Consider the following 72,089-nt stretch of genomic DNA (forward strand, 5'->3'; position numbering starts at 1 on the left):
CCTTATTTTACATATGAAACTCCGCTTTACCGACACTGAACCCCGGTAACACTGCTACACGATAAATAATTTAGAGTCATCAAAATGTTCAAAATCTCTTTGTTTGAAAACCTATAATCCGGAAATAAAGCTTCACAAAAGCCACACATTTCATCTTCAAGCTAGGCTCCGATCATAAACGGACAACTTTCGTGTTTTCTCCTTAATCTACGACTTTTTTTATCGTAAATTTACGAGATAAAATCTCGTAATTTTAGTTTTTTTTTTTTTTTTTGGGTGGCCCTAAAACTCCGTCGTATTAAGGTGATTTTTCCCTGAAGTTATTTTTGCATCTTAAACTAAGATTGTTGCAAGCAAAAACTCTAGATCTTGTAAAAAAAAGATAACATAGTATTTCTTTATGGAATTCATCAAAGGGTTTAAAAAAATATCTTAATTCTAAATAACAATAAGAAAAAATAATTTTCTGTCAGTTCTTTTATGTTTTTGGGTTTTACGGGTTTAATGCAGTGACTGGGTCACTGATTGGTAGAATTGATGAAGAAAGGCCTATTAATGTCAGAAATGAGCAAAAAAGCCAAACTTCTAGTGTTTATTTATTTATTTTTTCCAGTGTACATGTCCATGGACACTAGCAATACTCTTTTGCCCTCAATAACTTGTCAGTACAATCAACACTTACTATTTTGCAGGTGGTTGCACAGTTTTTATCTTTTTGTACTTACCTTTAACAGCTGTATTTTTTTTATTTTTTTTTTAGGAATGCCTGTTCTGACAGTAAGCAGCTCTTCTTTAATCCATTACCAAACTGTCTTCTTTGGTCCATCAGTGATCATAACTCCCAGCATAACTCAGTTAGGTTGCAGAGAATGTTTCCCTCCTCACCTTTGGGGGATCTAATCTTTTAAGACAAAGCATTTCCAGTTGTACTGTCTAATTAGAGGCAATGCAGCACACACAAAATTATGCAAAATGTTATTATAAATGGATACATTTACAGTTCAGCCATAACAGTATTTTTTTTAATATGAGCAAAAATATTATAGTTAAGCCACACAAAGTTGTTTTTGACACAAAGAGTGTGTCTGCATTAATATAAATGAACTCGTATTGGCTGCACCTGTCTTCCATACAAAACCTGTTAATGAACAAACTATATATGCAAGACACATTTTTACAAATGCTTTATGAAGACCAGGGTTAATTTCAGCCATGCTTAGTCAAGATCAAAAGTTGTCAGTTGCTGTGAATGTTTACATAATTATTTTTCATATATCATTTTTGCCCTCTGAGCAAAAGCAAACCAATAGAAAAAAAAAGTCTTGCTTTGAGATGTGCAATTGCTGGTCCACATTGCAAAGATAGCTTCAGTGGTTACATTCACTGCACTTCAAAAGAATTTCAAATCTGCATTTACATTTAAAAGTTAAACTATGTCAACATTTATTGCTTAATGTTCTTTGTCCTGTGCTCAAAAGCAGCGCATCAGGATTTTAAGCTTTTGTAAATCTTTCCTATCTTCTCTTCAAAATGGTAACATAAGGTTACAAATTCGCAAAAAATAAGAATTATGCAACTGTAACGTCTCCAGAGTATGTACAAAGCATGTACAAAGCAGAGATAAGCAGTGGTGATACAATATGCGGTTTACGCTTTACAATTTTACAGACGAGAAGAAGGCAGGAGCTTCACCTCGTTAAATATCTTTAAAAAGAAGATTTAAAATGCGAAATACATGGTCAGACCTAAATATAAATCATTCATATTAGTTTAACTCACTCTACAAATTTATGACCTTTTACAAAAAACTGTAAAACCTTTTCATATCAACACTTTGTGGTCTTCTTTGCACAGCACGACTATTTCATGTGTGCCCAAGCAAACCTATTGCACATTATCTTGTGAGATTAGGCTACTAAGACAGTTATGGCAGTCCCTGAATGTGTGTAAAAGGCTGATAAGAGCAGTGTTTGGATCAAACAGGGGTAGGTGGGAGAATATGCCAAGGTAATGAAAGGGCAATGCTGGTTCATCCGCTTTGTATATATGGTTTTAAATGAGATTCACTGCACACATGCAAATGAGAAGCATGAGTACAAAAGGCAGAAGAAAGAGGAAATGTGAAATTCAGTCTGTTCGTAAATTAATGGCCTTTTTTGGACTTGCATAAATGATCAAAATACTCATTTTTGTATTATTGAAGCTCTGATAATAGCTATAAATAGATGTGAAATAGAAAAATGGCAGCACACAAGTCATTTAGATGATTCACTGCATTGCTCTCCTGTCCAAAAGCATCCTGTAACTTGTTGATCTTGAACTTGCAAATTTGTTAGATTAAACTTGAATTTTAAATATTTTAAAGAGGCTATATCGTGCCATTCTTAAGCCTTTCAGAGTAAACTATTTCCATATATATGATGTTACCTTTTGCACCTTAAAGAGCTGGTTTCTATTAAAAAAAATGTTCGCAGCTCATTTTCCTACCCAGAAGGAAGACACCTCGATATCTGAGGCCCCGCCTTTCGCTCCTTGTGGGTGCCGCCCATTTCATGACGTCACCCTAGAGCCGGCCTCGGCAGCGTGTCTGCATTTTACCCACAAAACAAATAATATCCAAATTTTTGCAAAGATGGATGTACATATTGTGCATATAAAAATGATAGCGTATTAGCCAATCACTGCTAGCTCTGCAGAGAAAGTGTGTGTGTGTGTTTGTTAGCCTGGGGGCGGGGCTTTCACGTTCAAACGTATGAATGTGAGGGCCCAGTCGTTTATTTGGATTGGGAAGAGCTGGTCTTCAGAGAGCAGGGTTTTAGAGGACTACTCAGAGATGCGTCGTAAGGAATTAACATTATAATAGACTTAAAAGCTCAAAAATGTTGATTTTACATGATATAGGTCCTTTAAGAACAAATTGAAGAGTGGAACCTGACATAAATGAAGCTCATTAATAGTTTGATGACAAACTAGATTAAGGTTTTGTTTTAGGAGCTTGTGAGCTGTGAACACAAACAATACCCATCTGATCCCCATAGCGGGTTGTTTTCCTATCTAACTGTCAAGAAATCTGATGCAACCTTTTGAAATGTTGCTGAAGGGAAAATGTGGCCCAAAAATGATGACAGTATCTGAGAATTGTATTTGGAGGAAAGCATCGGTCAGGAAAGAGAGTGAGCCTCGGTGCAGAGTCCTTACTTCCTCTCTGGGTGAGTACTTGTGACTTGAATTTGGTTCTGACAGCTCTAAGTAACCGGGGGGGGGCAATGAGTAATTGAGTTACATGTGTCATGCTTGGTTGAAGAATCACCACAGGTGCTGCTGACTCCTGGTGGCAGTTGAATGAATAAGACAGATTAAAGCATTTAGAAGCAACAGAAAAGCATCACTACAAATGACTGTGAGATATTTAAGAATTACAGTGTCCATAATAAAAAACATAATTAGGCTTAATGAAAATAACATTTATCATCCATACCAGAAAAATGTCAAACTTTGCAAAACACATTTTTGACTCTTGCGATGTGCATCAGCTCCTAAAAAATATTGTTTCTGCAACAAAATCTGTATTTTGAGGAAAAACCTTCTTGAGATACACATCTTCAAAAGATCAAGATAAAGAGAAAAAGCACATTTATCAATTACAGGGAAATTTGACCATCAAATAAACCATCACTTGTTCACGATGTAATTAAATTGAGCAGTCAGTTCTTTAAAACTTTATTTAAAGCATTTTCTCGTTTTGTAACAGGGACAACCAGAGTAAGAGAAAAAAGGAGCAGGAAAAAAAAGAACTACCTTAGATGTGATTTAGGTGACATTATGTGACACTGTGCAACAATAACTTATACTAAAAGGTCAAGTTGGAGATGGCAGAATGTTAATGCTCTCCATTTACTTTCTTGCAGCTATATTCGGAAGCTTAATTACCTATCAGAGGGGGGGGAAATGTCTGTAACAGGACTGTGAAAACCTTCGACCTTCATAGCCCATCTGAGAAAAATGCCTACTTACACTTAACACCGACCTGCTACGTTTGCCTTTTGCACGGTCACTCCTTTTAGTGGAAACAGTTTGTACATTGGGGTAACTTTCATTTTCCTCTTTAATAAATGTTATTCATCAAATGTCTCAGAAAGACAGAAAACAGAGACTTCAATTGCAGGTATGCAGGAGCTGCAGAAGGACAGAAGTTGACATCATTGCTTTTTGAAACTGTTGGAAAACTCAGAACATCTAACCACGTAACAGATCAATCTGCTGCATGTATATCTGTTCTATAGTTCCAAAAGTTTTGGCTGGTGAAAATCATGGTGGCACGTCCAGACCCAGTGGCCCAGCGCTCCTTCATACCTTCAATATTAAAATTAATGAAATTTTGTTGAAAGGTTCTTAGGTATGGACTTGAATTCCTTTCAAAAGTATTTTGCAGTTTTATATGATCTTTCTGTGTACGATTAAATTTTGCATCTGCACTCAAAATGCGTTCATCAAAAAAAATATTGCAAATGCAACTCTTTTGGGGGGTTTGGACATTTTCCCTTTGTCTGACAAAGTTTTGTGGCTTTAAAAAATTGTTTGAACAGTGCAACAGCTGTAAACAAAAATTGTTTGCAAGCTTGAAGAATTTATTTTTGTCTTCTGAAATCTTTTTTGGGTCTAAAAAAAACAAAGACAAACACAAAAGTGTTTTTTTTCTGATACTGTTCATTGGGGTCTACAGATTCAAAATTAAATTACAACTTTTAATTTTTCAGCTCAAAAATTCCCGATGTGATTCACCTCACTATCCAAACCCATTGCAAGATACCCCAAAGAAATAAATGTTACACTGATTTTTTTTCAAGTGAATCATTCCTTGTTTTTCTGGGTCAATTAATCTAAAATAAAATTTGGGAATAATTTGGACTGTTGGTCTGTCGTAACACCATCCATTGCATGCATAATGGTCTACATTATGTCAGTTTTTAGTTATTTTCTCACATCAGTTATATATTCCAAAGGATCAAATGTCTTAACTTGATTATAAATTAAAACATCCTGTAACATTAAACATTATTGCTTATTCATCTTTCATTTCATTCATCTTCTTCCGTTTGTTCAATTCAATTCAATTCAATTTTATTTGTATAGCCCAAAATCACAACAACAGTCGTTTCGATGGGCTAAAACATGAAATCAAAAGGATCATGAATACAAAGAGTTCAATAGAAAAATACTAAAATGAACTAACAAACTGACTAAGCTATACTGGCATCCCTGCCCTTAGACCCCCCTTCGCGGTAAGGAAAAACTCCCAAAAAAACCGGATTCCGGAAAAAACGAAGAAACCTCAGGGGTGCCCACATGAAGGAGGATCCTCCCCCAGGACGGACAGGCGATTTACCAGAAATCTTAGAGAAGAATTAACTTATCTAAATCTACAACTACATATATAAAAGTCCAGCAGACGAGCTTCATCCAGCCGTGGTTGTGGGGACAGTCAAAGGCGCGAGTCGAGCCGGAGACAGGAACCACAGCCAGGTGTAGGAGCAGGAGCAGAGACGAGGTACTCGGTCAGGTACAGAGCAGAGACGAGCCAGAGATGAGCCAGAGGCAGGATCCACAGCCAGGTGTAGGAGCGGGAGCAAAGGCGAGGTAAACGGTCAGGAACTGGAGCACGGATGAGCCAACTGGAGTCTGGAAGCACTCCCACTCCCCAGGAGGGGAGAGGAAAAGAGGGACAATACATGAATCGCACTGCACCAAACAGAGGCATGGAGAACTAAATGATGAATAATGATCAAGAATGGAGAAGAGAGGAAGGGTATAAGTAGATGAGAAAAGAGGACAGAACCCCAGAGCACCATAGTTACCCCAGCTTCAACTTCTAGCAGCCTTTTAAATGAAATAGTTATTATTAAGTTTAATTTAAACAAATTAACATTAAGTTAAATAATCTCTGAATACTAACTAGTCTGACAATAAGCCTGTCCAAAGAGGAATGTTTTCAGTCTAACTTTGAATGTAGAAACTGAATCGGCCTCTCTTACATGAGCTGGGAGTTTATTCCATAAGACAGGGGCTTGGTGACTAAACGCTCTACCTCCAACCGTACTTTTACTAATTCTAGGAACCACAAGCAGTCCTGCATTTTGCGAGCGAAGTGTTCTCATTGGATGGTAAGGGACTATGAGGTCCTTAATATAGGACGGGGCCATTCCATGTAAGGCCTTATAGGTTAACAGGAGGATCTTGAACTTGATTCTGGAATCAACTGGGAGCCAATGGAGCGAAACTAACACAGGAGTGATGTGATCTCTTCTGCTAGTTCCAGCTAACAATCTAGCTGCTGCGTTCTGAACAAGCTGGAGACTTCTTAAGGAACTCTTAGGACACGCTGCTAACAAGGAGTTACAGTAATCCAGCCTCGACGTAACAAATGCATGGATGAGTTTTTACAAAAAATTACATTGCTATTTAGCTAGCATCTGCTTTACCCCATTAAACAGGTTTCCTTTTGAATGACTGCTACGTGCAGAGCTTTTTCTAGATCCTTGTTTTTTTTTTTCACGGTTGTGTATCATGTGCAAGTTTTCCTTGATGAAACTGAAGACAACTGGTGGAGGCCTAACAATCAGATGAGTCAAACCTCACAGCCCATCAACCAAATCCTTAAAGTTTCTGGAAAACGGCTGGAAATGTTCTTACCTGCACTGCACTCAAAATGATTTACACAAACGTTACCAAAATGCAGCAATAAAAATATTTCTGACATAATTTCTGGATTCTAGTTTGATTGTACCATTATGCGGATATTATTTCCCAATTCACTGCAGAGACAGTGTTTCCACAGTTCAGCCCTGCTGCGTGCAGATTATTTCATCTTCAAACTGACCTCATGCCAGAACCACACCTTTGAAAGCTGTGCTGATTAGTGACTGATTCCTGTCTGCTCAGCTGCCAGATCTCCTCTTTTACTTTTGGCTGCTATTTCTAAGAGCTTGATGTTCGAAGTCATGCCAGTGTCCTCAAAGCGCCTTTTTCTCAGCAGCAAAACATAGTTTGGGTAAAAAAAATGTAGCTTCCAAACACGTTTAACATTATGTATAACTACTGAAGAGAAAAAATCTAACCAGTAGCCCTTCTAGTATTTTTTGACATTTTTACTAAATATTATTATTATTATTGTAAAAATCTACTAGTCAATGAGTCTTTTAATTGTCTCCAGCTGTATAAATAACTTCATTTGTAAATATGTGTGTGTGTGTGTGTGTGTGTGTGTGTGTGTGTGTATATATATATATATATATATGTTGGCAGGGTCAAAACAGCTGAGCAGACCCACCAAGGCTGGAAACTGAACAGTACTGGAAAAGTATATGGGAGAAAGAGACAGCACATAACAGCAATGCCCAGTGGCTGGTTTCTCTTAGAAAAGAACATAGCAACCTCCCTGAACAGAATCCAGTAACCATCACTGTGGTAGACAACCAAGAAAGAGTCTCAGGTATGAAGAACTGGACAACACCGGACCTGACATGATACATCCCTACTGGCTAAAGAAACTCATCGCACTCCTTGAGCACCTGGCAGCACAAATGAACCAGCCGCTAAGAGATGGGACTCGCACCGCATGGCTAACAGAAGGGCAAACAATCCTGATCCAGAAGGATCCCTCAAAGGGCGCAGTCCCATCCAACTACCGCCCAATAAGCTGTCTCTCCACAACATGGAAGCTCATGTCAGGCATCATTGCAACCAAGATAAATAGGCACATGGATCAATTCATGAGTAACACACAGAAGGGCATTGGTAGAGACTCCAGAGGAGCCAAACACCAACTCCTGGTTGACAGAAAAGTCGCTGGAAACTGCAGGTCACGACACACCAACCTGTGCACAGTCTGGATTGATTACAAGAAAGCCTATGACTCAATGCCACACACATGGATCACTGAATGCTTGGAGCTGTACAACATCAACAGGACTCTAAGAGCCATCTTGGGAAACTTGATGAAGCTGTGGAAAACCGCCCTTGAAGCCAATGGGTACCCACTTGCACAAGTGTCCATCAAATGTGGGATATACCAAGGTGATGCTCTGTTCTGCATAGGTCTGAACCCCCCCAGCCAAATAATCAACAAGACTGACTATGGATACCGACTCAAAAATGGGGCCAACATCAGTCACCTCCTCTACAACGTGACATTCATTCCCTGATCCACACCACTAGGATCTACAGTACTGACATTGGAATGTCATTCGTGCTTGAGAAATATAGTCAGATGGTGACGAGGAGAGGAAAGGTAGCCCATACAGCAGGGGTCTCACTCCCAGAAGGAACAATAGCAAACATTGAGGAGAGTTACAAGTACCTTGAAATTCCACAGGCAAATGGCAACTTGAAACAGGCAACAAGGAAAACTGAAACAGCTAAATACCTCCAACGAGTAAAGCAAGTCCTGAGAAGCTAGCTCAATGGCAAGAACAAGACCCGGGCAATAAACAGCTACCCACTGCCAGTTATCAGATACCCTGCAGGAATAATAAGATGGCCAAAGGAAGAGATACAGACCATTGACGTTGAGACACAAAAGTTCCTCACTATACATGGAGGGTTCCATCCCAAATCCAGCACCCTGAGACTGTATGCTAGCCGCAAGGAAGGAGGCCGAGGACTAGTGAGCGTAGAAGCCACTATCCAGGATGAAACCTCCAAGATCCATGAATACATCAAGCTCAAGGTCCCAACTGACAGTGTGCTCAGTAAATGTCTCAGGCAATGGAGAGCAGAGGATGCAGTGCTGGAGGACAGATCCTCATGGGAGGACAAACCCCTGTGATCTGAGAAGCAAAAACATTTGTGCTCTCAATTACGAGTTGGCATCAAGCTCCAGTCACAGTCATATATCTGTCAGGATTAAATGCCCTAAGAAAACACTGTCTCGGTTTCAGTTGTCACCTGAATGGTTAAATTATCAGACAGAATTATCTTGGCCCACTTTGTTGTTTTCATTTAATCATATTTTTTGTTTCAGTGTAGTTATGTTTCAGTAACAGAAATCCTCCTTAAAGCCTTGGGGGAAAAAAAAACTTGGTGAAGACAACATTATTCAAATCTGGAGAATGCGAATATGGTTCCCAATTTCTATACCGTTTTGTTTGGTGAAATGGTAGCTTGGAAACTCAGTTTGTGTGAAACCCAGATCAACTCTTCACAGTAAAGTTTCCTTACACTTCTCTGTAGCTCACCCCTGACCTCTAATTCTGTTATCAGTGCTGCTTCATGAGGAAGATAGACACCAGAATGAAAGAAAAGATTATTTGAACACTTACTGCTGACACTGGTATTAAAATTCAGAGCAAAATTGACCCTTTTTTTCAACATTTGTTATATTCTAGAATGATTGTGCACCTTTTCTCACATTTAACTGACTGTCTTTTTAATCGTGCCCAATGTTTTTAATGGAAATCAAAGCAGATCTGCTTGATTGAAATGCACACTGTGGGAAAGCAAAACGAAATAGGTACTGTAAAATATATTCAGGTGTTCCACATAATACCAAAAACAAAATCTGAAAAGAAACGGTTTTATTGAACTTTCACACACTAACCAGCTGAGCAACCAATTTCTGTTCCACTTTTGCATTTTAGGCTAAGTGCATTTGAGTGAATGTCATTACATTACACCAGTGATTAGATCTGACTCGCAGACAAACCGGTGTGTTGATCTGACAACATTTATTTTTTTCAAAGCCTGCATGGTTTCACACATGAGGGCTATTTTTAGTGCTGAGTGTCTCTAAATATTCTCCAAATGAATCCCAGGACATTTTTTTTTAATCAGGCTCCAACAGAAACCATAGACAACAATGCCAAATGTGTTCCTGTGATTTCCTTTACTGCATTAATCAGAGACATGAAGTAACTGGGCTGTTATAATCACAAACATCACTCTTGACGCTACTCTACCGTTCTAATTCAGTAAAACAGAAGACGGAAAAAACATTTTAGCTGCTATTTCACTAGAATTTCAGCTCAGTGACAGGACTTTTACATCCTTACTGAGCCATACTGTCTTCTTTATGAACAAGAGGTCTAGGGGTTTAATGTTTCCTGACCATCAACCTGATTTAAAAAGCTAGCAGTTGGGCTGCTAAAGCTGACAGAGACTGTTGTAAAAAGAGGACATAAAAGAAACAACATAGATTTAAATCTGTGACTAGAAGGAATCCAGTGTTTGTTATGTGAAACCATTTTCTTTGCAATATTGATGAACTGCAACAGAAAAAAGGGCGAGCTACTTATGGTGATCTACAGGTCCATTTATAGTTTTTTTCCCCGCACGAGTCATTAAATATCAGAGCACCAAAACAAATGAAACCTGTCATTATACTTTGTTTCATGAAAAATACTAAACCTAGTGCTTTAATCAGGTGTGTTGAAGCGAGGACAATAAACCCTGCAAGGAAGGTGAGCTGAGGATCAAGATCAGGAGACACTGCCCTAATCTCATATAACAGTTGCTGTCAGATGTAATTTTTCAGAATAAAAACCATGAGGCTGAAATACAAATTATGCATTCCTTTTTCTTTATTTATTTCTAGTGCAATTTCTTGTATATATTCCCTGTCTGTGGTATATTGAGAGCAAAACTGAAGCTAAACAATAAATCCATGCACTGAAAATGTTTTGGAAGTAATAGAAAAAAAGAAACATTTATCATTTCTAGATAGTCCACACCTTAAGTCTAAACTGGATTGGTCTTGTGTACTGATCAGCAGCTTTTTGAATTCTGGAGAACAATGGTGTTTAAAAAAAATCAGTCCCCTGTCTTATTTTTTTCTTTTCTTTTTTTTGTTGGAATGTGACAGTTTTTAACATATTTATATTTTCCATTTTGCATTTTAAATTCTTTTTATAGATAGATAGATAGATAGATAGATAGATAGATAGATAGATAGATAGATAGATAGATAGATAGATAGATAGATAGATAGATAGATAGATAGATAGATAGATAGATAGATAGATAGATAGATAGATAGATAGATAGATAGATAGATAGATAGATAGATAGAATTACTTTTGAGAAGTGTTTGTGTTTACCTCTTCTTTTTTTCTCAGTCAGTTAATTTTGTTCAATGTTTATGTTGACATTGTTCAGTGTCAATGTTTATGTTGAATGTTTTAAGTTGGTGTGTTTAACATAACCGAAATAAATGTCTCCAGAAAAAAAAAAAAAATTGAAGTGAAGTACAAAACACAACATCAAGAAATCAAATAGATCATCAGCAGCAACAACCAATGCTATCATTCCAAAATCATTCAACCACAGTAAGCAATAAACGTAGCAGAAACACCAAAATAGAGCTTGCAGATAAGAAAATAAAGTATGTTAAAATATATAAAAAGAGAGTACAAAAAATATTATAACAAAAATAATAATAATTATATTTACAGTACACAGTTTTCTTAGAAGAGGAAGGTTGAGCTGGTTCTTTTTATTTTATTTTATTTATTTATTTTCTTTTTTAGGTTGAGCTGGTTCTTTTTTTCTTTTTCTTTTTTTGTAGGTTGAGCTGGTTGGTTCCCTCCCTGCCTCTGAGCGTCTGTGTCGTCATCAGTCCACGCTGCTAACAGGAAGTGGAAAACAAACCAACTGCAGGTGTTGAAAACGAGGAAGTGAAAAGATAGAAAATATAGCTCTTTCCGCCGTCAACAAAGAAAAAACCCTGAAGACATTAGACTGTGTCTCCAGATTTTAAAAGCGACCACAAATGAGCTTAGGAAGCTAGCTTTCAAGCTAATTCTGCTAACAATAGTTAGCAAAGCCGCCTGAAAGTTGGAGCAGGAGGACAGGAATACTCTGACAAGTAAGTGAACACCTAAATGTTTGTTGGCTCTACAGTGAGGTAGAGGCAGGCTGTGGAACAAAAGCAGGTTTTCCTCTCAGTCTCAGTGTTGTTCGAGTCCGCCGTGGCTAAGCACCAAACAGCTGAAAGAAGAGGTGAGCTCAGGGGAGAAAGTGACAGGACAGGAGGGGATGAAATGAATCCAATGGAGTATGACATGTCCCTTTTCTGAAAGGTGAGAGGTAAAAGGTCAGAGTCAGTGAGGACAGGTAAGGAGGGCAGGCTCCTTCCTAGAAGAACACCTGAGTCCTGTGGCTCAGTCAGTGAGAAAATGAAAGCAAGACATTTTGCAGATGGGACCAGTGGATTTTCTTGTTTTTACACTTCCACAGTCCTGCAGCTCAGCTGGTGTGAGCATAACTGTTGTGGACTTTAGCTTCTTATGCCAAATTATTGCCAACTCTGCAAAATTCTTATCAAAGTTTAGGCTGTGAATCTTGTGCTTTCCCAACACTGACTGGAATTCAATGAAAATCCTGTTTTTTTTTTCTTTTTGTGTGTGTTTTGTTTAGTTTTTTATTTTCTTGTTGCATTTTTCTGATTATGAAGGACATGTATTAAGAACATTACGCTCAAATCCTGGTGATAAAGGAGCAGATTAAAAAAATAAAGTTTTAAAAGATTGTGATGTAAGCTACCTGCTCCAAGCTCTCAGCAACAGAGAGGGGAACGGGGGCGGGGTTACTCTGTCCCAAAGATTTCGCCCACAACTCAGAGGAGAATTACTAATGAAGTACTGGGTCTCTGCAGAAACTATGTCCTAGAAAATGACTTTATTTTTATGTAGACTAAAAACAACATCATCATAATTAACAGAGCATTGGAAACACTTTTTAATGACAGTAGTAGGTCTGCTGCCCTTCACTCTTGAGGAGTTTCTTAAGCTAGGCTCACACTGCCCTCAGCAACACGCATTCAAGTGGCCACTTCCAATGAAAGGTCTCTTAGGTATGCCAGTTTCTAAGATCATTTTTTGGGTTCAATGTCCAAAATGTGCAGCCATTGATCACGTGTTGCCAGTTAAACCAGGTCAAACTTTGACCAACCATTGACCTAGATCTTGTAATGATATTATGGATGGCTTCCCTTAATACACGGAAGAGCCAATCATTGGTCATGGTGGAAAAAAATAATGATCACAGTTTGTGCCCAGTCTAAAAGATATGACACCAAGTCTCTCATTTGTCAGAATAAAGCTGTAAAAGCCTGGAGCAAGATTTGCACTGCTTTGACATTTCACACCAAGCCTCTTCCAACTTTGGGTTGTGGACAAACGCTAGTAAACAATAGCAAAAGAAGAAGAAGCCCCTCCCTGACTCCCTGCTTGTCCAGTGTGGGCCTGAACAGGTGTCAAATGTCCGTTGTGTAGCTTTAAAGTTTTCCTTTTTTCAGCCGCTATGGACCACAAAGGGGAACTTCTGGAAGGAGCCATGGGGCCGAATCAGGAGGAGCTGCCACAGATGGACGGATCATGCGACGCATGTGAGCCCGATGAGGCCCAGCCAGCAACCCTTGTGTGCCACATCTGCAGCTTCGCCTTCTGCCCCGTCCACGCTGACGAGCATTGCAGCAGCACATGTCACACATTGGTGCCTTATGACTTCAAAGAGACACAGCCCAACGGTCCAGTTACAGAGAAAGACTCCACAGATAGGGGCAAAACTGAGGAGAAGGCCAGAGGAGGCGGTGCAAATCAGGGGGCTGCACTAGATAACGGGGGCGACGGCGGAGAGGCAGAAGCAGCACAAAGTCCGTCACACCAGCATGACGAGCCTGCTGAAGAGGCTGAGGGGGCCGGGGCAGGACCCGATGCTGAAAAGAAGGACAGGGACATTGTGACAGTTGAGAGGCTGCGCTGCAAGGAGCACGGCCAGGAAGGCTCGCTCTACTGTAAAGCCGACGAGAAGATCATCTGTGTGGTGTGTGCTGTGCAGGGGGAGCACAAGGGCCACGAGATCATCACCCTGCATGAAGCCTATGCATTGCAGAAGGTAAGTTACACTCCAAAGAGTTGTGAGTGAGTTATTGTTTACTCTGTCCTGCTTCACTAACCTCACAAAAAAATCCAGTAATGATCACTTAGGCGGCCTAACATTCAATTAATAAATTAATCTAATTATGCGCTCAGAAGGATGATCATTGAAAGTTGTGAAATGGAAATTGGTTTAGATTTTTCTTTATCGTCCATTTGGCTTTGTGCCGACTATGGCCTCTTCCTTTTCTCATTTCTGTAAGTGACATTTTTCATCAAGCTCACTTAATGGGTTCAATGCAGCGTAACACTGCAGATACTAGGACTATAAGGTTTGTGGTAATTATAATGCTATGATGCCCATTAAAAAAACATATAGGCATTGTGTGTGGGGTCATGGAGAGTAGGGGGGAGAGAAAAGGGGTGGGTTGGTTTCATTTGAAATTATGTTGGCTACCTGTTTTATTTTTTAGTCTGTTTCTAACTGTGAAACACTTTGAGCTGCTCAAAGCAGGAAAAGTGCTTTTTTTTAAAAAAAAAAAGTTTGATTTGATTTGAATGAAAAAGTCAGATCAGAGGATTTTATAGAGCAAGTAAAGGAATCTATAAGAAAAAGTAAATGTCCTTTAAATAAGACTTGCCTGATGTTTATTCAATAAAAGCATTTAAAGTAAGGGATTGCATAAACGTTTTCACTGCAATGCAGATTTCTGTTCCGTATATACAGTGTACACAGTCATGCTTGTTAATTTATTTGACTCTGCCAACATTAAAAAAAAAGAGGTTTTTAAATGATTTGCCAATTTAGTGAGCATCAATGCACACTAGTTTTTTTCAGAGCTGGATTTTCAAATTGTAGATACGGATAGCCCTACAGAATGGCCAACGCCCTGTATAAGTAGTGAGGAAATTAGGACACCATCAAAGCCTACATATTCACCATAATATCAAAGTAAAGCAGTAGAAATCCAACAACTAATTGAATTCTCTGTTAGCTGGTCAGTGTGGGGGTTAAAATGGTGTTACCCAGAGACATTACTCTCGTCTAAGTCTGATATTTTTTTATTTATTTTTTCCCAAAATGGCTAATTTCCTAGTAAAGCCTTTTAGGAACTTGGACATAACCCTTTTCTGCTTCTCTGCCTCCAAAATAAATGCGTTCAATGGAGAAAGTGTTCTCATTAAGAGTTTAAATGTTCTGTGTTTTGGGGGTCAAAGTGGAGAAGAGTCTTGGCTTGATTCATTACACAGCTCTGAAGCTACATCCATTACACTGTTTAAGATAAGTACAGGCATCAAAAACACCAATAATTATGTTGTATGGAAGTCAAATTCAGAAAATCTTGATCACATTTTTGGAGGACTTCTTTTTGATTCTTATTACCTCTGCACTGTTGGTTTCTTTCTCTGTAGCACGTGTGGTAGACAAAAGCAAATTACCACTTTTCTGTTTGCGCTCTAACAGCACTTATGGATGAACTTATAGCAAAGAAGGTCACACATACCCCAGGGGTACTTTATATACTTATATATGTTGTTTCCTAAAACAGTTTTTTAAAACATCAGCTTTTATTTGTACACCTAAATCTGTGTACCAACCATTGACTGAATATAAGAAGTGGACAACTATTACTTAGTCACTATTATAAACATTCTTGTTCTACTTTTTTTTTAACACGTTCTTGCTAATCCTCATTTTTCACGATTTCTTTTTTTTTTTTTTGTGGTCAATGTCGTCAAACATTCAAAACGCTTGAGTGACAAATTTTGTGTTGGCCACTTTCCAGTGATAGCGGTACGGACTTCCAACAAGCTCACTCCTGATTGGCGAGAATGGTTGACATAAAACAAATCACTGCTTTCTGACAATGTCTGGTTCCAATATGGCAACATCCATACCTGGAAAAAAAAGTCGACTGAATTTACTTCATTCAGTTGGAGCCAGAAGCAAGTCAGATCCTACGGGTGACGCCACGCTCACTCGGTCCAGTTCCATGTACGGTCAATTCTTTTTCAGCTTCATAAAGAGGATGCAGACAACTTCCAGCTGTTTTTTGTGTTTTTGCTGAAGCTCCAAAGAGGAAAGCTGTGTGTGGATGCAGTGTTTTTTTTTTTTCATTTGGGGTTTTCTCTGTTGTTTGTGTTTTGTGTGTCTCTGCAGAGCAAGCAGGGCTCTGACCTGTTAGGATACACACAGCAGATGGCAGAAAGGATCAAAATCAAGTGGACCAGCCCAGACGTGAGTGCAACCGCTCTGTTATCACAACTTGCTTTTGACTGTTATCAAAGGTAATGCAGACCAGAGAGCCGGTTTACCTGCACACAAAAGACTTTTATTTATGTGCAGTACTCCAAAAAAGGTACTGTAAAAAGCTGTTCTTCTTTCTCTTTCGGCTTTTCCCATCAGGGGTCGCCACAGCGAATCATCCTTTTCCACCTCACTCTATCATGGACATCTTCTACCCTAACATTAGCCAACTTCATGTCCTCTGTTAAGACATCCATATATCTCCTCTTTGGCCGTCCTCTTGCCCTCCTGCCAGGCAGCTCCATCTCCAACATCCTTCTACCAATATATCCACTATCCCTCCTCTGAACATGTCCAAACCATCTCAGTCTGGCTTCTCTGACTTTGTCGCTAACACAGGCAACATGAGCCGTCCCTCTGATGTACTCGTTCCTTATCCTGTCTAACCTGGTCACTCCCAAGGAGAACCTCAACATCTTCATCTCCGCTACCTCCATCTCAGCCTCTTGTCTCTGTCTCACTGCTACCGTCTCTAACCCATAGAGCAGAGCTGGTCTCACCACTGTCTTGTACACCTTTCCTTTGAGTCTTGCTGACACTCTTCTGTCACACAACACTCCTGACACTTTCCTCCACCCGCTCCAACCTGCCTGCACTCGCCTCTTCACCTCTTTTCCACACCCCCCATCACACTGAACTGTTGACCCCAAGTACTTAAACTCCTGCACCTTCTTCACCTCAGTCCCCTGTAACCTAACGCTTCTACCTTGATCCCTCTCGTTCAGACACATGTATTCTGTCTTACTACGACTGACCTTCATGCCTCTTCTTTCCAGAGCAAACCTCCACCTCTCTAGCTGTTCCTCCACCTGCTCTCTACTCTCACTGCAAATTACAATGTCATCCGCAAACATCATTGTCCAGGGAGATTCCTGTCTTACCTCGTCTGTCAGCCTGTCCATCAGCATAGCAAACAAAAAAGGACTCAAAGCTGATCCTTGGTGTAGTCCCACCTCCACCTTGAACTCCTCTGTCTGACCTACAGCACATCTCACCACCGTCATACTTCTCTCATACATGTCCTGAACTACTCTGACATACTTCTCTGCCACTCCAGACGACCTCATACAGTACCACAGCTCCTCCCTCGGCACCCTGTCATACGCCTTCTCTAAATCTACGAACACACAATGCAGCTCCTTCTGACCATCTCTGTACTTTTCCATCAACATTCTCAAAGCAAAAATGGCATCAGTGGTGCTCTTACGGGGCATGAAACCATACTGCTGCTCACAAATCTCCACCTTCTTCCTAAGCCTGGCTTCCACTGTAAAAAGCTGTTATGGAAGCAAAAATCCAAACATGTCCTAAAAAAGATCTTCTGTTTAAGTAGAGAAAGATGAAAACCTTTAGTGGAAAAAGTATCCACTCTGAAAATAGTGTTTTTGGTGTTTTTAACATGTTCTTGTAGAATTTTTCTGATCAGAGGATGTATATTAATAAAATTAAATACCTTAAATTGCATTAATGAGTATTTCTTTATTCAAATAATTGGAAATCAGGAGCAGACGAAAAGAATTCCCTTTGAAAAAGATTTTATTAATTCTGTAGAGCATAAGCTGGGCGGACCAAAAGCTTTTGCTGTGCTCCATACTGATGCATCCACTTGTAGACGACTACATCGATAAATGTCTTTGTTTTCCTGGTCCGAGCTGGCATCCGGCTCCAAACTATACGACTAGATAGCTCCAAGATTGCTCGCCATTTTTGTTGCACCGGTAAAGTTAAGTTGGAAGTGGGGATTGAGGGGCTGTGAGGTAGCGGGAGAGCGTGCAGACAGAGAGCTCTCAGCAATGGGAAGCAGTTGCTCCTCTCCAACAGTTCTGCTTACAATTTAGAGATGTTTTTCTAATGACACTAAAAACTGTGTCCTAGAAAACTAACCTTAGTTTTTGGTTTTCACAAAAAAGCGTCATAATCCCAATTAAAAGACCACTTGGAACACTTTAAAAAGAGATCAAAAGATGATTGAAGTGGATCTTCACGAAAAATGTTTGCAAAAATGGATAATGACACCTATTTTTATTAACTCAAAAACAATCTGAAACACTCTGTTTAACACGGATAGGAAGTCACCAGAGGATGGCTAAGTAAGCAGTCATTTGCTCTTTTATCTTAGTTGTCAAAGCAGAAAGCCGTGAAGGAATTGTGATAGATGTATGGAGAAAAGGATCCAGAAAAAGTCTACATGTCATGAACATGATGTCAAATCACTACAAACACATTTTTTTGAATTCAAGCACAACATAATTGGATTTATTTTTAGGTTTCAACTGATTTTACTTTTTTGGGTCAGCCATCTGTCATAAAACCAGATGTCTGTTTTTGAAAAAAGGAATAGGCACAAAAATCACAAACATACATAATCCCTTTGGATTTTTTCCACTTTAACCATAACAATTAAATAAATGTACTTTTACTTGGAGATTACAAATGTTTAATTTGAATTACCATGTGTTGTGTTGATTTTTGCCTTTGCAATAATTAGATAAAAAGAAAAAATTAATGCAGTTCCAATCTTCTTTTTATTTAGATTCTAAAAATAAAAAACTTAAGTGAAGCAACCTAAAATGCCCAATTTCTCCTGAACTCTATAGCAGCAAAGCTGCCTTCTCATTATTAGATGTTACGTCGCTTGCATCCTTGCAATGCTGGAATGCTGTGCAAAAGACAGTTCAGGAGAAGTTATTAAAACACGGAGACGAGAACTTTCCATCTTTGAGTCTGATTGTCTTTGTCCTCAAAATCATGATCATAACATTGCTTTCGGTATTCAAAACTCCTTCAGGTTGCTATCTGCAAAACAGGGCACCTTGTGCATTTCGCATGCAGTCGCATTTCTCTTGATGTCAACCACAACAATTGCAGCTCAAACTGAATTTTCATGACAAGTCGAGCATGAAAACAGTTTCTGTATTTTCATTACAAACGCTGTAGTCGGGGGCATGTTCTGCCTTTGCAAATCAAACCTGACTGCCTGCAGTTTGGAGGTTGTGCAGTTAGAGGTGGAGCAATGAAAGACGGGATCAAGAATGTTCCACTATGGCCTTAGCAATCCTCCACCCCCCCCCCCCCCCCCACTGACGATTTAAGTTTTTAAATGTATTTTTTACTTTTTTTTTAAACCTTTGGAGAGCCACGGCACCAACAAAGCATTGCCAAAGACCTGCAGAGATGTCTGTGACTTTTACGCATAACATAAAAGGTTAATTTGACTGGCCTGTGACAGATGCTGGTATTTGTGACAGCCAGAACCCCCCCCTTTTGAGTTCAGGTATGTTATCAAACGGAAATATCAGCTCTGCATCAGGGGCTTCTCGAACTTTCTATTTTGCACCAATGTTTTTCCAGGTCACAATATTTTAGGCAAAAAGCATCTTGCTTGACACTTTTAGAGAGCATTATACGTTTTTTGTGCTCTTTCAAATGTCAGTGCTTCTTGTTATGCATGACAGGCAACAACCAGATTGACTGCTCCTGCTGAGGAGGTGTGTGTGTGTGTGTGTGTGTGTGTGTGTGTGTGGGGGTGTGTGTGTGCATGTGTGTGTGTGTAAGGCAAAGATACAGAGGGGGAGCCGGCGGAGGTCAAACTGCGTGTTATTGATGTCCTGAAAGACTTCATCGGAGAGGAGCTCTGAATTTCTTGTTGGGGGAAGTGAAGCAGGAAGATGCAACACTTTTAGATGAGCTGATTTAATACAGCCTGCTTGATTAGGCACTTTGCTGTAGGCGATGGGATTGAAAATATCTGAGGCTGTGGCCATTTTCCAAAGGGAATTGAAAAGCACATTTTTTATTAGAAAAAATAGTTAAAGCAACTGCATTTTTTTGACTTAGTTACAACTGCTGTTATGGGTAGATGGGGGCTATTGGGGGCAGAAAATGGGCTAAACCTGTAGGGGGCATGCAGCATGCAGGTGAGCCACACGAAATAGCAAGGTCATAGACTGTCTCTGCTCCGCTCCATTTTGATGCATCTACTTGCTGACAAATAACGTTTTAACATTTTCCAAAGATTTTAACATTTCCAAATGCAGTCTGATCTGCTGCTGCAGTGACTTTAATGAACGGGTGAACTCATTTTATATCTGCTTTTCAAAAAGATCTGAAAGGTTGGAAAACACAGCCCCTCTCAAATCTGCCTCATTTTTGGTTTTACTTGTAACATTGTCTGCAACCCCTAGTTTCTGTGTTTTTAATATCCATTTAGAATTTGAGTTTTACTACAATTTTAAATGAAGGCTTCTGTTTTTGTAAGTTTAGTTAGTCTTTTTTTGTAATGAAACAGAATAGTGACTTTCTAAAAAAAAAAAAAAATAGCAGTTACTCATTCTCAGAATCAACAACATAATCAGAATTCTCAGAGAATGGTGATTGCAAATCTTTGCTAATTTGCCCTTCCCAGACATTTTGTCCCAACGTGCCGTCATAGAAGTAGGATTAATTGTGAACATTTTTCTGTCTTGCGGGTCTGATTCTTACAGAACACAGGACATGAGATTAAAAAAAAAAGAAAAAATTGTATAACTATAATATAATTTAATCTGTATGGTCAGTGCTTTTTCTATACTAGTTAAGTTAGGGGTACTCGTGAAGTTTGTATTTCTGAACAAAACTAAGCAATTTCAAGCCATTCTTCTTTTTCATATAATGAAGTGATTTAAAGTAAAAACAGAGCTCTTTATTAAATGTTATAAAAAGTGGTTTGGTCTTCAAAACTTGACCTCACCAAGATGGCGGTGCTCTCCTCCAATGAGGAACCACGTGATGTCTCCTCTAGTGATATAACTCATTGGAAGGACCCTGAAGGACCCCGAGAACATCCGGCAACCCGAGAACATCCGGTACCCACACCGGAAGAAGCCAGGACTAAGAGAGGCTAACACGCGCTAACAACATTGCAGCATTTCCCGCATATAAAAACTATAATAATTAGTATTTTGTGTAAATAAATGTAGTATTTTACTATCTTTAAGTCCTACTAGTTGCACATACAAAATGCTTATTTGTGCCCACAAAATACCAATTTGTTACTGCAAAATACCAATTTTTCTGCATAAAATGCCAACTTTTCCACATAAAAGTCTAATTTGTCTACACAAAATGCAAATTCGTGCCTATAAAATCCTGGTTTGTGCCCTCAAAATGCCACAGAATATTAGTTTGTGTCCACAAAATACTAATTTATGCCCACAAAATATTAACTTCTGCCCACAAAATACTAATTTATGCCCACAAAAAATAATAAGTTTGTGTATACAAATTTCTAATTTGCATCTACATAATGGTAATTTATGTACACAAAATCTGTACGCACAAAATGGTCATTTGTGTGTACATAATGCCAATAAAATGGCACTATTTAGCCACAAAATACTGAATTGATGCAACAAAATGCTAATTTTTGGCCAAAACTAGTTTTTTTTGTCATTTCTAGGGCTCAGTAGATTCTTCATCAACATTCTTTTAAATCTTTTTTAGAGATGGTCATAAATTCCACATCAAATATAAGTCATTTCCTGTTGCTACTTTACAGTTGTCAGGATTCTTGTTTTTATAACCCATCAATGGCAGCTGCTGATACCATAAAATAAAATTAAAATCCTTTGTGTACTCATCTAAATCCATGTCCTAAATTCTTCAAAAATAAAAAAAAGATCTTTTAAAAATAAAAATACTAGCCTGACGTCCAGCCAGGGCTTTTCTTCTTTTGTTGTTCTTTGTCCATCTTTACAGCATCTTTGCCAGTGTAAGCATGTTCTGCTGCCTCTCCAGAGGCCTTTTTTACGGCCTCAGCTTGCAGCCATGCAAATGAAGATTAGTGTGCATGAATGTGCATTTTTTTGCAGCTTGGGCACATTTTTAGACTTAGGCAATGACAGAGAGAACTTGCTCCACAGAAACTCTGAATCCCACCATGACCCTGCCAAATAGTACCTGAAAATTAATGTATAGAACGGAGAGATAAGTTTAGGAGATAGAAGGAAACACTGATGCATTGAGGGATATAAAAAATACTTTTCTGCTTACTTTATTATTTTATTTTTTTGTTAAATTCCAAGTTAATAGCAAATTATAGCAAAATATGCTAAGGGGCTATTTAAAATTTTTCTTTATCATATGATTATTATGCGTTATTTTAGTTTATTACTTCATTTATTTCATTTCCCAACTAATGACTCATCCGCGATGATCCAGTATAAACTGAGAGAAGTGACTTTTACAAAAAAAAAAAAAAGAAAATAGAAAAGAAGTAGCCTGCTCCTGCACTTGATTAGTCAAGTAGACCGAGCGACAGTGTCTCTGAGCAGAGCAGACAGACTTTGTGTTTGAGGGGAAGGGAGGATGCTTTGTTACGTGTGCGCTATGTGTGGGAGACTTCGGACTGCGATCCGTCCCGCAGCTCTAGGTGAACGAGCTACCGAACTCAGGAGAACCGGGTCTCCCGGTAAAAGTGTGTGTCCGTGCAGAGCTCAGACCGTCAGCTCACACAGTGGCTTTGGGGCGGTGTGTGAGCTTTTCAAAGCAGAAATGTCGCGCAGTCCTTAGAAACAGTTCAAACAATCGTGGATTTGTGTTTCCAGTGGTGTCCTGACAAAAAAACGGCTGATGTTATTCCCTGCAGATTGCAGCATTTCCCGCATGGATTTTATGTTCATCAAAGGCTAAATGTTGTTAGCACATGTTAGCCTCTCTTAGTCCTGGCTTCTTCCGGCTCCGTTCTTCAACAGAAAAAAGCACTGACCACACGGATTAAAATTAAAATGATGAGCGAACAGGCGCTTCATAATAACCGTAACATTAATAAAAGCACGTTTAGAAAATCATCGAGGATATTATGGAGCTGCCAGATATCTATGTATATAGCCTCTCTGCGGAACTCATTTCCTCTTCTGGTATTTCAAACACTACTGCGCATGTGCGAATGATTTATTCTGACCAAAAGTGTGACCGTGTGAACGTTTGTTATAATCGGAAAACGTTTTTCTGGGCCCATGTACACGGTTGAATTCTAATCCGACCATTGATCCGATCAAGATATTTTGCACATGTTACCGCGGCTTATGGTGTCAACTCGCAGTGCGGCGGGGGCGTGGCATCACAATGGTGTCTCTCTATCATGATGTCAGTCAGCCATCACGATGGACGATGGTATCGTCCACACAACCCTACTCCACTATGCAATTTTTAGCCTGTTCTTCTTATTATATCCTCTTCATCAGAAAAATGTCACGACATGTAAAAATTTTCAAAAACCCAATTTTTTATCAAATTCAAATTCAAATTTTATTTGTCACACACACAATCATACAGCGTACAATGTGCAGTGAAATGCTTAGGCGACCGCCCGCGACCTCAAACATGAAAGAATATCAATATGAATAGGAAAATAGATATAAAATATAGGAATATACAAATATAAAAACATAAAAACAGAATGTCCGAATGTGTGCAAATATGCTCTAAAAGTGACATGTGAAAGTGGCTTGTGTGTATAGTGTCCATGATTACTGGTTAAGAGTCCGTATCGCCTGCGGGAAGAAGCTCCTTCTCAGTCTCTCTGTGTTAGCCTTCAGAGAGCGGAATCGCTTTCCTGACCGCAACAGCGAGAACAGTCCGTTGTCGGGGTGGCTGAGGTCCTTTGTTATCTTCCTGGCCCTGGTCCAGCACCGCCTGCCGTAGATTGAGTGTAGGTCACGGAGCTCGGTGTGGGTGATGCGCTCAGCTGAACCCACCACCCTTTGGAGAGCTCGTCTGTCCCGCATGGTGCTGTTCCCGAACCAGGTTGTGATGTTTCCCGTCAGGATGCTCTCTATGGTGCAAGAGTAAAAGTTTCTAAACACCAAAGAGGGCAATCTAAAGTCTCTCAGGTGTCTAAGGTGGTAAAGACGCTGCCGGGCCTTTTTCACCACGGTGTTGATGTGACAGTACCATGACAGGTCCTGCGTGATGTGGACACCGAGGTATCGGAAGCTGTTCACTCTCTCCACTGGGCTCTTGTCAAAGGGGATCGTTAAGCGTTCCATTACTGGCACAATGTTCTCATTCATCAGAAATAAAGGTAAAGAGAGAAAGAATTGTATCCTTCCTAAAACAGATATTTAGTAACTCCCACTGTCTCACTAAGGACAATTGATATCCATGTTTTTCTGGCCTTGTACTAATAAAGATGCAGATTAAAAGCATTATCTCTTCTGTCTGGTTTAATGTGCAATTGGAGAATCTGATTGCTTGTGCCGAAACTGCAAAAATACAGTACATGATAAAACTCTGCGCCCTTTAGGGCAGCTGCTCTGCCAACCTTTGTAAAGATGATGATTCTTTGCTTCACTGAGGAGAGGAAAGCTAAGAGCGACAAGATGAAATAGATAGAAAGGAAAAGTGAAATTCTGCTCCAGGGATGAAGGGAGTCCGAGCAGCTAACGTGTGCATATTGAAGCAGTTATTAGGAATTTCCATTTGCATGGGAAGGACTTTTTGGAAGGAGTTTGTTTATTGAGGTGTTTTAAAGTAATGAGTCGTGGCTAAAGGGAAGCTTGGGAACTGGGTACGGAATTAAAAAAGGTATCTTGGTGAGCAAATCTGAAAGTCGAACAGATGGCCAAAATTTAGCAGGGAGTCCACATCTGCTGATGAAATGCATGGCATTGTTTTTATGCTATTAATTAGTGACCTGTGGAAGGGTATTCATATGTATCTATTACAGAAAAAAGTGTTTTAAATATAATTTGCTCTAAATAATTATTGTCTCTTCTATCTCTTGCACGTTCTGCATGTTTTAGATCTCCAAAGAGGAACTTGAAGAGTACGTTAACAGTCAGTTTGATGAACTTCGGAAGTTGGTACATCTAGAGGAGAGGAGGACCCTTCACCTGGTGGACCTCAAAGAAGCCTTTCTCACAGCATCTGCCGCTGAAAAAATCGCTGAGATCACTTCCGAAACCGAGAAACTGCAAGAAGAAATGGACAACATCACACAGCAGCTGTGCCTGCTGGAACAGGCCGAAGCTGTGGAGCAGCCCATGGGACCCGCAGAGGTCCTGGCAGCAGTGGCTGGACCAGCCAGAATGCTGGTGAGGAGAACTTTCCTCCTTTATGGCAACCCGAAAATGGTTCTTAAACACAAGAAATACAAATCACTGCAAAAAGAAATACTGTCCAGTTGAGTTTAAATTCAACATTAAATGCAATATTTAGTTTTACATTTAAGTTTTTAGGGGTGAGACACCATTTATTACACATTAATATAATTCAACTTTACATAACCAGCAGGGTTTCAACAGTCCATGTTCAAAGCACATTACAGTGTCGTTTAAAATAACAAAAACCACAGCAAACGTCTCAAACTGCTGGAGTTCTTCTGTTTATCACAAATTTTCCATTTTCATGTACTTTTTTTCTACATGTCAGTTTCTTAAAGGTTTTAGTGTCATCACTCACCCAGTTTGTATGTTTGAAACCTCTACAAAGATTTTAAATAAAAAATATATTTTCCCTTTTTATACAATTGAAATGAATTATGTACTGAATAACAGGAGAAAAAATCAAACACATATGAGCCAGCCCAGTCCTTTCTAATGTTAAAATCTCTAAATCCACTATCATTCTGTTCTTGGTCTTGTTTGTTATGAAACACTGACTCAAAGATTAACCAATTGGGGTTAGTCTACGGGCATTTGTAGTTGGAAGCAATTTTTAAGAAGATTCTTGGAAGACATACAAAAGCCGTGACACAGTTGAATGTAGTTGAGTGGTTTTATTTGTTCGGTTGTTGTTTTTTTATCTTAAGCCTGTATTACAATAATTTGATCTTTTGAAAAAACAATTTGCAAGAAGATAGCATTCTTTAATGGACTTAAACTTAAATGGTTATCCTCTCAATTGCATTTGAAATAACTGGCGATTACAAAATGAGAAAAAACTCAAAGCACCTCACCAGTTGAAAAGCAATTTCTAGAACTGACTTAATGACTAAATTGAATTCAACCCCGTTACTGTCATAAACAGTTAAAGCATCATTTTAGAAACACTATGGAAAGAGAAAAGGTAGTAAATTAAATTCTATAAAAATGTTAAAACTGTGATCAATGCTGGATCTCTGACATCACCTACAGAGTTCAAAATGGTTCCAATGAAGTCTAAAGTGAGTTGGGTAAAATGTGTTTTTACTCCGCCCACTTTTACAGCTTTCCAAAAAGGGTGATTGGGATGGACAAAGTAAAGCAAGACTTTGTTGAGTTCATCTACAGGTTCATCCACCTGCAAATTAAAAAATCACATAAATCTATATATTCAAATTTGAGCTGAGAAAAAATTAAAAGCCTTGATATAAACAAATAAAAAAACTACCTCAAAGTGGAAATGTAAACATATGAAGATCCTGTAACCATGCTATACTTCTATGGTCTAAGTCAATGAAAAATTCTCACATTTTGAAACCAGATTTCATTTTTTTTTTTTGCTGTGAATAATGGCCAGTTGACTCCATTTACCTCACTCTGTTCCATCAATGTGTTGTTCTCAAGTTAAAGGATATGTTATACCTAGATATAGACACACCTGTAGTAGGTCTTGGCGATTGTGACGATGTCATCACCAATATAACTACATTTTATGCCTTCTCACTGACTGGAAGGCCAAATTCCTGCAGGTCTCATTTAAACATACCAGGAAGGCTTTTTACTGCTTATAGGCCCTAAATGAAAATAACCCCCTCGGTCCATTTGTCACTTGTTATATTTTTGCTCCATCGTCAAAACAGGAGGTGTAAGTGTTCCCTGCTGAGCTTGACTGGAGAGGCTGTAGTATTTGGTAGTAACTCATGTGCAGATTGCTTTTTGCTAAGAAATCCGTGGTGGCCGAGTTCAAAGTGACACTAATTGAATGGTAACTCACTTGAATCACGGTAAGTTACTACTGGAGAACGTATTAAAACGTGTTTGGAAATGTATGACCAATAGACAGGTAGTTATGTTAACGCACCACTGCACATGTGTCAGATCTTACCTGTGGATCCACAGAGTCCTCAGTTGTAAATTTAGGTTATTGAGAATGTGATGGAGTTTTATTAGAAAGTACTCGCATTCTAAGGGAATAAACCAATTTGGTATACGGTCCTGCCTAAAGTAATTCCTACCTCAGGGGTATGAGTGACTTTGGGGAGGATTGTGCATCTGAAGTTTATGATTAGGATGTTGGGTGGAAATGGTAATGGTATATAGCTAATGTTTTTTGTTGTTGTATTTTGTTAACGATTTACCTGCTTTTCTTCCAGTAACCACCACATCTGTGCAACGATCTGAAATGTTTAAATCTCTCCGTCCTTCTCACATCCCCTCCCTCTCTCTGTCCTTGTTTTCAGCACAACATTGAGGCCAGACCAAGGTAAGACTGCCAGTGTGATTCATATTCACCTTTTTATAGCAAGATAGGTCAGCTGCCTCTGAGGACCTTTCAATACCTCAGGTTCTTGCTGGAATATATACCAGGGGACTAACAAGTATTTATACTGCGTATTTCCAAAAGTGCACATATGTTGTAAGTTTGGGTTTCTTTGCATTATAAATGTGTGTGTATGCATTCCTACCTTTGACAGTTATGCATCTGTTTTCCTGTGTAATGTCTGACAAACTCTCTACGCACACATTGAGCCTGCTGTGACTCCAAATGGGCCCGAGTCACATCAGTGCAGCAGAGGTGACAGTCTGCCTGAGCCCATGAAAGACCCCTAAAATAGGATCTGTCAGGATGAAGCTCCGAATGCCTGTGCGCCAGGGTGCATGTCGAAACACCCCCTTGTGGTGTGCTCAACTGTTTCTCTTTTAATTAATATTAATCATGCATTCCTGTGATCGTAAATCTGTTGGTGTGTCATCAGCCATGGGTAAGAGAACTCTAAAAACTAAAGCACCTGTGTTGGGTTTTTTTCAGCTTCTGTCTTGTTCGTTCCTGTAATGCATTATACAGTCTGTTTGAGCTTTATCTGTATCAGCCATCGGTGTGAAACTTCCTTTAAATCCTCACCAAACACACTGGCTTTCTTCAACACATTAGCTGTTTGGACACGCTTTCATTCCTTAACCCTTTAAAACCAGAGCTGTAGCACCGGTGTTAATGCTCTTTGAATTAGCGGAACTTTTCCACCGTTTACACAATTTCAATGTATCCTGAAGCTGAGAAAAGCAATATTTGTAATGATATTTAATACTTTGCAGAAGTAACACTTTGAAGTAGTAAAATGATTGGAAAACCAAGAAAAAAAACCAAGAAAGACCTTGATGGATATAAGCACAAAGCTGCTTTTCTCAGCTTCAGAATCCGTTGAACCTTATTTCCCCAAGTACAAGTTGCACCGGAGTATAAAGGTGTATTCAGAGTGGGAAAACTGTTTGTTCCGGACCCAGTCTGCTTAATTTGCTCCAGATAGGGTCCTGACCCTTGTGTTTGGTCTGTATTCAGACTGTTATCAAGTGGCAATTCCTTATTCGAACCAAAGCTAGTAAACAAAACCATGTGAATAAAACTCGCTTCGGTCATTGGTCAGGAATTACGAGGGCAGGGCTAAGCAACTAGAGATAAATTTTGGAAGTCTGTGCTTTGCAGTCCTTCTCGGGGTAGTTCATTCAAACTTTCTATTTTTCTGACCAATTTTAAACGCCTGTATCAACGTCAGGCACACCATTTTTGCTGCAAGGCGGTTACTGGCAAGACGTCGTCTAAGAAGATAGGCTGCTAAGTGTTTCCGACATGTAGATTGTCAAGAAAACAGTGAAAACCAATTTGTATCATGTTAAAAGTTGTTTTGATGAGCCTGCATTCATCCAATCACATTTCAGTGAGTTATGTGTGTCTCATCATTGGGGAGTAAAATCAAGTTAAGGAGGAAAAGGATCAGAGTCTCCTCCATGTTTGTTTTGGATGGCACTTCTTCTTTTGTGTTGCTCCCAGTACCAAATACAGATACATACCTGCAGTGCTCTCTAGTGGTTTTTGGCAGGAAACATTAGGGGGCAACTGGTTGTTACTGGAAAAATAACAAATAGATGAGCTCAAATATCTTTACAAAAATCGCTTAAAAGTCACTCCTGAGTAGAAGTTGCACTCCTGGCCAAACAGTGCAAAAAATGTGGCTTACATTTTGAAAAATACAGTAATTATGTTAATTGCTAAGACAGTCGAATAGTTCCAGTAATTCAAAGAGCGTGTGTTAATCATGCTATCGCTGGTGACCACTCTTGTGTTTAAGGGTTAAATTATAATCTAACCCCTCCAGTAAATTTCCCTGCATTTGTCTTGAGGGAAAATGATCCCATTTTCTCTCAACTTTAGTTAAGCTTGATGCTCAAAAGAAAAATAACCTTGTTATGCATATAGTAGACTTGATTAACACAAACAAGCTTGTTTCCTGTCAAGAATGGAAAAAAAAATAGTTTGGTTTTAATTTTGTGTTGTTGATGACTTTTTCTCCTGCCTGCTTTGGGGAAATGGGCTCCATTTCTTCTCTGGGGGGAATTGGCTGTGTTGTTAATAAGCAAAGGAAAGTCATAACAAGAGGCGGTGCTCAGAACCAACGTGCAATATGTTATTGATTGGTGAGCCTCTATTATGACCCCCTGAGCTGTAGTTCAGATGGTTACCACAGTTTGGGTTGAAGGCTGGGATGGTTTGCCCTTCGACGTGGTTGATTGCACACCAGTGGGAGCAAACACATGCCTGTATAATTACTCTCAAAGTGCCTAATTTTGCTAAAAAATGCAGCCTGTGCACAATCTGTGGGGGTACTGTGAAATGACACGGGAGAGAATTGCTAAGGAGAAAGGGAAAGCCTGGAGAGGATGGTAAAAGAATGAAATTGAAGAAGGGCATTTTTCTGTTGTGTTTCATGTTTGTTGAGCGGCAGAGATTAGAGTTCTCTGAAGGTGAGTCAAACAAAAGCGTGAATCGAAGCTGGAATAGGGCAAAGTGAGGAGAAGCAAAGAGAGATTTCAGGGGATCAAGCGACAAGTGGATGTTTAGGGTTATGTGCAGTGGAATCCAGACAGTAAATTGATTATGGAGCAGAAACACTAATCCTCTGTCTGAGCCCCATATCGCTGCAGTGTACTCCGAATCCCTACGGGACTTCAAACCTGCACCCTCATGCATCTTTTTTGGACAAGCTCATCAATATGAACCCCTCGTCCTTCCTTACGCCTTTCAACATAGTTCCTCAATGCATGCCAAGACGTACTCTCTTCTGAATATAAATCTCTCCTACTCCTCTCTAAGCATTTTACTGCTTCCTTTAATGTCATGAATTGCAAATTTTATTTCACATTTTGGCTTTAATTTTTTTTCTAGGATTTTCCACGTTTTGGGTGTGTTTGTGATGTTTGTGCATCTAACACATTGCAATAACACCTTCTGTCCACTTCACTGTTGATGTATAGTTGGGTGTTTAAATTATTATAGCATTTTATCGGTTAAAATGTATTTACGGGAGCTGCTGTTGATTTTTCTCCATAGTTGTTTTGCTGTAGATTGTTCCTTCGACAGCTCTTTGGTATTACATTAAACCCTTAGTATAGGTATTGGTGAGTTTATAAAGGCTCAACAAAGATGGGTAAAGAGGATTTACCTTTATATACGAGATAATGTTTAACACCTGAAATTTATTTGGCGCTTTGAAAGCTAAGCAGGGTTTGGCCTGGTTGGAAGACCTTCAGGTGCTGTTAGTTACTGAAACCACATGGGGACACCTTCCAGTTTCTCTAAAACATAACTTCAACACTTAGAATACACTTTGACAAAGAAACCTGGGGTTTACATCAAGATTTCCTGACAGACTTTGTTGAGTTTGACATGAAATGAGAAACGATTGGCAATATTTTACAGCACTTCTAAGAGTTGACCAAACCACTTAGACCAGTGTTCATTTGTGTGTTTTAGTTCAACAGTCATTGCAAAAAAACTTCACTTTGAAATGGTTTGTTTGGTGAAATATGCTTAATAAATAAAGTAAATTCCTCAGCCCTGGTCCTTAAGTACCCCTGTCTTGCATGTTTGATGTATTTCCCTGCATTAACAAACTTGGTTCAAACCACTGTGACTCACTTATCAGGTCCCTGCAGAGCTGATGAGCAGAACCAGGTGTTAGAGCAGGGAAATACATAAAACATGGAGAACCACAGTTCAGAAACTCTGTTAAGCAACATCATTCAGTAACAGCTGCTTTACTTCAGAGCAGTTTTACCCCAATTACTACATTTTCTTTTTTTCTTTTTTTACAAAGCGAATTTAAACAAATTCATAAGACAGCAGTTTATTCATCATTTAACCACATTTGATCAGAGGTGCCGAGTCATTAATGGAATGTTTTCATGAAAGAAAGCACTGCTAACCCATTACTTTTTAACACAGAGGTGTTGCTTGATAAAAAATGTGTCATTAGGTTGAAAATGAGATAAAAATCACACGGAAAGTCTTCCAGCTTAGTTTTAACAGCATTGCAGAATCCAAAAATTGGTAGCAAAGTGATTTCTGGGCAGCTGTGTGTTGGTCATGGCTGATGAACTGTGCTCGTGTTTGAATTAAATTACCCCAATGTGGCCCTTTGACTGCTTTAGCAACATCGATGTGGCCCCATTTTAAAAGAGAGGGGAAAAAAGTTGCCCCCTCCCCGTCCAAAATATTGATTTCTACACTAATGAAAACACTGCATTTCAGGCAGTATAAAGCACTTTAAATGTTACATAATGGAACTTCAAAATAAAGCTAGCTTCTTTAAGGTTATTTGGGTTCTTTATTTTGAAAAGCCCTAACCTGGACAACAATGAAAGCTCGATAAACCACATTCTGCGTTTAATTGTTAATGGAGACTAAAAAAGTATTTTAGGAATTTAAAAATAACACTTTTTTTTAATTAATTAATATATTAACACAAAAAGCCCATTTACGACAAGCCTGTCATTCTTCATTCTTCCTGCTGATGTAGTCTGTACTAGTGATGGCACAATTCTTGACTCAAAATGAACCGTATGTTGCACCATTTAACCAAATCGTAGGGGGAAGCGAATTTTTGCATCCCTACTGCAGACCAGCATGTTTACGTTGAAAGTGTCAACAATTTCAGTGCTAAATTTAAGAAGAATTTAGTATTTATTGTTTTATTTACATTACACCAGGCTAGTATGAGCCAACTAAAAGGTTTTTCTCCCTTGTAACTTGTTCATTAGCAAATAAAAAAAAAAGGATTTGAACAATTTTGTTGTTTTTTGTTGTTGTTTAGTAATACGCAAAACATATATCTTACCTAATTTTGGAAATCAAACATAAAAAATAAAAAAATCAAACAAAAATTGTTCCGATCATAAGTTCCCAAGATGGAAGTAGTTATGGATGAAAAAACAAGTTTTGAATAAAAACATCCACAAACAACAAGGTAATTGTAAAATTAAATATTAATTTGGAAACAAAAGCCCTTTTGCCTGACTTATCATATTTAAAGAAAAGAGAGAACAATGCTGGAGGTGAAGCCACAAGCTTTTTAAAAGTCATCCAGGCTCCAGCATAAACATTCACTCACTCCCCAGAGGAAGTGGATTCAGTATAATTTGAAATCACTTTGTGGATTTATATTGGTACTCAGGGCTTTTAAGTAATGATGCATGCCTGCATATGTCTGCAGATCTTCAGAGGAGGCTTTAGCTTTTTTCCCACTGCTTCCATTGTCACTTTAGCTTTAAGCAAGTACGCTTTTGGGCACTGCATAAAACATAGGGCAGATGAAAAGACCAGGACACACACGGACAAAAGCCCTCTGCAATTAGTTTTTGCTTCTTTTAAAAAATATCTTAATTAATGTTGCTCTAATTCCTAGAAAATATTAAATATTTTATACGATTACATCTTTTCCAACCTCTTTTTCTTGCACCACACAAACCTACTTCTACTGTCCTCCCATTTCCTGCACCGCACCTTTTAATCCCCCTTACTGGAATTTGCCGAAATTGCTTTTTCACTGACTTTGCACAGCTGAGGGGAAAGACCTCAGTCTCACTTAGTGAAGGCTGAAGAGCCTGACAGAGAAGCAGAGCAGAATCTTTTAGGACACAGCTTATGTGTCGGAGTTTGTTGCCCTTTAATGGTTCGAGTAGATGTGTGAAGTGTAGCAAGAAGGTTTAGGGAGAGTAGCCAGAGGAGAAGGAGGCACAGGGGGAGGGAGCTGCATTTCCTCTAATGAAATATTTATATCACCTCCCACCATAGGAGTGTTTGAGGAGGTGCTCCTCAGTGCTCAGACTGTACTTATATTAAGCTTTTATGCATCCTCTTTTTTTCCGATTCAGTTCTTGATGTTCTCTTGATCTCCTCAGGCCACCAGCCGTCGTCCAGGTCTTGGGTTTCAGATGACAGTAACGCATAAACAAACCATTGGACGCACATGAGGACTGCATCAGCAATTTGGTCCCCTTGATGTTAAATCCCCATTCATTTGTGTTCAAGTGTGCTAACATGAGCATGTTCAGTGAAAAAGTAAATATTTCAGTGAGCTCATTTTTAATTGCTTTCCTTTACTAACTACGGTAGTTCTTCCGGTCTCATTTCTTAATTGCACTTGGTTAATTAGTGTTGAAATATTACCCTCCTCGAAATCCCTTTTAAGATTCCTTCTGAACATCCAGATGCTTCAAGTTCTTGGCTGAGAAAAGGCCTTTATTTTTCTTTTGTTTGTGGATCTATGCATTTGCGTTTTGTTGATACCTTTACCTTCTAATACCTATAAACACTGTGGTGTTAATTCCTTTGTGCAATCTGCTTCTCCGAAGGCTTTCCTTGCCTTAATGCTTCGTTTTTTTCCCACTAAAGTGCTTGTAGACCTACTTTGATTTGTATTGTATATAACATATTCATCTATATGTGTGCCAAACTACTTCTCTGCTCTTTAGGAAGCATCTGAATAGCAGTCGGGCAGCGTAATCACATTTATAAAAAAAAGAAAAAAAGAATCACACTTCTTTGGGTTTTACCACGAAAAGTGTGAAAATGCTACAAAACCTCCTGCAGGTTTAACAGCTCTTTGTCAGCATGTTATAGTATTCTGCTTAAAGAAAAGGAATGTCATTTTAAAAAAAAGGATTGATTCTCATTCCTTTTCCTGTTGTGCTGACAAAAGAAAGCATCAGAGAACTTTTTAATTAAACAACTTTCTAATTAACTTTGCCTGGAGGTGTTTAAAATACTAATTTGACACAGAAAGTAATGGTTCGGGATATCTTGCAAGTTATACTTTATAAATAAACTGATACCCTTTAAAATACTTAATTGAATTTATTGTAAAAGCATAAGTCTACAGTGTTGGGAGTAAGTCATTACAACATTATTGTTTTACAGTAAAACATTTCTTTTTAGTTGAAATATAATAATTAGTAATATTTCAATCAATACATCTTCAGTAACTGGTTTATTACAACTAAGTCACCATCCAAAATATTATTGTTAAAAGCAGCAAAAATGTCACATAACAAAAATGTGTTTTTTATTTTAGGTCTTTGTTTGTCTAGTCCAGTTGTTTTTTACTTCCCAAATGTGCTTTTATTTTGTAGTAACAGTTTGAGTCTATGTTCAGGTTTCAAAGCACCGAGTCCATATTTAGATTTTTATGGACTACTAAACAGACTAAAGCTGAGGGTTGTCCCCTGTGTTCTGGTGCTTTCACTTCACCAAAAATAAACAATCGGGATGTATTAAACCATTTCGGCCCTCATCTAAATGTAAAATACCATAAGGAACATTTGTCACTTTTAGACTGTAATATTCTATTAAAGAAATTAACTTTATAAAGTAATGCAGGTGCCATAAATCACATTATTTTTCAGAGGCAGTTGTGTCATAAAGTTAGAGATTACTTTTGAAAATGTGTAATGAATTAGAGTTTAGAAGTAACTTTCAGAGCTAATAAAAACATTTGTGTAGTACAAAGGGCAGTAAAGGAAACTGCTAGGGCATGCTTTTTTGTTTTTGCTTCTTCGTGTGTTCAGTTGCATTAAGCAGAGGATGCTGGGTATAAACAGACTGGGATAAGATGAGCACAAGGTGTAGCCTGTAGAGATGTATTTCCTGTTCATTGAGGCAGATGTGGAGAGACTAGTGATGAGGAAGGAAGGAGGGGATAAAAGGGGGAGGGAACTGAAAGCCGAGAATCTGAGGTAAGCTTTCTGGGCAGTTTAATAATGCAGCGAGGAAGGGCATGAAAAATGAAAGAAAGCATGGAAAACAATAATTCAGGAGGCTACAATACAAATCCAACACAACAGCAGAGTTTGGTCCAGTAAGCTTTACTAAAGTGTGTTGTTGAGTATTTGCCTTTATTCTCCATCGTTTTATCTCTTTCAACAAAAACCTTTCTAATAAAGTTGAACCGTCGAAGTCGAACTTTATTAGGCTGTTCTGAATGGGAAGCTTTTTTTTTTTTTTTTCTTGTTTTCACCTTTATTTACCAACTGTGACTGTAATGTTTATGTCACATTGTAAAATGTGTTATTTCTGTATTATCTGCTTTATTTCTCTTCAAAAGAGAACCGTGCTGCGCTCCATCCATGAAGGCGATCTTGTATTTTCTTTTTTTTTTCTGCACACGGTCATTAAGTTTACCCTTTCACACATCTCTGGCTCTGCTGGCCGACACTCATGTTGCCATAGATGCCCCTGCAGTTAGTGCGCTCTATTGGGGGAAAGACCATGAGGCATTAGTTTAAAGGGAAATATAAATGAATCCTTAGGGTGTTAATTTGGTCAATTTTTCCAAATGAAAACACTTTTTTTTTTCTGGATTGAGTTTGTGACTGCTTTTATACACGTGCGAGTTTTCGGAAGTGCAAAGACAAAAAGAAAAGGGGAATGTAGTTATGGATGAGTGATGAAGAGTCAGGGGAAGATGGGAGCTAGATTCCTGGATTAAAGTTGCTTGTCAGCAAGTGTCAATCACATGTCTAAATTTATTCATTAACATACGGCTCTGTTCAGGGAATAATAAAATAACCTTTTACCCCGGATCCCACTGAGGCACTTGGCCTTATCTGGATCAAGGGTCACACAGTTTGAAAACAAAAATAGAGTAAGCGATTGATTTTAATTACAGATTAAACTGTTTATTTGGTCATTCTTTTAAGGGTTATTCAAATCCCCAAACTCATAAGTGTTATACCAGTGTTTAGTCTTTGACCTGTAAAGAAAATTCTTGAAAGACAAAAGGCTAAAAACATAATATTTAAATAATTCCCTTGGGTTTTTTTGTGCTTCATATGAAGGTATCAGGAAATCTCCCTTCAACCTGAACTTTATCTCAATTTGTTGACATTCTTTCGACTACCATAATTTTTCAACCGTTTACGCAATTAACATAATTCCAACTAATTCTGAAGCGGACAAAAGCAGCCTTTCACTGATATGCAACACTTGACAGTAACGAAGTTCTTAACATATCAACCCTAAACCAGCGGATTCTGACAGAGAAAAGCAGCTTTGCGCAACACTTTTGCAATAGCAGTGCTGCATGACGGTGCAAAACCGATACGAAAAGCCACTTTTCTCCACAGCAGAATTTTAAGGCTGTGGATTGTTACTTAGCTATAAATAATATAATATTTATGTACAGTTACATTATTTATGTCATTTTACTGGATGTTTAAAAATGTAATTTGCGTGAATTAAGTCACCATAACTTATACTTTTATTTAGAACAGGAGATCAAAATCAACAAAACTGATAAAAACACAAAGATTTAGATGAAAAGAAATGGTCTTTGTTACATACGGTCACGTAAATGGTCCAAAAGTTACGGTAGGTCAAGGAGCGTGTTATTTAGGTATTGTTGTTGACATTTCCGTTGTTAAAGGGTTAATAAAAACATAAAGGAATCTTCTTTGAAGATTTTTCTGACAAATGCAGCCACAAACATCATAGATTTCTTCTGTCTTGGCACCAATTTCAAATGGAAAAGTTGCTTTTCTGAACGGTTCTGCCTTTGACATTTGTGAACACCAGTTGGTTTTAGCTTGTTTTGTTGAAATATGTCTGTCTTGTTTTATTGAGATATCCAGTCTGTTACTTTAGTGTAAGGGCAGTAAAAATGAAAATTGCTTCCAGTTTCTTGATAATGAATCGTAATATAAGCGCATGTGACTTTCATGAAATGGCAGACTTTTACAATCCATGTTTTAAAGGATGCATTAGTACTTATTAACCTTTAGAAGTAGAGAACCAGGAAGGCTCTTTGACACATAAATTTACCTCACTGTTGAATCCAATTATACTACTTTTTCCGGAACAAAGTAAAACATTTGCAATCAAGGGTAGAAGATTTGTGTTATCCAATATCATTTCTATTTGTTATACCTAGAGCTTTTACTTTTTATCTCAAAAGATCCAGTTCTTTGTCTAAACTCTGCGTGTAACATTTTACCGACAAAAGCCGAAGGCCGTTGAGTCATGCAGTATTATTTTTTCAGTTGGTGACAGTCTGCAACACAGATTTTCTGGCATCTGTCTGCTCGTGTGTCCTTCATATTGATGACTTGCATGAGTTTTTGGATGCAGAGAGAGACGGGGAGTTCTCCTGTGACAGAAGGCTTGGCCTCTGAGCCAGCCTGTTCCCCAACACAACCTTTCCCACTCTGTTTGACCGGCACAGGCTTGTTCCTGCATTTCTCTGTCCAAGAACGCCCAGAACATCCATCCTGCTCTGATAGTGAAGAGTGCAGATGGAAAAAGGATGAGTACTTTTACCCCAAGTGTGGTGTAAACAACCTTTTAATTTTACATTTTCTCCCAACTAGGGCCAGATTCCTGGACAGCTTGTCGGGGTACCCGGCAGCCTCTGATTAAGTAGGCGTCAGCGCTTTGCTATTAGAGAAGAGGGCTGTTTGAAACAAGCAGCAGGGGGTGACTCTGCCAGCCTGCCAAATGTGTGGCTGCTGCTGTGACCGGTCCGTCTTTCTAATGGCTGTCTGCCTTTTGCAAAGAGCAGGTTCAATAATCACATGGCAGAGGAGGAGGAGGGGCTCCCACAGTCCTCCTGTCCTTTCTTCCAGCGTAGGTGATGGGAATTGGAACCAGTACACTTCAGGAATGTGGGGTAGTTAAATGAGCCTGATTCAGGCTTTAACCCTTTTACACCAGAGTTTTGGTTCTGGTCTCTGCTCTTTGAACTACTGTAGCTTTGTAACCATTTTTGCTATTAACAGCATTCTAACAGATTCTGAAGAAGGTAAAAGCAGCATAGCACTGAAATGCAGTACTTTACATGACTGAAGTGTTTATACAATCAACGTAAACCAGCTGATTCTGAGGCAGAGATTTACAGATTTTTGACGGCGATTGCAATCTATCACAATCCATTGGAACTAATTTAATTGCGTAAATGGTCCAAGAGTTACAGTAGTTTGGTTCAAAGCTGCTTTTCTCTGCATTAGACCTTTCTGGAATTACATTAATTGCGTAAATGGTCAGTTAGGTATAATAGTTTGAAGCAAAGCTGCTTTTCTTTGTTCCAGAATACGTTGGAATTACATTATTTGCGTAAATGGACAAAGAGTTACGATAGATGCATTTTTCTGCATCAGAATCTGCGGGAATTTGGTTACTTATATGGTCAAAGAGTTTTGGTAGTTTCAAAAGTATTTGTTACTTTGCTGTTGGGGGCGATAGCTCCTGTATTAGTTCATAAATTACAGAGACAAGCTAAGGCTAAATGTTTCACAAGAATTTAACCCTTGCGCGGGGTCATCTGGACCCCACAAGACAGTGCGCTAAACCTTTTTTCTTCAATGATTTGTGATCTTCACTGGTGTCTATGGATTGCGTGAAATCCTCTTCATCTTTATCCACCTTTGTCATGGTAGGGGGAACATGTCAATGTAAGGGTGGGGTCATTTTGACCCCACAAGATAGCACAAGGGATAAAGGAAAAATCAACCAAAGTAAAAGCTAGACTAGTGCCATTTCTTGTTATAGAAGTAAATGTATACATTTAATAAGCATTTACCTTTTCCTTTTCACTGGACACGACTTTCTAAAATATTAATTTATACCAAAGCAACCTGCTGTATAGTTTGTTTTTCTTTAGTTAGTTGATCTTTAGGTCAAGGACCATTATCTCTTGAATGTAGAACTGACTCTTTTTTTTTATTTTTTGTTTTTTGCAGCATTGAAATGGGTGGATGTTGCAATAATAATCTTTCACCACACAAACCAATACAGCTTTTAGAATACGGTAAATACCCTTTAGTATTTGTAAACTGGGTCGCATGAAACAAACAGATCAAATCAAAAATGTAAGTTCCTCAGGAAACTCCAGGACATAAATAAACCATTACAAAGCAAAAGAGAAGCTAAATTGGGCCTTTTTGATTGATGAGATATTTCCACAGTGGGTAAGCTTTTTGTTTTGTTTTGCATCCCCCCAGATGTAGTCGAAAATCTGCTTCTTTTTAAACTTAGCACCACCTTTTGACCACTCAATAAATTCATATTTGTTTAATGTAAGCAGCCTACAGACCACAATCCTCAGATTGTTTTTATTTTTGGGGGAAATCTTGGCTGTGCTTTAAAATCAGCATTGATCCATAACATAACAGGAAGAACAGTTACGCTTATAGTTTATGAAAAGTTACAGCAGAAGGATTTTAATGCATAATTGAGCATTAGTACCTTGCTTTGTCCCTGTTGGTGGGGTTTAAGGTCCAGTTTTATCTATCACAAATGTTGCTTCAAGACCCAACAAGTGACCAGAATTTTCTGTTTTTAAGTAATTCATTTTTTGTTCTGACATCTGTTCCACCTGCTTCTAACAAATCTGCCCTATTTTTTGTTCTCTATTCTGCCTTTTATCAGACAGGACATACTTGAAATTATTAGCCTCAATAATCATATTTATGTATGTTTGCGTTTACTTCTAAAAGGACAATGTACTTAAAATAGACACAAGTTTAAGTATATGCAAGATTTTATCTTTAGTTAACATTTTATTTTCAGTTTTGTGGCACAAATAAGTAAAAAGTAACCAACAGCAATGCACCTTACCTGAATGAGATGAGTTTATGTCAGATTGTAGCAGCAGTTTTAATCGTGTGGCGTAGGGTGTTTTATTGTGCATTTGAAAACACATTCACACATTCACCTCTGGAACTTGCTCTGATTCTCCTGCTCTACACTTTTTTTCATGTGCTTTCATACTTGCTTTTTGAAGATTTTAAACACTAGAAGAGTGAGTCCATTGTACTTGTTTTCCAGCTCTTCCAGAACTTAAGTTAAAGTTACCAAATATTCAAAACACTGGATGTAAAATGAGAACAATAGATGTGATAAATGCGAAAATATCAGATATTGTTATATTTGACTTTTCATGTGCAGTGAAATGAAGTGAGGGTGTGATTATAGAAGCGGCCACTAAAGCATTACGTTATTTACTTCATGCAAAACTGTCATATAGAACTAGAACTTTCCATATAACTTTTTTTTTTTCATGTTAAGGTTGACTCTGATTTTATAATATGATCATTAGACAAAATTACTTCAATAATGCTGGATTAATTCTTTAATAATCTTAGATTACTCCATATTCTATTGTCGCCACAGACATTTGAAATGGTGATGTCTCTGTTTTAGTTTAAGCAAGTTGAGGTGGTGTTGTCAAAGGGAAAAAGAATTCAGCTTGTGATGTTTTACCATCCTTGATCTCTTTTTTTCTTCTGAAATCTGCTGTAAGTCGGAGCTTTGTGATCATTCTGATTGGCTGAGCAACAGCACACTGATTAATTCTGCATCGCTGACCTTTTCTGCCTCGTTTTGCTCTGGCTGCACACAGGAGGAGACATCCTTAGCATATCACATCCGTCACGTAGCGAGTCGCCCGCGTGCATTTCTTTATTGAAATGGGTTGCACGGCATTTCCCAACGTGCACTCTACAACAGTCAGCTACACAAACAGGAGTTTGACTAGCTTCTACTTGAGGGAGGGCACCTGACAGATAACAGAATGGATTTATAGTTGCAGTTTCCATTTTGGTCTGATGAATAGGCTGTGGCACAAAGGGGGGGTCATATTTAAGAGCCCCTGGCTCTCCGTCCCGTATACCATGATGCATTGCCTGTTGTTGTCTCCTCTTTCTTCATGTGCTTTGTGAACTGATTAAGTCTGTTGAAAAGCGTTGAAAAACTGCAGCACTATTATCGTTTTTAAGAACAGAAGTAAGCAATATGAGGAGACAAATGTTTGAGAGATTATCATCATTTGTAACGAATGATCTGTTCAGAGTAGGTGTTGGGATTGTGGACTCGCTCTTATACTGATCTTTTATCACTGAGAAAGTCAAAAGCGTAGTCTGGGCACCGTTTCCATAATACATGAGACATATTCAAGTGATTAGGAGGCCTTTTAGATATAAAGCAGCAGTCTGTGTTCTGGTTAAAGATGAAAGTTGCGTTTTAAACATGTTCTTGTGGCATTTTTCTGATGGACATTTATACAAAAAAAAAATTAAGCCTAAAATCGCATTTCTGAATATTTCTTTATTCAAATTGTTGCAAATCAGAATCAGACAAAAAATGCTGTTGGAAAAAAAAGCTTTTAGTTGTGATGTAGAAACTTTAATCGGCACGCCATGAGCCTACTCCTTCGCTCTGCAAGGGCTAGGGGAGGAGGAGGCGGGGGTGCTCTACAGTCGCACCCATAATTCAGAAGGAAAAGTCGACTCAGATTGTTTTATTTAAAAAAAAACGCTTAGTCAAAGACCACTGAGAATGATTTTAAAAAAGCTCAAAAGATGATCAGAGTGGATCTTGATGAGGGATAAATGGATAATAACACTTATTTGTGGATACCTATTTTTATTCATTTAAAGTTAATTTAAAGGCTTTTAAAATTACTCAAGAGATGTTCTAAATTATTTTTTTAACAATATAAACTCATGCATGATAAGTCAAGAGCCACAAGTGCAAGCTTGGACATTTTTTATTTCATAAGCCCGAAAACTGTCCTGAATCCAAAATCTATCCCTTGTATTTTCTAAAGAGTTTTGACTTCTGAAGATTTCAGTCCAATCTCACAGAGGCAACATGATGTGCTTGTTTTCTTTGCCTCCAGGTAATTCGCAGCCATCCTGAATCTCTGTGTGTTTCCTTTGCTGGGTGTTTGATTTGTTTGTGTGCATTGCTACATCAGGAAATCTTAGACTTGGCTAAAATTGCCTGTGATCAGCCTTGCAGGTGTTTTTCTGTGCTGCTCACGTATTAAATCGGTAAAAAGAAAGAAAAAAAAAAAAAGAAGTTTGATAAGGGATGGCACAAACTTTTTCTGTAATCAAGTTAAACTAAGGAATGTAAAAATATCCTTTTATCCATATATGGTTGCCCCCTGGCGCAGTACAAATATCATCTGCTGACAGCAAAACTGCATTTGAAACTACAAAAGAAGGTCCTTTGAAATATATTTCCCTGCTTCTTTGATCACTAATTAAAAACTTCTTATAGGAACCCTTAAACCAAGCTTTACGAGTTGACAACAAATTAAAGCGAAAAGAAATGGTACATAAACAACATCATAAACAACTGGTTAATGGCAGAAAGTTGTTTAATAAAAATCACAGTTTAGGTCAAAAAGTGTGAACCCATTGCCGCTTTCTATCTGACATATCTTTAAAGTAGCATCTAACCTGAATGTGTTTGACGGAGAGGTTTAGAGGCTCAGAGGCTTCCAGATAAGTCTGTTTTATTATCATTAATCATCATTTTTTATCTTTTATCAAAAGTGTCTACATTGCATGTAGTTTGTTTAAACAGTATTTAGGTTTCAGTAGTTATTGGTTTTTCTGTTAATTTAAAGATTAGAAATTTAGATTTAAGGGAATTAAACTGGCATAAATTAAAAAATCTGAAAATCTTAATTCTAAGACTTACTAAAACTCTGATTTTTGCATACAGGTTTTGCAAGGATCATCAGCCTTTTGTCTAAACTCATAAAACCTCTTTATTAGCATGGTAACGTTTGGCCTTGTTTCACATTTTGCATCTCAAATTGCTTTATTACACAATAATCCAATTTAATTATCAAATTCAAATTATTCACGCCTGATGATATCAGATCAGTGAGTCGCACAGACCACCTTTGTGCGGGGGGGATTAAAAACAGTGATACAGTGCGACTGTAATGACATGCAAGCTGTGACTCATCTTTTGTGCCATCCACTTTCACCACCTGCACAGATGGTAGCACATGTGCCCTCATAAACGTCTCTCATTGTGCATTCATAATGGATTCCTGGCTCATCCATAACCGTTGCAGCATTCGTTTCAGTAAGGACCATAAATATCACAGAAATTTGCAGGTTGGAGGGAAATAAACTGCGTCAAATACTTGCAGCTTCTTTACTGACTAAAAACACTATGATGAAGTAAGAAATTGTAAAAGTCTTTAGTGCACAGACTCTTTGGAAACTCCTGTCACGCATCAAATCCAAACCATGGTTGTTGTCTCTCTGGTAGAAGAAGGTCATGCAGCCATGCTTTTGAAAACAGAACCACACATTTAGAAAAAGCTGGTGCGCAGGTAAAAGTCTAAGTTTGAGGGGGAAAAGGCAGAGGAGAGGCATTTTGCAGGTAAATTGCGAGCAGCTAAAATGTAAAAGTATATATTGGACATAAAAGAAAAGTTGAAGACGTGACTATTTACTGGAGATAAAGATATAAACACCAGTGGACAAGAAATGGGGGCAATGATGAACCTAAATTGATTGAAATAAAGAATAGAACATAAATAAACATTTAGATTAAAGCAGGCCATATTTGTACCACTAGAAGAAAAAAAAACAGTTAAATTATAGCAGCAGGTTAAACTAAGGCGTGTCTTCTCATTATTAGCATGTGGTGTGCGCAACTTTGGACCATGAAAAGAAGAGGGTTTTTGAAACGGATTAAAGCGTCATCAACGTGGACAAGCTTGTAAAAGGGAATATCTTATAAGACCATTTCCAAGCAGTGTTCCTGTCACGACAGCAACACAAAATAATAAGAATTCTAGGGTCCGCTGGACACTAGCCAACCTCACAGGACATGGCTGCAAGAGGAAACCTGATGACAAACTGAAGAAATGCATTGTAAACATGTCAAGCCCCAAACAGCCACTAAATATATCAAAGGGGAAGTCCAAGGTCAAACTCCATCCATATAAAATCCTGACGTCAGCTGCCCTTTAAGTGAACAAGGACTTTATAGGCAATTACCCAAGATCTAAGAGCAAATCACAAAAAATAAGCCACAAACCCTCTTGGAGAATAAATGGGTAAAACAAAACTCTGTTCTCCCGGAATCCAAAAATAAAGTGCACCAAGAAAAGAAGGCTGTCAGATGTGTAAAATATGGATGAGGCTAAGGCATGGTCTGGGGCTGCTTTAATGCATCTGGCACTGCATTTTCACAGGAAATAATTAATTTTCAAGTCTATCCAGGCATTCTGGAGCCAAATGTGCTGAGAGAATGCTCTCTTCAACAAAAAGCAAATGACGCAACTGACAGGTGCAGAGGTCTGATTGATAGTTGAAGAAATCATTTGAATAGAGACATTATAAAACTAAACGCTTTTGTCCAAGAGGATATCTGGACAAAAAATGTTTTGATAACAAGCTAATGGACTTTATTAGCTTGTTAAATTGTTTAAATGGTCTTTGGTTCATTTTCAGTACTTTTTTGCTAGTTTACAGTTTGCAAATTTTTTTTTCTTTTTTTTTTTTTTTTTACTACCAAATAATACCTTTTTTCCCCTTGAATTTAGTTGTTTGGTTAATGTAGCTCTATGGTTGAGCACTAGAGCTGTTTCTTTGAAACTGATCTGTTTTTGCAATCTTTAAGCATCTTGGATCTGTGCTACAAGCCTGAAAATACACAGTGGGAACTTGGTTACTACTCCATTTTTACCATATTTATGTTTAAATTAATAAACAAATACTCCGTTGAAACAACAATTCCTGTGTAGCTGATCGGGTACAGTCACTTCTGTCAAATATCTCCAACTTTATGTTATGCCACACATTATGCATAGAAACGTTTAGAATTGACATTGATTGGTTATGGTTGTGACCCCTTTGGATCTTTTACGAGTGAGCAACTAAAACCTCTCTGCGTGTAATTATGCCTTAACACCAAGCGACAGCGCAGCTTTAAAAGAACCTTCTAAAAAATTAAACGTCCTTAAAAATTCCAGATAGTCCTTTTCTTTTTTCTAAAATCTCATCTACAAGCTGCAGTGATGAAGACATCGCTGTCTTATCCTGACATGCCTTTGCAGGCTTTTCTTAACTTCTCCTTTTCTTAAGTCACTCTAAATAGTATTTTCCTCCACTTCCAGACCATCTCTACTTCTCTCATCCTTTTTTTCCCTTCTGGTTTTCTATTTGCATTAGTTTTTTTTTTTTTGTAAGGATCCATCTTTATCTACATTTCGGTCACAAAGGGTTGATGGGATCATGCAGAGGTTGGTTCTTACTTATGCACGTCTTCATAAGGCAGCAGATAAAATAGAGCTTTATTAGGAAAAAAGTCCAAGTTTGGAAACTATTGCACAAGTTGGGTCCTTTATATCCATTTTCAAGCTAACAACCCTTGACTGTATAAAAGAACTGGACTGAGCGATCCCTTCGCCCTTGCGTTCCAAGAAGCTAAAATCTCATAGATTTCTATTGAGAAATAAACCACAATTACTAAGTAATTATGTTTTTCAGAATAACCTTTCTCACTTTGATACCTTTATGCAAATCCTCATTTTTTTGCCATATTTCTTTCTTTATCGTAAGTAATTCAAGTCATAAACTGACCAATCAGATGCCTCAATAAAAGCAGATGCCTCTGGCTGGCCCCCATCGCTTTCAGTGATAGGGATTTTGAACTTCCAACAAGCTCACTCCTGATTGGCAACAGTAGTTGCCATAAAAACCATGACTCAGACTGGCTCGGACCAATCACTACTTGCTAAACTAAATGGCAACAAAATTGGCTTCATTTTGCTTGAGCCCATTTTCTATGGGTGACATCACTCTCACTTAGTTCTATTATACAGTCATTGCTATCAACACTCATATACAATTAATTTTATATATAATTACATCCTTGCAAGTATTTGTAATTGCTGTTCATTTTTAATTCAAAATTTTATTTTTAATTAAATTAATTATTTGACATTATTGGCTTTTTGGTTTTATTTTTTAAGTATACCAAGATTTTCTGTACTAGTTAATAGAAGGATGTAATAACAACAGGCTGTTTTTTTAAGTGCTATCATTCCATATCCTCTCTTTGGACAACTTTCATGTGGCTTTTTGGGCCCGACAAATAGACTGAACCATCCTGTATATTATAATCTGTTTAGATGGTATCACCACTGCTCAGGAATACTACAATTTTTAAATGACTCGAATAATGTCCTGAAAGGTAAATGAAGGAGTGTTTCACTGTAGGGTGCCTTTTGAATTAAATAAATTCAAGTGTTGTAGACCAGTAAATATGTTGATGGAAGAGACATACTAGATGGAGACATACTGATGTCACCTTTTGAATTGTGCACAGTGTAAATAAAGTCTGAAGTGGGTCAGTCAAGTTAACTGCAGTTTGTTCCGTCTACGGTAACTCAACAGCATGCCGAAACAGCATTTTGGCAGGACAGTACACAGTTGGAAGCTCTGTTGGGTCTGCTTATGGATTCACCCACCAGGCAAAAAAAAAAGAACCCCCCCCCCCCCCCCTAAATATTCACCAATTTGAGCTCTAATAAATCCAAATGACTTATTTGAAGAAAGAACATCAAGACTCTTACTACGTAGGCTGGGTTTATAACAGCGATTAATTGATCTGAATCGACCTAAGCTTAAATAAACCAATAATCGATTCATAAAAGTGGAGATCGATCTTTTATGCCTTTCCTTTTCCGGTGACCTATCACATAACAGCAGTAGCTTGATACTAACCTATAATAGGATAATTGGCTCAGTTGACCTAAACACATATTACAGATCAAATAAAGAGCTTTAAATAATCACAGGCAGGACTTTTCCAAATTCTTTGAAGGAAAAATGTTTTTTCTCTAAAGTAACCAATTGAGGTCTAAAACTGTTTTTTGCTCAAATCTTCGGGAATAAAGTGTAATGCTGTAGTGCAAGTTCCCCCTAGTAGCCAAACTGAAATGCCCTCCAGGAGAGGCAAAACATTAATATTGTAACATGAACCAGTTCAGAGGCTTTACAATGTTAATGCTCTGCACATTTTTGTTGGAGCTTCTCCTTTTGAGAAAACACGTAACACTGTATGGCGTTAACAATCTCATTGGTTTATTATTTCACAATATACAGTATGTAAACTGTATCAGATTAAAATGAACATCTTCAAAACATATGTAGATTATTAATGTATTTTTATACAAATATGTCTTAAGTTTAAACCATACAAATGAAAAATCAAATTGAATCAAATCGATCCAGGCTGAAGTGAATCGAATCGAATTCTTTCTGGTAATTGTTGGTGATACTCGGCCCTACTTGCTACTGTCAGAAATAGAAACAAATATCCTTGAAACCAGATTAAATTGTTTAGTTTTTATTTAAATTGGAAAAAGAAGTCAATTGAGAACTGTTCCTTCTGCAATCTGCCTCCAATGGTCCTTGGAGGAACTGCAACATTTGGTATTTTCTGGTTTTGTGTCAAAGTTGGTAATGGAAGGTGAGAGCTTGTTTGAAGCAGTGCCAGAGCAAGACCAACCCCCGCAAAAATTGTAAGCTTTTCCACAGACTTATTATTCAATCAAATTTTAACTTGTCCTGTCCAACAGCTGGGCAAACAGATGAGAGCTGAAGGCCTCTTGTGTTGGACATATTTTACTTTAACAACAGGGGTTTTGAATCTTCAGACAAACCAGAGGTATGTCTGAATAAACCCCTTTTGTAATCGAGGCCAAACTTTAATCATTTTAATCGTATTTGAAAATCTTTGGTGTTGGACCGGACGGAAAAGGAAAGGAGGGAAGAAGAGAGAGGGATGTTAGAGAAGGGGGGGGGGGGGGTATAAGGGTGAATATAGAAGGGGGGGTGGGGTTAAAACCATGAAGCAGCATAAAGCAACAAGTTTCTAGATGGTTATACTCATTACAGACGATTAAAAAAAAACAATTGCCATCTGGCATCTAAATTACAACTGTGTCAAATCAGTGTAATACAAGTTCATATATTTATATTAATACAAAGATTTGTATTAATACTAAAGCCAGTATCAACATTGCTATTTAGTCAGCTGTACAAAATTAGATTGATCGGTATGATGAAGCCATCACAAACAAACAAACAATCCAAATGTTAAACAAATCCACTATCAGCAGTTTAGCAATGGTTTTTGTGTGTTTATACTGGTATTGGCATTTCATAACTTACCCTAATCAAGAAGAACCTCTTTACTCTGTCAGCCGGGGGTGCCTCATTTTCCATCCCTACTTCTTGACGCACACAGATCTTTCTGTCTCATTCAGCACATTCATGCTCCTGCAGTGCGATTATTCCTCTGGCATTGAGGCTAGATCGAGCTGGCAGTGCTGCCCCGCTGTGACGGGAGTGTTTCTGGATGATGACTTAGGAGTCCTACAGCTTCTCTGCCAAGAGCAGGGAATTCTAACTTAATCAGGGCAAGGGTCCCTTTGTCTTTCATATCCCAGCAAGCTCCATGGGGTTGAGGCCAAAACAGGAGTATAATGAGATAAACAAAAGTCAAAAGTCTGTCTGGAATCCTGCACAACCCCTGTCTATGTTTTTCTACCAGGAAGCCAGAGTTTTCCTCCTGTGAGTGATAGGTTCACAGAAAAGAGTTTTTTTCTAGAATTAATTGTGTTCCAATGAGCCATATCTAGACTTAAATCGTTCTCCCTCACGCTGCCACAATGTTTTAGATTTCCACACTGCCTTGATGTTGTCTATCAATCACCCATAAAGAGAACTACTGAGTTTGACCATGTCCCTGTCCCGTTTTATGTAGCGTCCCAGTCGCCATCTCTAGTCTTTTCTACAGGTCATGGTCGGCTGAAGAGGAAAAAAGAGACGATGAATGTTCCTGATCAATAAAACATAGACTGCATTAAAGCTTATGAATAAGCCACAAGTGGAAAGAGTTCAATCGTCGGGACACACAGAAATTCAGACAGAGACGTCGTCCTTAAGCAAGAGATGGAAAAAGAAAATAAATGAAAGAGTATTTATCAACCTCCCACCTTTGTTTAGCACGCTAAAGCATTCCACTTAAAAAGATTTTCTGTGTATTCTGTGTTAGTATTCACGCAAGAGCAGCCTTTTTGCTGTTGTTATTTAAAAAAGAAATGTTGCACTTTTGTACCCAAGGCTTTGTAATGACCATCTGTTTATGAGTAGTCCTCTTCGTTCCAGAGCCCATTCTTTGTGGTAAATTGAGGCATTTGCAACCACCTGTGAGCCGAGTAATTTTCAGCATATTGACTGAGATCAACCAGATAATCTTTTTACAGTTCAAGTAGAATTTTATTTAACAATGACTGAGCTAAAAGAATAGAAGGTTTGCTTTATGCTTGAAGGAAAACAGAAAAAATAAATGAATGAAATAAATAGTTTCATTTTGAATAACTGCCACAACATTATGCAGGCGTTTTAAAAATAAAGACAAAATCATAGGAAGTTGCATCTCCAGGGTCTGTGGTTCTTCAAAAGCATTTCCACCTTAAATCTGTTAGCATAGACACACTGTGTAGGTCATAGTTTTTGTTGGAATGTATTTTTTCTGTAATTTAATTTTAATTTTACTTTTATTTATCCCACAATGTGTCTGCGGCTTATCCCCAAATGTTATATAATGCAGACAAACTGATTTATTAGGCAATTTACTTCCTGTATGGATGATTATAGAGAACAATCTTTTTTTCTAAATTGTATTAAGTCTTCACAAAACTCATGGCTACATATTTCTGTTGGTACTATCCAGCCATGTTATAGCCCTCCATCATTAAACCCTTGAAAAGAGGCAGAACATTTGCAGTATTACAGTCATTCAAGCACATTTCCTAGTTTTCCATATTTAGTGTCCTCTGTTGCTAACAGCTTAGGATATTAGATTGTGTTTACCAAATTCAGCTTTCATAGCTTAGGGAAAGGAGAAAAGAATGCTCAGTTTTACAAAAAATTGACAAATTGAGAATATTAATCCATTTTCTTGCTTTACTGAGAGATTTACAAAGACAGCAGAGCAAATTGTTTGCTGGTTTTGGCCTAACAGTGTGTTTGTAAATGCCACTATTAGAATTGATCTGTTGAATAGGATATAAATTCCAAGCAAACATTTGAGGCTCTTGTGATTCATGCACGCAGTTCAGTCGGTGTCTGCAGAGATGCTGCTTGACTATAAACTTGCTGACTTTCAGAGTAAAATGCGGGGCGGCTGAGATGAAAACCATCCAGCTTTGCATCTTATTACCAAGGTTACCACATCGTACACTTGTTGGATATAATCAGCTAAAATTGCGTGCTGTGACATGAAAGTTTCTGCTTCGTCGTTGGCTTCACCTTTGAATATTGCGTTGTTATTTACAGGTAGAAAACACAGTTCACAGTGGTCCCTCGCTATATCGCAGTTCAGCTTTCATGGTCCCACTGTTGAATTTTTTTTTCAGTGCAATTTTGCATGCTTTTTTTCTTTGCAGCACACCAGTCTGCATCCTGAGTGGCTTTGTCGATCAATCCCTGTGCAGTGTCTCTTGTACAGAATGCGTTCAGTTTGCCACATTTACATGGTTAAAACATACAGAGGTGAAAAAAGAAGACAGCCAAGAATTCTTAGACATGGGTGTTGAAAATTTGATGGCATAGCACTCATAGAGCATTGAATTTTATTGACCTAAACAACGTTTCCTCAGAGGAAATATGTTGCAAATATCTGCTGACTTGGCACAAATGGATTTCGGTCCTGTAGATTTAGCAGGAACCCACAGAGACGCGAGGAGGGGAGTGATCAAGAGAAGCTGCAGGAGTTACCTCACAGAGAGCAGCCCTCCTCTGTCAGTCTTTAATGAGTTTGTCCAATTATAGCATATGATTAGTGTTGACTCTCTCCAATATAATTGAACCCATCAGCCAGCCTCAGATTCCTACAGGTCCCTGCAGTTTTGCAATCATTTTGTCGCCGTCACACTGGAGCTGCTAATATTAAACAGAGAGAATGGAGGATTTCCACTCACGACGGAGCTGGATTGACGCTGATTGCATTTTGCCAAAGTTTATTAGATTTCCATAGTGTGTATGTTGGCGCACTTCACACAGACAGTTCTGACAGGGAAAGGAAGAAACCTGAAGGTGCAATAATTTAATTCTTTATCTCCCGCAGGTTACCTGAGCCTAGGGCAAATCCTCTGGACCAACAGGACTTCAAAGACAACGATTCTGGACCGTCCATGGACCACGCCCCCTGATGGGAGCGGATCAGCCTGGATGTCCTTCCACCTGTCCGTCACAATCTGCTTCAGCCAGCCTTCAGCAGAGCTGTGGAGCTGACCGCCTCCCTGTCACTCATTCCCCCTTCCCGCCACTGCACTGCCTCCCACTTCTAGGACTGACCTTGATCAAGGTTTCTGTGACAGATATGGATGACTGTGTCTTTTCTACTCAAACTTTTTAATTCGACACCAGCTACTATTTCTCTTTATCCGAAACACATAAGTTATGTTCAGTCAATTACCATCACGCACAATTTCAACAGTCAGCCAGACCCTTGGCGTGCTGGTGAGCCCAGCTGTCAGAGAGGAGTCTGGGTAGGCAGCAGAGCACGAGCGTCTGTTGAGCCTAACAGATGTCAGGAATGGTAGAGTGTGACGGTGCCTTTTATTTATTCCAAATTTCCCTTTGATTCTGCCGCGTATGCTCTCTGGACACTTTCCGACACAAAAAGGGAGCTGTTCTCTGATGCCGCGATGCCTTACTGAAGGGGAATTTACCGCAGAGATTTTCTTTGGTGTTTGCTTTTTGTTTGGATTCTGATTGTTCAAAAGTGTCCTTGCGCTCGTCTCGTTCGTCTGTGCCCTGTCACACCCTTAAGCAGTCTGTGCTGCCAGCTGATGTTTAATGCTTGTAACATTTTTTACACTTCCCATTGGGGTTTGTTAGATCAGTCACCAGCATCACGGGACGTTTCGGTTTGTATTGATTGGGAAATGTTGCTGAGTCTGGATAAAAATCGAACCGTAGCAAGACTGTATATACTGTAATGCAAAGCCTCATTACTCCCAGCCAATCTGCAGCATATGACGGATTACCGTCCATGGATGCAATTTCTACCTTTCCCCAGCGTGCCGCATTTGCTCGTGACGTGTCGACTCCACACATCAGCAGTTTGATTTTATTATGATTGATGGTGTTGCCCTGAATTTAGAAATGAGTAGATGTCACTAATAAGAGATGGGGATACGTTTGTGCTGTAGCTCTGAAAGTATGTGCCCACCCAAGACAGATGTCCATGCAGCAACAGCCTTTTGGAAAAACACCAATAGCTTATTTGCTTAATTGCAATACTACTTATACACTGGGCGTGTGATGCACGTAGACCATGCAAAATGGGCATTCTTGAACACACTGTTGGCTTATAAACACTGGAATGACGCCAATACTAGCGCATGTACCCACAGTTGGACCCACAGTTATGAAATGCAGAAGCTGTGCAAATCTGGTAAATCTAGTTCCAGGCTTTTTCTTTTGCAACTCTATTCTGATAAATGACTGACTCAGTGTCCGAAAATTGGCACAATCAGCAATTATTAACTTCTCCTTCATGATACATTTTCAAATGGTTGTTTATTCTGTGTTTAGAGAAGGACTTGACCCATACGTCACCAAGTCTCTGGTTGGTCAAAGTTCAACTGGTTTAACTTTTGACGTGCATTCTAGGGTTGTGCCGATGGACGATATCATCGTCCATCGTGATGGGTGACTGACATCCCGATGGAGAGACCACCATCGTGATGCCACGCCCCCGCCACGTTGTGCGTCGACACCATAAGCCGCGGTTACATGTACAAAATATCTTGATGGGATCAATGGTCGGATTAGAATCCAACCGTGTAGATGGGCCCAGAAAAATGTTTTCAGAATATAAAAACGTTCACTAAGGTCACAATTTCGGTCGGAATAAATCATTCGCACATGCGCAGTAGGGTTTGAAAACCGGAAGGGGATACAACTTCCGCCGAGCGGCTTTTTTTCCAAACTTTATTGACTGTAACAATTCAATACAAAACGATAACAGCGCCGAGCGGCTATATATATTGACATGTCAGCTCGGTAAAACACGAGATGATCTTTTAAACGTGCTTTTAATAATGTTACGGTTATTATGAAACACCTGTTCGCTCATCATTTGAATTTTAATCCGTGTGGTCAGTGCTTTTTCTGAACGTAGCCAGGATTAGCAGTATGCTAACACGGGCTAACAACATTAGCTTTGGGTGGCGCTGCATGCTGTGAATAACATCAGCCTTAATTTTGTCGGGACACGACTGGAAACACAAATCCACGTGATTGTTTGAATGTTTTCTAAGGACTGAGCGACATTTCTGCTTTGAAGCTCAAACCGCTGTGTGTCTGCTGACGATCCGAGCTGTGCTCAGACACACACTTTTAGACCCGGTTCTGAGTTCGGTAGCTAGTACCCCTAGAGCTGCGGGACGGATCGCAGTCTTAAATCTGCCACACATACCGCTCATGTACCCCCCCCCACCCTTCCCATCAAACACAAAGCTGTAAATCCGCACTCCGCCGGTCCACTCCGCTAAGTGCGGGAGTGGACTACTTCTTTTCTATTTTGTTTGTTACTTTTTCTGTTAGTCACTTCCCTCAGTTTATACTGGATCATCGCGGATTAGTCATTAGTTGGGAAATAAAATAAAAAAAGCAAAATAACGAATAGCAGTTATATAAGAACGAAAAATGTAAAAAATACCCCCCCCCCCCCCGACGATGTCATCGTCCATCCCGATGGTTGACAGCAAACATCGTCAACGGCCAAATTAGGGGACATCGCCCAACCCTAGTGCATTCAAAGGCCGTGCGTTTTGTACCCAGAGCCCCAAAACGGAGGAATCCAAATTTATTACCGAGCCTTCTGGCTCCTCTGCACTGCTCCAAATGTAGCATTTCTTCAGCCATGTGAAGAACGCGTTTCTTCTCCAGGGTGAAGAAATGCTACATTAGGTGTGCTCTGAAGCACAGAAGTAACAAATTTCCCACATGTGGGATCAATATTCTGATTCTGAAGTATTGACTTTTTGTTTTTGCACCTTTTAAAGTTCTAAAACCAACATTAAGTTTTTCCCGAGCGCAGGTAGCTACGCGCTAAAGTAGATGACGACTATTCGTGATGTCATCGAGCGGTAGTAACGTCTGGATTTGAAGACACTATTTTTCCATAACTCTCTGCTTGGAGGGCTAAATGTAGGGGTAGGCAGAAGCTGTTGGGGTACGGAATGAATTCAGATCTGGCCACAAACTTGTAAAGTGTTGCGTGAACGCCAGCATTTTAAAAACTGAAGTCCAAAATGTGCATGTACGTGCATTTCCTTAGACTTGTCATTGGAAGTGGTCGCTTGAACGTGTTTTTGAGCCCGTTGTGAATGTAGCATTACAACTAAGTTTACTTCTTCTCTACTGTTGTAGTCTTACATTTTCATGGCTTTTTTCTTGGTCTGAATAATCACAATAAAGACAAATAGTTTTGTTTTTTGGGCTGAAACAGCACAAAGGCATCATTCATCCTTGTGTGTGTGTGTGTGTGTTTGACAAAGACGAAAGGTGATGAGCTCCCCAAAGAAAAAAAAGAAATCAAGAAGAGGAGTCAAGTCGACTTTCTAAATTCAAAGCAGCGGCACATCCAGATGGATCTGGGGAGGGGGTTGTGAGCACAGCAGAGCCCTTCGGGGGGGTCTCCTATACGTATGCATGAAAACTATCCAAACCACTTCCTATCTTTTGCAGTTCTCTTTACCGTCTCCCATCTCTTGATGACAGCTGCCCCCTGCTCGGCGTACATTAGCATCACACCTGCTCTCTACCTGACTTGCCTCCACTTAGCCTATAATTGAGGCACTCGATCTGACATATTGATTGGTGGATGCTTATTTAGCCGCCAGTCCTTGGCGTCTGGGTGGTAACTAATCTATTTTCGCCCGAGTTGAACTGTTTAGTCTTTGCCAACTTAGTGAGTCTCCAAACAAAAAAAAGATGACTCGTTTTGCCCTCAATATTTGTTTTGCTCGTATCTTTGAATATCTTGGAGCACTAAAAGCAAACCTAAGGGAGGGATGATGCCACTTAAGACGTGAGAAATTGAAGTGAAGACTTTCCAATCTTATTTATGCGGCGACACCACAAGGTTTTCTGTTTTTTGCACACCCAATTACACCTGTTCTCCCCGAGCATGTTCCCACAAAGGCTCCAAGATGCGAGGACGATCGCAGCAGCCATTCCCTTTTTCCTGATTTGTCCACAAAAACACTATTTGCGTATTTGTATTGACATGAGTTAATTGCTCCGCGGCTTGTGAGATTGAATTAGCTACGTGACACGCTTGCTAGTGGTGATGCCGCTTTGACTGCGGCCTCTTTCTCTGTCGTCATTTTCAAGGAGACAGTTTGGAGTCTGTAGTGTCAGAGTAATGGAGCATCTCCTCCGCCCACCATGACATGCCTTAATGGTTCTGTTTATCAGCATCGTAGAGCTTGCAGAAAAAAAACAAAAAAACTTCAACAATTAGCTCCTGTTTGTCACCACATATGTGTGCGTTTGTGCCTTTAAATATTTTTGGGGCTGTGCATTAGCTGGAAAAAAAGGACATTTTCCAGGATCCACACCACCGCCCTTGTTCAAATTGCATGTTCTTGTACCGTTCAAGAGAATCTATTGCTCATCTCCGAGTAAATGCACTTTCTTATTTATCTTTCCCAACGGCCTCATTGCACACACGCGCAAAGACACATAAAACAAGGAAATGGGTGTTTAGTGTTGGGATTCCTGCCCAATTCTTTTTTTTTTTTTTACATTTTCCTCTTTTTGCTCTTGTTCTTTCCACCGGCTGTCACACTTTAATCTGTCAGATCCTTCACTCTGATGGCCAAAGCCATTATCTGATGCTTTGACTTTCTTAAAATGGGAGAGCTGTTGCCATGAACTGAATTTACATCTCAGAATGTAGCCTGAAAAAGATGCCTCGGAAGGGGGAGAGCATGGAGAAATGTCCCTGGCCTCAACAGTCCACAGGCGGGAGTGTCCTTGGGTAAGACACTAATCCCCACATGCCCCTGGGTGCATTTTATCAGTGATTGAGGTAAAAGAAAGCACTAAAACGGCTGAAAGAAAGGAAAAAAAAACATGCATTAAGGAGTGCAGCATGAATGTGTGGCTGAAGTGCTTATCAAGAGCAGGACTGTTGTATGAAATAAAATGAACTGACAATTCACGGTATGAAGGTGCACACTTGGTTAGCAGGGTTTTATCTATACCTTTACTCAAAGCTGCCTCCATTTCTGGCTTCATGCGGTCGAACAGAAAGCCCCGTGCTGCCGCTGTATAGCAGCAACGGGGAAATGGATCGTTATTTTCCTTCTGGTCGATTTTTGGGCCCGTGGGATCCTGCCAGTGAGGAGGTGCTCCGTCCGGACTGTGGATCATCTCAGGGGGCCTGACAGTAGAAATCCATCAGAGGTGACGCGTACAGACAGCTGTCTGGCAGCCCAGGTTCATGAAGACGAGACGAGGAATTCATCTGTCCCCCCCTCTAACACCATCAAGACAGCAGAGATTTCTTCAGGCTGACATTATTGGGGGCTATTTTTTATTATAAAAAAACAAGACAATTTACACCTGACAAGACAAAAAGAATCCAGTTGAATTTGTAATGTGAGGATAGCAAAGGTTGTGTTGATGGAGATGGGACTACAGTGATGACGAATTGGCTCCTTTAACTTCTACTCTGATCATTTTTTGATCGATTTAAAATCATTCCCAGTGGTCTTTTAATCATTTAAACCCAAAATTTAAAAAGAAACTTGGTCATTTTCTAGGACATAGTTTCTGCGGAGGGCCAGTAGTTGAAGTGGAGTAAGCCCACCCCTACATCCCGACATCCATCTGTTTACACACTCTCCCGCTAGCTTACAGCCCCCCACACCCCCAAGTAAAATTAAAACTGCAGAAGTTTTAATCATAACTTTTTATATGTCCTCTATCATGACAGAAAGAACATGTAAAAAACACCAAAAACCATTTTTTATCGGAGTGAGTCTTTAAGCCTCTAGAAATAAAAAGATCAGAGCTTTGTGGCTCTTTTGGAAACAATTAACTTCATATGAAAACTGGACTGAGTGACTCCCATCTGTTGAGAAAAAAAGAGCTATTACTCTGTCGTTCTGTCTGTCAGAATACCAGTTCTTGCTCTGTTACCTCTTTTTTAGCATGTTCCTGCTAATCTTAATGTTTGATTCTTTTTCTGTAGCACAAGTTATAATCTGACCAATCGGATGCCTCACGAAAAGCATGTGATCTTGTGTCGGCTGTTCATAACGTTTGACAGATTTCGTGTAGCCCATTTTCAAGTGGAAGGGGTGTGGATTTCCAACAAGCTGCTTGGCCAGAGTGGTTGCCATAGAAACGTTGACTCAGACTCATCACTGCATACCCACAGCGTCTGGCTCCAACATGGACATGTTGGCGTCCGTATAGCAAAAAATGGCGCCTGAATTGACTTAATTTGGTCAGAGCCTGAGCCTAAGTCTTTGTCAGTGGGTGATGTCACTCACTCACTCACTCACTCACTCACTCACTCACTCACTCACTCACTCACTCACTCACTCACTCACTCACTCACTCCAGTTCTCATATACAGTGAATGGTTGAGATATAAATCATTCTGAAGCACAGCACAGATGAATCAATCTCCCAGCAAGGATGAGAGAAAATACAGCCTTGCTTTGCCAAAAGAATTAAACAAGTGCAACCAAAAGTGATGCCTAAAACAATCAATTGAACACAGATGTGTTGGTGCGTTCCAGTGTGTCGCTCTTAAATCCTAGAAGTGGGATTGACATCAGCCTCCGTCTTCTCTTCACCAAAGCTTAACAAGTTGACCCGATCCCTTCCTGCTTTCTCCTCGTCCTCTCTTCACTTGCTCCCCTTGCTCCTCTCATCATTCATGCTGTGGAAGCAGCCTGTCATTGCTTTTGCGGAGCTTTTTAATGGCCTCGGTGACAGATCTGCGGGTGAAGATGCGGCTTGGATGCCCCCCGGCCCAGCCCGAGGTGAGCAGGGGCGTGGCCGCCTGGCTTCCAGGTCTGCCTTCGGGCTAAGAGACGGATTCATTCCTCCAAGTTTGATGAGGTATGTGACACTGGCAGTTTTATCAGGGGCAGAGCACATCGGTTAAACTATCCCGTCCTTTTCTTTTTAAATAGGTTTGTTAGAAAACCCTGCACAATTTACTGGAGCAGCTGAGGTTAATAGATGGCCTCCCTCTTGTAGACGGGCGAATCACTGAGCAGTGAAACCGCTGTAGCTGTATTTCTTTTTTTTTTTACATTTTCATTTTCCAAATATTTGTTGTAACATTTTCTCGCTTTCTTTTGACACACTCTCACCAGTCATCTGAGCATAATCACATAAAGCATGCAGCATAATCTGCTTTATCCAAGCAAGCTTCATCCTCAAACAATTCTTTGTTACATAATGCTCCAACATGGCAGGAAAAACAATATGCTGGATTATTATGAGACTTTTTTTTGCTTTTACAGACATTTAAAAGACTCAAGTGGATTTAGTAGCATCATAACACATTTAAGAGATGTCGCATGACATGAACAGACGCATTTAAGAACAACATGGCTTCATTAAAGGAGGGACGTTTTCCTTTAGGTTCCCTAAACATTTTTGACAGCAGCCTTTCATTCATCATGCCTTTCTTAAAGAGACGGGATGTTCTGTAGTGGTAATGATTCCAGATAAATCAAAGACGCTGTTTGGTGGAGAACAAGTGAAATTGCTCTGTGTTTATGTGCAGAAACGCCCAAAAAGAAGTTTGTTTTATAGAGAAGACAACCTTTGCACTCCAAAATACCTACATCTTTCTACTGATGCAAAACAGAGCATGATTTATCCCTGCTGTAAAACAAGAGCTCTGAATACAATCATGCAAACTACAATAGATCCCATATTGGAGATAAAATCCTTAGTAACCAGTATAAACAGAAAGTTTGTGAACATAAAGGATTGTGTCAATGTTGAAGGGACTCAGAGCCTTTTAGTCTGACGACTGTAAAAGGTCAAGAAAGGGACTGACTTAGTTAGTTAAAAGAAAATAAAGGAAAAACAGTCATGTGTGGTTACACAAAAGAATTTTCACGAATCTAAAGCGTCCTGTGGAGGCTGGTAGTGAGGAGTGGCCACATTTTAAAGGGAGTGCAGGTGTGTCTAGCTGTTCCATTCGGCCTCGTGTGGCCACCTTAAGGGACGTCATGAAAATGACAAACGATTTTTGCACATGTGGTAAGTGTATGGTGAAGTTTGGAAGTCCCCCCCCCCCCTTTGACGGACGGGTGATGCTATTTGTCGTATGGTGTCCTTCCGCCGCACTTTAGTCATTAGTGAGGTGCGAGTACTGATTCCTGAGCGCGTGCAAATGCTGCAGACACCTGACAGGCCTGTAAGACGTCCAGCTAAACTACAGTCTGACTGTCCAATTTCCTCGTTTCTCACAGTCAGGGTGCAAGCATTAACGGGCTCCCTGCACAGTGCGCTGGTTTCAGTGAGGTTCAAAAACTACAAAAATCCGCTTCACCCCTACTTACCTCCAGGTGTTGTTTAATTGTACCCTACAACTTGTCACCCGGAGCGTGAACGTGAACACGTCTCTCTTACGGACTCACCGATTGGTCTACGGTCTCAGAATGTCCTGCGAACCACCTTCATGCCCATTACAGGTTTGCCCACTTTTTTTTACCCACAGACAGCCCGTATCCACCCCTAAGGGCAGTTGTGACCAAGGCATCATCCTTCAAACAAAACGTAGGTGGAACTTTTCTGTAGTTAAATTATGAATCCTTACTTTTACCAAAAAAATTGTTCTATTTGTCTAAAACAAATATAAGAAATTCATATTAATATTGCTTCTGACTTGCCATTCATCTATTTTCTCAATCCCTACTGTCGGTGAAGGCGGGGTACGCCCAGAACAGTCTGTTACACAGCCACACACTTACATTCATAGCTAGGAGCAATTTAAAGTCACCAACTTACCTGTCAAGCATGTTTTTGGACTGTGAGGGGAAGCCAGAGTGCCCGCAGAAAAGCCAGACATGCGGGAGGAGAACATGCAAACTCCGCACAGAAAGGACCCCGCTGGGATTTGAACCAGGCCCTTCTTGCTGTGAGGCAATAATGCTAACCACTGCAATGTTGTGTAGCCCCAAATTCTTTTTCCCTTTAAATACAACTAGAAGCTGTTCTGTACGATCAGAGAAGTGTCTCTGCTTCCTTGGCTTTGCAGGTTAAACACGGTCTTAAAAGCATAATCTGCGCGTCGTGGCCTCATATCACGACAGCGGCCAGAATTCCAGAGGTAATCTCTGCGCAAATCAGCCACACTTTACCTTTGATGTGAGGAATTCTCGAGCTGATTTGACTGATTTTACAATGGTGACAAAGCTTTTGTTGAGACTAAGGTGTGCTTATTTAGAGATCACATGGGATAACAGTGAGCGGATTAGAAGCTTGAGGAAAGCATTAGCAGAATTTTCCCATACTTCTTTTATCTCCCGTTCCCATGATGTGTTAGTAAAAGGCAATTTTATGTAGTTTTTATTATAAGAATTGTTTCTTAAGTCATAAAATACATTAAAAAAACAACTGTTCTGTTGTTAATAGCAATAAAAAGAAGTTTTTGTTCATTTGTGATTTATATTCCTGAAAAATCTCTTGGATTATGGCCACTCAATGTTTTTCTTCAGGAATTTTTCCATAACACCTCAACAATAAAAGACCAGCAGCCTAAAAAATGGGATTTCTTCAACAAAAAGCTCTTCTTCAATAAGCATTTCAAACTAACTATAAAGGAGTAATCACTGTCATTCACATCCTCTGGTATCTCTGTCCTCTGGTTTTTGCTGTGACTTTCACTTCTTCAGTGTCGTTTCACCTGCACTCAGTGGTGTCTACATGTATAGAAACAAAATCACTAGAACACACACACACGCAGATAAGCCACAGACATTGTAATGACCTCTTCTTCTCACGGCACTTTCCATTTCTGAAGCTTCTTTGTGCAGAAAACAGAATGAGGGGGAAAAACGTGAAAAACGCCTAGAGGGAAATTGCTTTGTAACACTTCCTCATATCAATGAAAGCTTTAAAACTACATCAGAATTCTGTCATTTCTCATTATGTTCCCACTCAAACTGCCATCATTTCTTAGTGCAGGGAGATTTTTTTTCTTTTCTTACTTAGCTATTTAAAAAACGTTCACTGGAGGCTTGTTTTTCAAATTTTACAGTTTTTTTACGGCCACCGAAAGAAAGAAGGATTAGCCTAAAGAGTGTTTGACTCTTTCCCGGAATTCTAAACCAAAGCGGCAAACTGGCAGACTAGATATTTCTGTCAGTTATTTTGTGATTTTTCTTTTTTTTTTTTTTTTGCTGCTTCTTTATAAGATACGAAGAACACGCTCTCAAGGGGGAGATAAGTTCCTGCAGGAAAAGACAGTCGGCACATTTCAGGTGGAGAGAAATAACAAATACTGTTTGAACTGAGCTGCATTTTGAAAAAGCAACAAGGAAGAAGAAAATAATCTGTAAACAAGGCATGTGGTAGATTTTGCACCGAGCTGCGAACGCTTCTGCAGATAGAAAATGCCTTATGGTGTCTACTTCATTATACTTTGCCAATATAGAGATTATCGTTTTCCAGGTAGCAGTGAAATTGGAATTAAATGATCCTCTGGAATTAATGCAACATCTTTTACCTGCAGCTAGGGAAATAGGATGCAAGCCTAACAATTCCAAAGATCCACTCTGATCAAAATCGTGTTTCTGGTGTTTTTAACATGTTCTTGTGGTAATTTTCATAGGATGGACGACACATAGGAAGAAAATTAAGATTAAAATAGCATTTCTGAGTATTCTTTATTTTATATTGTTGTAAACAAACAAATCCCTTTTATTTGTTACATAGAAAATACGGTGGAAGGACCATGGGCTTCCTGTTCTGAGCTCTGTGCAACAGTGAGGGGAAGAGGGGTGGGGTTGCTCCACACCCACATGTCAAAGGCAAATTTCTAATGAACTACCGTATTTTCTGCACCATGAGGCAAACTTAAAATTCTCAATTTTTTAAAAGAGAGTATTTTCTACAGGTTGCAAACAAGTTTAGGTGTTTTGTAAATCCTAATTCGGCTAATGTGTAGCAGTGTTGGACTGAGTTTTGCTTTTTTCGTGTTCCTATTAAGGTTGGGAGTTAGCATAGCCACTATAATGTTTGTTTTTAGATGTATCTGTCTGAATTTTTTTTATACATGTTGCAAAAAAAGTTCAGGAGCTGCAGGTATTGTGAATACACTAACGTGGCTAATGCTTCTAATCTGGCTAACATGTAGCGTGTTACAGATAAATAGACCATTCAATGACGGTGAACCGGATAGTAGTGAAAAATACGGTGCTGTAGCTCTGCAGGAACTATTTCCTAGAAAAAGACAGGTTTTTTTTTTTTGTTTTGTTTTTCATTTTGGCTAAAAACAGCACACAGTGATGCCTTGTTTATTGCAGCGGATACATTGTGATAGGTGAAATCCGCAAAGAAGGATTGCAGACAGACATGAACATTTTCACATGTTTCTCTATTATTTAAATTCTCAAAGTTCAAGCCTCAATAGAAAAACAAGTCCACTATTATAGAATTAAAAGCCAAAATCTGACCGCGATGAAGACTTATGAAGATTCGGGGAGCTGCATGTATCTGTACAGGAAACGCGGCAATTAGGAGATTGATAGTCAAGGTCTCTAGCCAATCAGGATGCAGAACAGGGTGCTCTGTTTAGAGAAAAACCAAGCATGCATAATTGTACAGAAAAAAACATCTGCGAAACAGCGACAACGTGAAAGGTGAACTGTAATATAACGAGGGAACACTGTAGTCATAATTAAAAAACTTCTAGAAAAATGCTTTCAAAATAAAGATGATAGGAGTGGCTCTGTAAGCAGGAAATGTCAACTGAAACGTGTGATGTGCTCCAACTTTATTGCTGCCTATTTAAAAGAAACGTGGGAACAAAAAGCTTTGGTGGAATTTGAGGTCATAAAGGAAACGCACACAAGCATTAAATAATTTAACACACTTTTTTTCTTTTTATCATTAAAGCTCACAGAAGCCTGAAATCATGTCTTTCTTTAATGTCATTGTCTCTCTGAAACAGGCAAGCATCCATTAGCACTGGCAGGCGGACTATTGAGATGAATGTTTTCCAATTTTCAGCACCCTTCTGATCGCCGCGCTAGATCTCACACCGCAGGAGGACTGTGAAGTCGGCGCTGGAGCCGTCCCAGCACTCTGTAGCTTTCAGCGCTTTCACGGTGGCCCTGTGAACCCTCCCTGTGGGTGGATTACAAAAAAAAAAACCCCATCTCTGATGGTGTTTTATGAATTCGTTAAAGCGGTTTCACAGATCCCTCTTTTGTGTTTTTGCCTCCTCTTTCCTCCCAACACATTTTCAGCAAACGCCCATTTCGAAAAGTCGATATAATCTCCTGGAATTCGGCTCCTCTGTTACAGTCCCGGCAGGAAAACATTTTCCTCAGTGAAAGCCCTGGATAGTAATTCAGACCAGCTTCACAACCAGCTTGTATTTTATTTGGAATCTGTTTATCCACGCTGCACTTGACTCGTAGCTTCCATCCTTTCCCTCACAAAAGCTCGGTGCATGTCTCTGTGGAATAATGAGCGGATGCAGCCAAACTTGTCCCCTGCCTCATATTTAACATCAATCCCCCCGTCCCCCGAGGCTGCCTCCAGATTATGGTTTGAAGCCTCCGTTTGCCACAGCCAATGAGCGTCCTCACTTAACCCCATGTTCACCCAACAGCGCCGCATGCCTCAATTTGTGAAAGACTCAAACCATGATGTATGAGCGACCATTAAGGTAATGATAATAAAATGGCCTTCTGATTAAACTGGCATCCATTTGTGCTAATGATGAAAGGCTGCCCCCCCCTGAAATGAGCCCCGCTGCAAACAGAAATGGTGTTTAATGGAGTTTCTTTATTGAATTACCCGCAGAGAAACAAAGACGGAGGTCAGTCCTGACATGCTGGGTAGCCGTTTATCAGACGTCTCTGCCCTCTTTTGTCCATCGCTCCACATTTTTACTGAGTTCTACTCTACAGCACTTGAGCTGATGCGGCCCTGTCCTTAATGATGTAATGGGAAAGCCCGGTCTCCTGCTTTGGGATTAGCAGCCATCAAAGCTGTGCACATTTCACGCTCACATTCGCTCCCTTTAAACAGGAGGTGGGAAACAGGAGGTGGGAAAGTCCCATCACACACGGCTCCCTTTCAGCTTGAGGGGTGATCTTCCTGGCATGCTCCACGGCACAGGCAGCTCTGCAGCCGAGTGCTGCTCAGACGCTCTGAAGGATTCAGATGCACCTGATATTCTCCTGCTAATCAAACAGCTCTGCAATAAAAATCTCTGCCGCTTTAAAAATGCATGGCTCAGTGAGGGACAGATTTAGGCACACCGATAGTTTTTTTCAAGCTATTCTAAGTCTGATGGAATCGCGCTCTGCAGTTCTTTCACGACCACTGGGGCCACAAATCAATGCACAGAGGAGCCTTTAGCACCAGTTTTCACTGGAGCAGATAGATTGAGATAAACAGTCGTATTTTTGCTATTTGTGCATTTACCTGAAACTGTGGACTCTGTGGACTGTCTCCAATGGAAAAGTTAGAAAGAAAGATTAAGGCAACACAGAAACACAAAATCCCCTTTTTTGTCTTTGCTTTGTGATAAAATAAGTGGATAAATGTGACCACATAATTTTAACAGTTTAGCCTTTTTTTGGTCCTTATTCAAGCATATTACCCAAACTTTTCACTTCTCCTTTTTAGAACGCAGTAAAGCACCAAAGTAAATCTAGAAGTGAATAATTATGAGGTCAAAAAAACTAAAAAATAGTGGAAATTTGATTATTTTGGAAATAAAGGTGATAACGCATCAAGTTAAATGACTATTTTAGAAGAAAATAAAACAAAAAGGGAGATTTTTGAGCATCCTGAAAGAATGGTCAGTGTATACCACCCCTATATTTTTTTTGTTTAAGTTGACAATAATGTTGCATTTGTAAAACCCTGTTTTCTTTCCTATCATAGGCTCATCGTCTGAAATTAACCAAATGTTTCCATTTTTGTTAGTAATTCATGAGTCCGTTGAAGTGCAGGGTCATTGCCAGCTGTCTGTTTAGTCAAGTCATCTTCTGGTTCTACATTTGTCCGATTTTTGTTCATGTTTTGCCTTTTGTCTTCTTGAAATTCAATGAAATAAGTAAGTGACTTATCTTCCACTCACAGAGCTTTTCTTCAGTGTTTTACTAATCTACAAACTTCTGTGTCTTAAGGCCAAAAAAACAAAGCAAAACAAACACAGACTTAAGTATTTTCCATGCTTTTCGTGAAAATTCTCATTACTCTTACCCCTTATAGACTTACCTTCACTGAATGCAAAGTACAGAAATTAATTTCAGCTATGATGGACTCAACAAAGAGGAACTTGCACATGAGCAGGAACATCACTGGCAGAATAAGCCGCTCTGTTTTGTCAACATAAGGTTGTGTTTTCATACAGATTTTTACCAAAACGTGATAAGTGGGGTTATGCAACACATAACCAGTCGTTCTACGGCCATTCTTAATATTGAGGTACTGAGGTCTGAAAGCAAACGCTGGGGGGTTAGGGTTGGGGCTAAATAAAATAGACAAGCGTCTTCACTGTCCATTTTTTAAAACTACACTTAAGACTCATTTTTATAGCCAATCTTTTAGTCATACATGATATTTTGCTGTGATATTTTACATTCAAGTTTTGTTGTGTTTTATTGTTTTTACCTTCATGCTTTCATTTATTTTGCTTTTATTTCTGTTTCTATTTCTGTTTCTGCAGCAGTGGTTCATTAGAAATTCACCTCTAAGTTGTGGGCGGGACTGTTGGAGTGAAGCAACCCCGCCACCCCTTCCCCTCCTGAGAGCCAACATCAAAAGTACATTTTCCTTATTAGGGCAATATTTTAGTCTGCTCCTGATTCAGTTTGAACAAAGAAACACTTACAAATGCATTTTTGTGTTTGATTTTTATCAATGTGTGTCCTCCATCATTAGGAAAATGTCACAAGAACATGTTAAAAACACCTAAAGCACAATTTTTAATCGGAGGTGCGCTTTTACTTGTGCTATCCTAGGCACTTTAACATTGGGAGTTGGGTCATCTAGACCCCACTAGACCGTGCTCTGAACCTTTTTTCTTCAATGATTTGTGATCTTCACTGGTGTCCATGGATTACATGAAATCCTCTCCACCTTTATCCACCTTTGTCATGGTAGGGAGAACACGTCAATGTAAGGGTGGGGTCATTAAACAGTAGAATCTCTGAGATGGTTTCATGCAGAGAGCATGCACAGACAGGAACACGATCACAGAGCCCATGATTTAGGTGTCCACCATCTTTCCTGCTTTTCAATGCTTGGCCAGTGATCCTGTGTAAAAAGCAGATAATAAGGCATTCACTTAACCACAAATAAAAAAGTTCAGGCTCCCTTTTCTATCCATCCAGGCAGTTTCCTTGGCTGCTTATTCCTCTTCAATGTCACTGGGTTGCTGGAACCTAACCAGCTACATCTGAGTGAAGGCGTGACAGATGGTTCACAGGGTGACACAGAAATGACAATTCAAGTTCACCAAATAACTTATGAAACATATTTTAGACTATGGGGGGAAGCTGGAATGCCTGGAGAAAACCCATGTAGGTTTTCTTTCATCGTATGGCAAAAGCTGTTTTGTCCGAATGGTGACTCCTTTCAAAGTACATGAATTTGTCTGTCTGAAATCGCTCTGATTCTGTCAGCTGAGAGCAGCTAGTCCAAATAAGACTCAAGCTACTCAAATATTCTTCAAGATAAAAAAGAGAAAAAGTTCTGAGGAAAACTTTCATAATATCTAATAGAGATGCATCTGAGCATCACCCTTTTTTCAACTCTAGCGTGTCACGCACTTTGACTAATGGATGCGTCTGCTTTTGTGGGGGAAACGGTGTCACCGTGCGTCACAGAACCATTATGCCACAGTAATGACTCTAATGAGGGCTTGCCCACAGCAAGTCAAGAGAACAAAGCTATTGCTTTGTTTGTGTGCGTCTCCTCCTGCATGTGCAGAATGTTTGCCAATAAATGACTCATCAGTGTTGGGCTGATATTTGAATTCCACCATTTCCCATGATGCTTTGGGGCGGAGACCCTGCAGCAGTGCGTATGGAGTTGGTAATTCTCCATCCTGTGATCAAAGGCCTGCTTTCTGAGCAAGATTCCCCACCACCCTGTTCCTTTCCCTCGCCGCGGCAGCGGCAGTGAAGAGCAGCCAGGCGTGAGTTACAAGCCTGTGGCAGTGTTGCTGATTATCCCTGAGTCTCACACATCTCACTGGTACCGCCTGGTCACCCCTTGCTGTGCCGAGTCTTAGCCCTTCAAACCTAATTTCCTCCTCATGTGGTCAGACTGGGTACCCTCGCTGTACCAAGACTTTCACCTTTATTTTATTTTTTTCGTCTGTCAAACCTCAATCTTTTGATGATTCTTGGCAAAATCTCTCTTAGCAGCAGGCGTGACTGTGAGTTTGGCGTAGGCATCTTTGTGCCCACTTATTCTTCCTGACTCCCTTTTTAGAGTCATTTATATTTATAGGCTTTTTCTTGGAACCTTGAGTGCGAACCAACACCATCTTCTCTCCACTATCAGTCTTTTCTTTTTTGTTCCCTCTATTCTAATTCACACTTCAATAGCTCAAATGGGTCTCTCTTGAGAGCTCCCTGTTCTTTTTAACATTTTGTAAAAAAAGAAACAAAAAGGCTATGCTGGTTGTTATTTTCGTTTGCATCCTCAGTGTGGAAACTGGACAGTTACAATAAAAAAAATGCAGAAAAAGGGAGTTTCACCTTTTTTTATTCTTGAAAAAAAGGGAAACACCTGAAACAGGTGGCAGATTGCTAAATGAAGGCAGCCTGCAGGCGTGAGCAGCTGGCCAAGCTAAAATGATTGCTATAAAACTGGCCAAGCCTGCTGGGAACACTGGTGCCTGTTCTTATCCTAACCTAACTTCATCACATGACCTTCGAGCATCAATGCCTCTGTCGCCCTGGTTTCCTCTGTCTCCTTACTCATTTTCTGTCCAATTTCATTCCGCTTTTTCCTCTTTCACCTTAGATTTTGCCTGTCCATTTGGTCACTTGTGCCCAGGCTTATAGCAGGAGTAGGTCAACCAAAGCAGGACACGTTAAGATCTTAATCATTTTAATAATGGAGTGAGATTATACAAGATCAGTTCTTTTCAGCCCTTCTAAAGAGAGGAATCAAACTCTATTTGGCAATCATTGTATTTCATAGATTCAATGTTTCATGTGTGAAATGTATGTATAAGTGCAAATATGTCTGTTTATAAGTAGAAACAAATATATTATCAAATAGCATCATTTTCTTTTATTTATTTATTCCTTAAAGACCCACTTCAATCATCTTTTGATCTATTTTTAAAGTGTTCCCAGTGGTCTTGTAGGTATGATTATGCAGTTTTTAGGCAAAACAAAAAAGCAATAAAAAACCCTGACATTTTCCAGATCACAGCTTATGCAAAGTGACAGAAGTTCATTAGAATTCGCCTCTGAGTTTTGGGTGGGACCTCCTAGTATCTGAGAGCTCTGAGCAGATTGTGGCCCGAACAGCGTATTTTCTACATAACCAATACACTCACAAACATTTTAATTTCGTCTGCTCCTGATTCCCAACAATTTGAATTAAAAAAAAATACTCAAATGCGGTTTGGGGCTTAATTTTTATTGTATTTGTCCTACAGCATCAGAAAAATACCACAAGAACATGTGATATGTGAATATGTGAACATTTTTGGGTGAAAAACACCAAAAACCCAATTTTCCTTGGAGCAGGTCTGTTGTCCTGTCTCCTGCACATGTCTTGTGTTTCCTTTTGTTAAATAAAGTGCCAATAAACAAAACATCTACAGTATTTTTATTGTTGCTTTTCTTTGTATTTCTTAAAATGAACTAATCAATCAAGCAATCAATGAAAAATGTTGATAACTTTTATTAAATACGTTTTTGCCAGTGTACTCACAACCCTAAGGAGTTTTACCTGCTCAGGAAAAAATAAGTATGTATGTATAGGATAGAAACATGGAAAGACATCAACTTTCTGAAACTTCATTTTACCTTCCATATTTGCTTTCAACTTTTTGCGTGACATTACCTGCAGGTTGGGTTTGCTGCCATCTTTTTTTTTTCTTGTTTCTTGTTAATATCTCAGTCAGACTTTCCATTTCAACTGTACACTTGCTTTTGTTAGAGATTGTTACATTCAGCTGAAGACTAAACTGTGCCTTAATATTTACAAGCTGTTCTACACTGGCAATGATTTGATGAATGGAAGAAATGTGTGAGGCTGTAAATAAAGCGTTGGTTAACTTAATATCTTTTCCTAAAGTGGTTAGCATAAGGTAAGTGACACAGTTTTGATTACTAATCAGAGTAAGCGCTCCTGCAAATAAAATAGGAATGGCTGTCGCTGGGAGTGAATTGGCTTTGTTTAAGGCTGAAATGTCTCTGAATGATGTTTTCAGACCACATGGAGTAATTCCCATCATTGAGGAAATGTCAGGAAATGTTTCACTTTTGCAATCTTATGACTGCAATGCAGCCAGATTTTCTTTTGGGCATTCTTTGCAGTCAAAGTGGCATGAAAGTAGTTCAATCTACTGAACTACTACTCACAAAAACTTGAATTGAATTGGTTAGTCAATATTCTATGGCTGTATTGTGTTGAGCATTTTCCATAGAGATACAGCACATCACACCCATTTAAATCTTCAAAACTAAAAATATTATTGCTATGCAATTACAATGCGCTTATTTTCACTTTAGCAGTTTTCTGTCCATCATTTTTCTCAAATGTATTTTAGTAAAGGTTGTTGATGCTCCAGGCAAGTCTTTTCCAGACTTCTTTTTTTTCAACTTTTAGCTGCTTGTAATTCCCAAATAAATTTCTGTCCCTCTTTTGTTTCTGTCCCTGAGCTCAAAAGATTCAGAGCTGCCAGCAAACGCGTCTTCATACATCAACGCTGCATGTCACCTCATTTTTAATATTTCTGTGACGTTCGTCTGGCACTAGTAGGTGACATACTGGTGTGTCTAAAAAAACAAACATCAATCGGTTTGTCAGTGATGAGCACATGGGAGATTTTATTTTCTGCAGGCTTTTCAAAATACCGATAGGTGTTTTATTGAATTAAGCATGCATGTCTGCACCACCGAGGTGTACGTTCCTCTGAATATTTATGAGTTTAAATTAACTTCTTGGCGTGCAACGACCCCCCAAAAAGTTACTGATATCATTAGTGTGATATTCCATGATTTCTGTCTGTCAGCTTGTAATATTACACTCTCTATCGAGCAACATCGGTTAGTAAATACAAGACGAAGGTCAGGAGGCTTTTTGCCGAAGACTGAACATGCTTTTCCAGCCCCTTAAGGGGCCTTGGCATTCTACCACCATGTTGATGGCTGTCTGGAATGACAAGGACATGTCATCCTGCTGCTCAGTAGTGCGGCATTATTGCTATTTCTCCTTCTACTTATAAAAGCGTTTGATAAAATTGCATGTTACTTGCCATTTTCTTACTGACAGGGAGCTCAGCTCTCTTGTAGGCACAGCTGAAGTGTATTTACTCTTAGTAGTAATGCCCTACAGCTTGCATTTCTATTTCTGTAATATGAGGCATTATCTCTGATAATTTTCCTCATCCCACCGGGTTGTTTTTCTTTTTTTTGTTATTTACCCTCGTTGTACTTTTTTTTAAGCACCTCTTGATACATTTCTTGTCGCGGGCGATCGCATTCCCCACTGTTCTCAATGCCCTGCAGTCCTGATCCGTAAGCATACTCAGAAACCTCTCTTTGTGTTGTTCCCATTCCACATTCTCTTCCCTCTCATTTATTTTGAGGCTGCATCTTTCTCTCTCTGCCACCAATCGCCCGAAGGCAAAACAATTCTGTCTTTCTGTGCCTTACCCCTTTTTTCCTCCACAGTCCTTTTCCAAATGTGGCCTCTAATTGGGTTTCTCTTGAAATTAAGTCGATAGCAACCTTGATGTTAGAGGTAAAGGTCTCTAATGAGTCCATTTGTTGGTCAGTAGCTAATCTTTTTGTGTGCTGTTTATAGACAGCCCAAACCGCTTGATGGGCATCACTAAAACACTTTGTGTCAATCAGAGCGAGCTTTTGGCTGGCAGCCTTCATATGCAGAGCACCCCAGAAACTGATTATACTGTCCTGGTTTGAGGATCAGGCTGTATAATTTGTGAGACGGCTCTGCATTAACATTAATGGCAACTCTAGGGAAGCAGAATAAAATCCATTTAACACTGACTGACAAATCTTTTTCTTCCTCAACAAGCATTTAGCTCTATTAGAGTTGATTGTATTCATGAGTTGTGTTGAGGAGACTCGCCTTTTATAACCGTGGTAATCACTAAAATATTCATGTCTGCCG

At 39.3% G+C, this 72,089-nt stretch overlaps 1 protein-coding gene across 1 annotated transcript; it reads left to right on the forward strand.

Moving 5' to 3' along the window:
* Positions 1-11,564: 11,564 nt before the first annotated feature.
* Positions 11,565-52,446, forward strand: trim44 (tripartite motif containing 44). The gene is made up of 6 exons (XM_011476307.3): positions 11,565-11,857; positions 13,289-13,887; positions 16,030-16,107; positions 24,960-25,250; positions 27,539-27,561; positions 51,580-52,446. Exons 2-6 carry the CDS (start codon positions 13,294-13,296, stop codon positions 51,662-51,664), a joined length of 1,071 nt encoding a protein of 356 aa, XP_011474609.1. The 5' UTR covers positions 11,565-11,857; positions 13,289-13,293; the 3' UTR covers positions 51,665-52,446.
* The last annotated feature ends 19,643 nt before the right edge of the window (positions 52,447-72,089 follow it).

Source organism: Oryzias latipes, chromosome 6, assembly GCF_002234675.1.
Source record: "Oryzias latipes chromosome 6, ASM223467v1".
Classification (NCBI taxonomy): Eukaryota; Metazoa; Chordata; class Actinopteri; order Beloniformes; family Adrianichthyidae; genus Oryzias; species Oryzias latipes.

What these genes read in the sequence shown, in the direction of transcription:
- trim44 (XM_011476307.3), top strand. Translation starts at nt 13,294, where the DNA reads ATGGACCACAAAGGGGAACTTCTGGAAGGAGCCATGGGGCCGAATCAG. An exon ending in CTGGACCAGCCAGAATGCTG is followed by an intron (nt 25,251 to 27,538) that starts GTGAGGAGAACT and finishes CCTTGTTTTCAG; the next exon opens with CACAACATTGAGGCCAGACC. An exon ending in AACATTGAGGCCAGACCAAG is followed by an intron (nt 27,562 to 51,579) that starts GTAAGACTGCCA and finishes TATCTCCCGCAG; the next exon opens with GTTACCTGAGCCTAGGGCAA.